Source organism: Megalops cyprinoides, chromosome 12 (genome assembly GCF_013368585.1).
Source record: "Megalops cyprinoides isolate fMegCyp1 chromosome 12, fMegCyp1.pri, whole genome shotgun sequence".
Classification (NCBI taxonomy): Eukaryota; Metazoa; Chordata; class Actinopteri; order Elopiformes; family Megalopidae; genus Megalops; species Megalops cyprinoides.
Genome location: NC_050594.1, coordinates 18,241,384 through 18,313,472, shown reverse-complemented (window position 1 = coordinate 18,313,472; position 72,089 = coordinate 18,241,384). Strand labels below are relative to the sequence as shown.

Sequence of the window (72,089 nt, the reverse complement as noted above, 5' to 3'; positions counted from 1 at the left end):
GGGTTAAAGGTTTGTTTTGTTGGTCTTTGAATTCCACAGCATTACAAACTTCCCCTTATGGGACAACAGAGATTCAGTTTCAAGTGCTAAAGCAAGGAAATCCTTGCCCGGTGACTGGAATGGCACATCGCAAAAGCAGCCTGAGTCGAACAGTGTGTTCAGAAAGCCGACGACAAGAATGGAATTCTGAGAAGTTGGTACATCTCTTAGATATGGAGCATCACTGGCAATGAGGAGAGAAAGCTAATTCCTTCTTTGACTTATATACACATTTTCAGAGAGTCTCAAGGGAAAGGGAGTGACAGAGAAAGGGATAGAGAGAGAGCAATAGAACTGGATGGATTGGAGAGGTTAACTAATGGCATCCTTAAACTTGATGAGTCCCTGTGATTTACCACCTGCTACAAATACAATTATTTCTGTTTTTCAAAGTGTTCGGCATTCCTCTCTTTGTTGTAATCAGAAATTGATAGGTCTTTCTAAGAAAGTCTCTTCTACAGAAAGTCTTAACTCACACTATTTTCACCTTGTTATTCAATGAACCTACACAGGCAGTTATGAAAAGGATCCAGTACTGTAGAGCTATCCACGTATCAGATGGTCTGCTGAATGACATGCCCTTCAAGCATTCACAGCTGTTCATCTGGGAGAAAAAAATAGAAGGATATATTTGTAAGGAATAAACCAGGTCAATCTATAATTTCTCTGTCTCTGACATTGTTTTGTATGTACGGTATACAATACTGTAAATTTATCCTATCAGATTGTAATGATACCTGAGATGACATGGAAACACTTTTTTTCAACAAGCAAGAATTATTTTATCTCATGTAAAATGGCATGTCAAATTCCTCATGTCATGATTCTGGCTTCTTATGGTATTATTCATTATGCAAATCATTTACAATTACATATGACATGTGTGGATAGCATAGCTGATGCATATCCTGATCTCTATAATCTCTCTAAAAATAAGGGCAGTTTTGAAATAAGCCAGGGAGCATTTGGTTAAGTGTGGAATGCATTGGTGTATGTGTTTATGTGTTCACGACAGATTGCTATGAAGCCCAGCAAAGCTGGCTGTACTCTGTCTGGCCTTTTTCATTCAGGCTTCTGTTCCCACCTACACAAGAGATAGAAACCTTTAGGATTAAAAGCTTATGCATTTATATGGTTCAGGTTTGATTCATGTTATCAGTTCTCCTTCCAGTAAAGTACAATGCTCTCTCATTGTTTTGTTAAGGTTGGCCCTAAACAAGAATAACCCTTGAGTACGTGTTTGGACTTAGCATTTCAACAAATGATTCCTGCATGCATCCATCACTATTTGCAGGTCAGCAGTGTGATGTAGTGGCAAGGAGCCAGGCTCAAAATGCAAAGATTATGCGTTACATTCCCAGGTAAGGAACTGCTGTTTTACCTGTAACCAAGCTACCTCATTCAAATTTTAGTAAATATCCAACTGTATAAATGGATAATATCCTAAATATGTTGGTTGCTCTAAATAGCATTATCTCCTAAGCAAATAATGTATTGATTTTTTGAGATAATATTACAGTCCCTGGAGCTTCCTGCAGGGATACCCATGCACTGTTTCTGTTCTTGTCTCATCCTCTGTAATGCAACCCCAGTAGCCTTTGTATTGTGTTTTTAATCAAAGATGCCTTTATATATCATTTACAGCTGTCAGAACTAAAGATGAATTATTATCTTCACTGACCCCTATTAAGATCATCAAAATGCAATTACAGTGCAAGACAAGTGCTCTGTTATTACTCAAGCAATGATTGCAAGAGTTCAGCTGACTTCATAACCTTGCCACAAAGGTTATCCAGTCACACAAGACACTAATGAGTGAATGGGATTTAATTAACTTAAGAAAGGGAGAGCGAGAGAGAGAGAGAGTCAAAAATGTGTTTATTTTGTTTACTACAAGGCTGTCCTTAGTGAAAAGAATGAACATATTCCTGTGAAATCAGAGTGACCCCATCTCCACACTGAGGTTTCATAACTGAGTTATGAGTTAAGGAAGATTTTATAACCTTCACAATATGAAAAATAATCATAGAACTACACCTTTGCTCTGCTTTTTCTAATGGACTTTTTTTAACCCTTTCAAAGCTTTAAGAACTCACATGCAACAGCATACGTATACATGGACAGATATCTAAGTTGGTGAGTAATGAATATTCATTAATTTATTAATAGTAAGATGCTTCACGTGCAGTTTCTCACAACAGCTGTCCACATATCAACAGTCTGGAAAATGCCATGTTCAGTTTGTAAATACTGCACTCAAGTCATATAGAGATTCAGTTATGGTCTCATTCATGGCTCTTTGTTTTAAGGTGTTTATGATTACTCTATTGTGTTCTTACACTAGATTTGCAAGCATACCAGACTTCATTATTACAACATAATTTGGATTCATTTTTATTTGTTTCAAACATTGTCAGACATGAAATGTTATTTCTTCCATGGCTTTGTTTGCTTTTCCTTTGCATGCAACAATCACAGTTCTCATGATTGGCTGATAACATAATATCCGATTTCAGAGCTGCTTTTACTCAGAGAGATGCTTCACTTGGTCTGACAAATGACACAAGCTGAACTGGAAAGCCACTGCACTTGCGCTGAAAGTTTTATTTTAGAGAATGGGAAAATATTAACATCAGGTCCAAATCAATAAAGAAGGCATTTATTAAAATGAGTTAAAAACAAAAATACATATTGCAATACCCCTTGAAATTGTTCTGTGAAAATATCAATTATCATTTACTACTGTAAAAGGAAAACCCCTTTGACAATGTTGAAGGAAAGAAAAACAACTCCACAAGCAGAAAATCTGAATTTCTAAAACCTCAGGGTGCCCGACAACTGAGAATGATATACAAACCCTCCAGCATGTGTGTTGCATTTTGAATGACAATTAATACAGGATGTGACTTTTGACTTCTGTACAATGAGATTATTAGTAATAATGTAATGCAAGGTGCAGCCTCTAAGTACAAGTCTTTGCAGAAGAGTGAGAGTGACTGGAAGGCATGAGAGGGGTGGAGGGGAGTGTTCTAGGTCTATGGTAATGCTGGACCAGGCTCAATGTCAGAAAGGGGTGAATAACACCAGAGCGCCAATAAGAGTAGAAACTGGTATGCATGCAGATCTCAGTCCAGTTTGTCCTTGAGATAAAAAAAAGTAAGGCTTGACTTCTTAAACTTTATCGTGTATGTCAATATCATAGTGTGGTATCCAGCCCCTTTAGACTTAATTATCTCTTAGGTCTCTGAAGTGTGCCTGGGGTTTCAACCAGTGATTGACCCACCTGAGACCACCATGATAAAACAGCTGCTTGCAGCTTCATCACAGGTTAGTCAATTGACCTGTTAACTCCCTTAAGAAGTTCTCTGGCCAGCCTTTTTCTGGTCATGCAGAGGTGTGGGAAATGTGTGATGTGGTGCTATACAGAGACTGCATTCAAACAAAATGAATGTCACCAATTAAATGTTTAAATGTCTGCAAAGCCCTCTGGTTTCCAATCATGAAACAAGGACTCATTATGTATCCATATAAAATATCTAATGAGCTCCCATCTCTCAGTTTGGAAAACAAGAGAAAATAGTTCCCCTTGTTCAGTGTGCAGTCTCTACAGCATGTAGCATGAGATGTGATGCTTTTATCACATTAGCACCGAAGGTGAAGAAGCTTGTGGCGTGTCAAATGTGAGGTGCTCTTCTTTTCCCTCTTCAGGAAGCCAACCTTGAAAAACGATTTTGGAGCAACAGGAATGGCAGCGCATCAGCTACGCTAATCTGCCTGTTAATGCTTAGCATCGGAAAGCTGTCAGTATTAAGCTGTCAGGTTAAATATGTGACTGCATCCCTGGAATACATTACACTTCCTCACACAGGGGCCACAGCAAGAAAAGCAGGAGGTTGTTTGACGTGTTATGTACAGGTGGGCTGTCGTGATTTCTTCCTCTTTACTGTTGCCTTTTATCTCCACCAAGTCATCTTTTTTGTTCTTCGGGCTTTGCATGTCAGGAAATCTTCTCCTACATAGCATTTGTCTCAATGTGCCCCCGGTGAATCTGGCTGCAAATCTTTGTGGAATCTGATTAGTGCTTTGTCAACCTGCTTTGATATTGCATCACATTTGGCCAGACTGGATGGCATGCCTTTCATGCTGCTGTTCTGACTTCAATTCTTGCTGGGCAATTTCTCCAGTATAATTAAACTGTCAAATTTACAAAGAGGAATGGGGGAAAGCCTCTTCCCTCCCTCTTGTTAGGGTCTGCTGCTCCCTTCTGTCCGGTACACCATCACCACAAATGGATAGTATATCCCTCACTGGAGTAAAGAGATGGCACAAACTCCCATTTCTCTGTGTAAACAGATATTTCAGAAATATTTTATTAAGTTGACTTTAACTAATGTAATAATATTGTATTAAATTGGGTGCAAATGTATAACAACACATTGTTAATCAACAGGGTTGTAACAATCACAAACCACACAACTCTGTTCCACATTAGTTATCCTGAAATATATTTTTATTTTTAGTTCCTAAAATAATTACATTATATTTAAACAAATAGAAGGTGAACTGTATAAAATTTAAAACGTTGCTTGGTCGACTGTGTTTACAACCAAGCATTCAAAAATCACTTCGACTATATTTATTGGTAGCACCACTTTTGGATGTACCACTATTGGATACCTAACAATTCAGACATGCTTTATCCTTGAAAATATTAATTGCTGTGAATGCGAAATGAAAAAGTATTGATGGGCAGTACGGAAAAGACATTTTTTTTCCCTTTAAATATTGTACAGAAATGGTGTTGGAGTTACAAAAGGCAAATTCTTTACAAATTCTCTATTTTTGTACCTTGGGGGAAATTAAGAGCTGCCAGTGCAGGAAAATGAAGTTTGATTGATGATTAATTGATGGGGTCTGACTTTATCTCCTGAGGTGCACATCATCATTAGTGAGCTTCACCGGCAATCTGACAGACGGGCATGATGGGAAATCTGACTGCAAGGTGCGGGCTACATGGACGGTTTGTTAACTCTGGAGGGAAAAAATAAAGACAGAAAGAAAATTAATGAATACCTCTCTCAAAATCCATCTACTGTGGGGGGATAAGTCAAACCACTGCTGTTGTGCATACTTAAAGTGCACTGTGGTTTGACTTACAAGTGGCATGACCTGGTTGCTTGCAGGCATGTCATGTCATCAATATAGTCATACATATTTACTGAAATGGATGGACCTCTGTGGGTTGTACTGACAGGGTCAAATGTAAAGTCTCCATCTTGCCTTTTACAACAAATGCATCTCCACATTCCTGTCTCATTGCTGGACTGCAAACTGTGAATCGTAATCGAAATCGCAACATTAGAAACGCCACATGCTTCACTGATGTTGTTTGTGGTGCTGGAGGTGACAAGGGTTGTCACTCCCAGTGGGACTGAAGCCATTCTGGGACCCTTCCCTGTCCCTTTTTTCTGTGTGTGGAATGACCAGGGTGAACCAGGAGGATGGCTACAAGACCGCATCCCATATGAAGGATATTTAAACGCCACAAGACACAACTCAGAGTGACAGAATTTCCCCAGTGACTCTTTATAAAGTCTTCCTGAAAATAAAGTCAATATGAGTCGGAATGCTGAGCTACAGATATTGATTAGCTGTCTCAGGCTATGAGCTGTAGGTTGCAATACGCAACAGAGAAAGGGAGAGAGAGAGAGAGCAAAGACAAAAATGAGCACATTCAAAGAAAAAGAGAGCAAAGGCAAAACAAGCAGACAGAAAGAGAACCTCCTCTCCCAAAATACTGTATATGTAGAGAGATGAGTGACTGAGAGTGTATCCTAACACTGCCAAGGAAAAGATGAGCTTCATGCTTTATTACAGCAAATGCTTTTGGTATTGAGAATTTATCACTGAATGGGTGACAGCAAGTCCTGATTAAATTACTTTTGAGAAATCAAAAGATTTGATATTTTGCTTGTGATTTGGCCAAGATGATTTTTTTTGCATTTGCAGTAAAGTTTGTTTGACGAAAACACTTGAGGTTGTAGGCAACTACAAGGCTTCCAAGCTGAATGGCTGGTAATATTTATGGTAATATCAATGCTGTGGAAAGTTTTGTCAAAGTTTTGTCAGGATGACAAAACAAGAAAAAAGAAATGACCACATGGAATATTATGGTTTATGTAATAGATTATTACACTGTAGTAGTATGTACTTGTCAGTGATTGCAGTGTAACCTAACTTTAGAAAGTTCATTTCAATTTCATGCCTTTAAATACTCCCTTTCACTATCTTTTTTGCTACTCTATTGACTTACTATGCAATTATATTTGCCATTTTACTGACTTACTATGTTCGTTGTTGCATGCATTAGCTTCCTACATTCCTTTTTGACCTTTTAAGCATTAAGTGAGGACAGAATGATTCATTATTTAGACCAGGGACTTCAGAAATTGGACAACTGTCAATCATAGTCACTTGGTAGCTAGCTCAAAAAAACTGTGGTTGACATTTGGTAACTTGTTTTACTTGTTGCTATTTCTCTTGGAATGGTGATGATTTTCATGATGAAATATAGCATGGCTAAGATACTGTTTGGAATTGATTCTGGAGTACATGGAACTGCTTGCTTTGTTGAAGATGCAAAATGCTTTACAGTGTTCAAGAATGAAAAACTGAAGTTGATAACAGTCCTACAGTAGACGGTATTTAAAATATATTCAAATATTTTATAATATCCTAATTAAATCTCTCCTTTTCCTTCCATGGAAAACCATCATGGTTTATTTAAATATCAAAAAGTTTGAGTTATATGTAGTTCAAAGGAATATGATTTGCCAGGGAGCAGTGGTGCCAAAGAAAACTATGTTTTGGGCCTCTGAGAGCAGGGACAGACATGTTGACTTCACACAAGCACAACATTACCGATGTTCAGATTAACCAAAATAAAAATGTGACAGTGATTAGGGAGCTGTACTTGTAACCACAAGGTTGGAGGTATTGGCATTGACTAATGCAGTGTTAAATAATTCCGGCAAATGGAGAGAGTTCAATTCACATAACAACATTCACTAAACCTCCTCCAGCATGTGTGTTTGTGATATTGTACCTCATGTTTGAATGGTATGCTCTTTAGGTGATGTAGCCTACAGCAAGAGTTAAAATACAGATGCAGTACAGTACAGTTAAAAGTGTACAAAATGTACAGCAGTGCTCAAGGCTCTGAACTCCAGATACTTTTGTAAAATATACAGTATCTTTCTGGTTTGATTTCAGACCAGCTATAATCTGCCCTGGGTCTTCATGGCATCAGTTTGTCAAAATGCTCTATTTTTGATGAAGTCCAAATGAAGACTTATATGCGGTTGTCTCTCACTACATCCAACTGGCTTTCTGCCGGTGGAAATGACTTACCAAAAAAAATGGATAAATGTGCTAAGGCAAGAAACTGTGGTGATGTGCAGACTAATGTGAACAAATGGGCAGCGTTGGTTTGGCATCTTAGTATGTAACTGATAGAAGAGAGCTTCTTAAACAGGAAGAGAACAGGAAATGTTGTGTCCCAATATAAATGTATAATACATCCTCAATTGGTGAATCAACTGCATATTTTTTCCTTCTGTTTCAGAATTATCAGTGACCCATTTTCAATGGCTCAGATGCATAACTTCAATTGAAGATCCTCATTTGCATAACCTGCAGGAAGTCGAAACAGAACATTAGAAGTGATACAGTGTTGGCACATCAGGGTAGAGATTGGATGGGATTTAGTATAGAGTGGTGGCTGGTTAAACGCAAATGCAGTAAAAACACATAGATGTGTCTTTCGGCATTAAAATCTACTCATAATAAATGAATTGCAATTCCCCCATCATAATAATCTCTTGAATTGCAGGAATGTGCAAATTAGGCATTTGGTCTTAATCTTGAATTTGGTATGATACATGTAATGTTTTAGTTTATAAAAGGGACCAGATCATTACTGAATAGTGTAGCTGCATGCTAGTCATTTTTATTATGTTTTATTATTTAACCTTTGATTAACCAGATAGGAATGATACCACACAGCAATGATTTCTTACATTTAGGGAAAATCTCTTACTTGTGTGCCTTAAGCAGCAGTTGTGTGTAGCAAAATAGTAAAGGACACAAAACGCATTTCATCACAGTAAGACTGTCATTCAACACTCAATTCACTATGTAAATTTCCATTTATTTTCACAATGGAAGCAGTTTTATGAGCATAAATACAATGCATATATATATCGGTTTGCAATTATTTTAAGCTGTTGTACATTCATGTTAGAAAAATGTCCCATTTTAACACAGAAAAGTGCAATTTCCTCTGAAATCTCCATCTCTGTAAAAAGCTGACCTTAGATGTCTTGCTTTTTTGTTAACCTCAATCTGCTGTACAAGACTGTATGGAAACCTCTCATCAAAGAGAAGATATTAAGGCTAATGAGCATGTGGTTTTGCACAAATACTCCATAGTAATTATTCCCATTCCTATTGTAAAGCTCTGTATCGGAAAGGTTTTGCCAAAGGATGTGCTCAGAATATATTCCAAGGAAGACAGATCAGACAGAGAAGCCTAACAACTTAAAAAATAGCCCTAACAACAAGTACAGTGAAGGTCAGACAGCAAGTACTGCATCATTCATAGAAGTCAAGAAAGGTTCTGGAGGTTGAAAGTGACTTATTGGCAGTGATGATTGAAAAATACATTTGCCCCCATACATTAGGGCAAGAGATTGCTGTCTGAAGAGTGTGAAATGAGTGCCAGGCATGATCAAAGTGAGAATGCTGGCTGTGAATGGGAGAAAGCCAGGGAATCATCACCACTTGCCCTGCAGGATTAATCAGGCCTCTCTCAGTCATGACCTGCATTACTTGAGGTAATGCACAGTTCAGTTAAAGTTAGAGTATGACAGCCTATGAAGTGACCCACAGCCTTGCAGAACCAGAGGCACTCTGTAGCACCGATTCAGCCTTTTTAAAAGGTATACTCTGCATTTTTTGCTGTCACTGTGATTTTACTGCCCATTTGAAATACAGTTGGTGAGAAAACAAATTGTTACAACACTATAAAAATCAAGTCATATTGGTTAGAATCAAATAAACTGATTTGCAATGTTCCTCCAAGATACCAAAATCCCCCCAAAATCCCTTGTGGTGCAGGACCTCACATGGCCTAGAATAGGTCTATCAACAACTGTTGTCATAGACAATTAATCTGTCTTGTGTTTACAATATATGTTGGGGTCAACATGCAGCAGCTTCTATAGCCTTAGGTCCCACACATATGCTTCCACTACCTCATTCATCATGTGCAGCAGAAGTCCACGGTCTTACCTTCAGGTTGTCTGTGCCTTGTGGTGTGTGGGTGAGTGGGCTGTCATCCTTTATGTGGTGTGAAAGGGTCTCTTGATATGGCATTACAGAGGGTTGATTATCCAGGTAATTTATACTGGGTTGCAGTCCTTTTGGCAGGATTCTACAGAATTTATAATTGGGGCACAAGAAGCAGTCCGGTAAGCAGGTGAGCAGCTGAAGAGGAGTCACATGCTGTTGGAGAGGAAAACCCTATTGCCAAGATAACCTCACTTCATTGTTCACTCCTCCACTTACTGGAATAATAATCCAGCCTTGTCTTTTCTTGAAATATATTGAATAACAATATTTGACAGGACAGAAATGTAGATTATCCTGGATGACTGGCTACAAAGCAGATTATTACATTGTTCCTTGTCTGGCATGCTTTTTGATGTACCTTGAAAACCAGCTAGGCATAATCATTCACACCAATTACCTGTGAACAAAGCAATGATAAAAAATACTTTGTGAAAGTCAGTTTGCTTTTTGCCTCATAAATGGTTCACTGACTAGCTAGATGCTATGCCTATAAAACGGTTAAGTAGCTAGCCAGCTAGGTAGCTGGGTGTTACAAATTACAGATTGCAGATATCAAACTCCCAATGTTAGGTCAACATTTACTTTAATACATTATCTAAACCTGGAAATGCTCAAACTATCTCATAAAAATTGGAATCGCTTAAGCTCTCAAAAATAATCACTTAACTCATAAGACGTATGTTTCCAGAGAAAGCACAAATAAGTAATTCTTACTGATACATTTTGTCATGATTATTGTTTTATTGTGTGCTTTCAAAGTGGTCAGTTAATAAATATCCTGCTCCAGCACTTAATGAAACTTTTAAAAGCAAGCCATTTCCATGACATGGCCTCTAAGGAATAGAATAATATCAGCATGATCCCCACTGTAAAACATGCATGAGCTCTTTTCAAAGACACATTTTCTTGTATTATTAACACACACAACGATAAGAGGGTAGACTTAAAAACCACCCCAGCCCTTTGTTTAATAATGAGCTAGCAGAATTAATCCAATTCCAAAAAACTGTATGGCAGAAAGTCAGGAACTTCAGATGATGAACAGATCAGTATGTCTTTAAACATGTCAGGAATAAATGTACTCAGGTGATAAGAAACGTTGACCACTACAAACAAGAACTCTCACCCTTGTGGGTCCAATGCAAAAAAAAAGTGAGCCTGGACAAGCTGAGACAGAGGAATAAACTTAGCTCATCCCAATTACCTTTTTCTATCACCTTCAATGACACTGTCATCACAAACAAGTCATGCATGATTGAAATCTTTTATGTCCAGCGAAGATTTGTTTGAAGATATGATCAGCTCAACCAACCACACTGTCTTGGAACTCACTCTGCTAATCTATCTTTTTTTATACTTTGTAGTTTTTCCTCAGAATTAGTCACTTCAAAAGCTCCAAAGTCAGCTGGTACCAGTGGTCTACATCCTTGCCAGACTGGAAATAAAAAAGTTTGTCAATAAACAATTGACTATTTTTTTAGAAAGCAACTTTACTCTTTCAGGGTTTCGGTTTTCACTTGGATTATGTGTGCATCTGTGCTGAAGGTCCTTAATGATATTAGCAATGCCCTCAATAATAAGCAGATTGGTATAACCCTATTTGTAGGCCTAGCTAAGTCATTTTATACAGTAGACCACTCTGTCAGTGGACCACTCTTACACAGACTAATTAATATGGATTTTACAAGTTAATGCCTGGTCTAGCTTCTTAAATACCTCTCCAAATGAGTGTCCCAAGGTTCTAATCTATGTATATTAACAATGTGGCAACAGGAAGTACTGCTCCTATTCATATATAGGCTAATAATATAATCTTGTATTCACTTTTGCTTAATTCAGTAACTTTCATTCAAGAAGTTTGGTGGAGAGGAGGGCTGTTTTGTGCCATTGAAGTAGGAATTCCCAAAGGTCACAGATCATTTTATTGCAATCCATCCAGTTTGCTGCAGCTACAGACTAGAACAAATTCCAAAAGAGTCTGAAATTGGCTAGCCTTGTCTCAGTAAATGTTTTTAATTAAGCTGTCACAGATATTTTGTCAGAATCTTGTTCTTGATGATGTGCAACGTTTTTCATGTGTGTGGAGTATTGTGTATAGTATAGTATACTGCTGTATTTACTGCAAATTGAGAACAGTTTATCACAATCCATATGATTTTCACAGAATAACAACATGGGAAGGAGGCCATCCTGTTTCTCTTTTTTCGTCATAATTTGTGTTTGCAGATAGAAGACCTGTAAGCAGATCTTACTCCTGGCAGATATTCTTCACTGCAACCAAAGCAACCGTTAAGTTTTCAGGCTGAACAGCATGCAAAAATGCTGTGTGACAATTACCATCCTAATACCTACCTTCTTATTTGTGATACAGTAAAGATCAAAACCTCCGACAGAAATAGACTCTTTGTGCCCTGCATGTCTACTTCCACTATTTTAAGGGAGGGGGATTGAGCCCAGACATTATGCACGGTCATGAAGGTCTGTTTCCTGAGAACCATCAGAATGCTATAGGTGCGCTCCAAGGCGGTTCCACCTCTGCAACCCTCCACAGGCTTCATGTTTTAGTCATGACTGTGGCACCAGACTGCCAGAGACGTGCCCCGCACTACCGCTCGAGTGCATTTTTAATGCAAGCTGGAAAAGCTCTGCGTACAACCTCATAAATAACACTCGCTTTTCTCAGTCATTACAATAATTTGGTATGGGACCACGGGATCACTTCTGGATTTTTTTTTTTTTTGTAACAAGTGCCACAAAGCTCCATGATTTTGATATTCGGCAATGGCTTTTGTCAGCGCCTCTCTCACCCTCTGGCTGTGGTCGCTGTAGGCTCACACACATACACTTCAGGATGAAATCACCTGACACCTTCCTTACATTGAGAAAAGCCTGCTGCAAGCATTCCAGAGGCTCTTTTGCCACTGTAAATAGCCCATAATGTTTCATAGGTACCCTGCTATACGAGCAGCGCAGTGAGATTGGTGACCCATTCAACCCATTGTTGCTCCCTTTTTTCAGCAATTACAGCCTCAAGTCTTTTGTGGTAAGTTTCCATGAGCTTTTCACATTTTGCAGGTTTATTCTTTTCCCACTCTTCCATGCAAAACTGTTCTAGTTGTTGGACACTTTGTGGGGAGCGGTGGTGTACATATTTTCTGTTGGGTTTAACTCTGGACTTGGACTTGTACTCTAGAACACTCATTTTGTTGTTTTTAAGCCAATTTTGGGTTGCTTTGTCTGAGTTTGGAGACATTGTCCTGTTGAAAGATGAATCTCCATCCCAGTTTCAGATCTTTTACAGACTGTTCTAGGGATTTACCTGTATTTTTCTCCACCCATTCTGCCTAAGATTCTGACTATAAGTCCCTGTTGATGAAAAGTAACCCCACAACATACTGCTGCAACTGCCGTACTTCACAGTGGGGATAATGTTGTTAGAGTGATAATCAGTTCCATTTTTTCACTAGACAGCATTTAACATTTAGGCCAAACAACTTAATTTCTGCATACTCTAAATGGGACTTAAATGATGATAGGTATGACTGCATACTCATCACCCTACCATACATCACCCTATCATATATCCCAAATCTGTGGAACAGCAACTGTTGTCTCATTCAGTTTCTCCCATCTCAGTCAGAAAACACTGTATATCTTTCAGCATTATCCTCCTCCTCTTGGTTGATGCTCTGACCAATGTCCTTTTCCCCTGGCTGCTCAGTTTTAGAGGATGACCTGGCTGACAAAGATTCTCTGTAGTTTTGTATTCCTTTCACTTGTTGACAAGCAAATTCACAGTGCTTCAAGGGATAATCAAAGCTTTTGTATCCCTCCCTTGACCTGTGTCTGTCCACAGCTCTTCCCCTGAGTTATTGGGAAAGCTCCTTTGACTTTATATTTCCTTGTATGAAATTCCCAATGGTGGGACTTCACATAGATGGGTGTATTTAACCTTACAAAGACAGGCATGTTCAATCTGAACTGTTAACCACTTTAGTTACACACAGGTGGACACATCCAAAAAATTGTGTGAATTCTAAAGGCAATGGGCTGAGCCAGAGCTTATATCTGGGAGTTATTGCAAAGAGGTGAATGCTTTTCCAATGGTGGTTTTTAGTTTTTAAGTGAAAGTTTGTGCTAAGCGGATCTCATTGGATGGCATTTGAATACGCCTGTGTTCCCAGACTGTTCTGACAAGATGAGGGCTGAAAGTAAGAAATTACTCTGTTGTTGCCCCTTGAGACTCTTTGCTAGCTTTATGTCTGTGTGGTGCTGAGAATTTGAGACAGCAGACTGCAAGTCACATGGGAGCATCCACAATCTTCAGAGTTTTTCTCGATTATTGATTACCAGCATAGGACTCAAACGTGGACCTCCACAGTCACTGCTAGCAATGACAAGACATTGATCACTGGCTTCAAAAATTGTGGCACATGCTGATTTCAGAAGACTGTTAAATTGAAATAGATCCTGCTTGAGTGTCTTTACTGTATTTTTGACCCAAAGAGGCGTTTTAAAAGTTCACCAACACATGCAGTAAGGGTGAATTGATCATCACTGTCACTGTTCTCTCTCACAGAACCCAGTATTGGCATCATGTCACTATGGCTACACAGTGGTCAAGAGGCTGAGGACAGACAACTCAGACCTGTTTTACTTCATCCATAAGCCTTCTGTATTCCTTGTCGGATTGTTATATGATAGAAAGACCTAACATCTGTGTGTCCTTCACTAAAGACTGAATAAAAGGCTCACTTTTATCGCTTTATCTGTGCAACTTATTTACATTATGACAGTTTAGGGCTGATAACAAAGAAAGACCACCGGATAGCTGCATGTGAGAGTTGAGTAAAGATAAGCAGGGGATTTGTGGTGATATTGCAAAAATGCTTGTGTTTACTGTGCCTTAGAGCCCATATGTTACTGATGCAATAACAACAAAATATCCTTAACCAATGTTTGCCCTGGGAAACATTTTCAAGAACAAACTGCACCACACCCTGGTAACCCATCTCGGAGGTGTCATCCCGAGGTCTTACTATATGAAGTAGCCTATATGTCCACAAAAATTGTCTATTCACACACCTGGATTTGGCATATACTTAGGTGAACAGAATTTATGGTTATTTAGACTCTGTGATATCATGCCTTTTGTGCCCCAAAATGTCTCTTTCCATACAGAGGATGGTGATACCCAGTTATGCAGTGCATATATATGTTAAGCCTGGGGAAAGCTATTCAATGAGACTTCCAACCAACTCTCTTCCTCTGAAACAAAAAAAAAACTGATAAATTTTCTTCTTCAACATTTTCTTTTTCAGCTGGATAAAAACAAAACAGGAACACTCCTAGTTGGTTCACAGTGGATGCAGTTACTAAAGTTTTAAATTTGAAGTCTGAGGTTAGAATTCTAAGGGTAACCCTAGACTGAGCTAAGAATAAAATCATGAAGCTCTCTTTTTATCATTTTAGAAATACAGTGAAGAAAGATGATATCACCCAATGACAATCTCTGCAGTGGCTTTTCATTAGATACATAATTCATTTTAATATTTTGTTGCTGGTTTTTAGAGGAAAACATGAGATGACACCTGATTATATACCTGAATATATATTGTACCTGAAATATATTATACCAGTCAAATCCAAGTCCTGGAACATTGTTTTAAAACTAGGGGACAGGCTGTTTTAACTTCTCCTGCTCTAAAACTCTTTAACTCTGATACACCAGAGACTCCCCCTCAGTTCCCCTTTTTAAATGTCAATTAAAACTTTTTTTAGGATGGCTTTTGAGTAATACAGTTTTTGTTGTATATGTATAAAAGATACTCAACAAATAAAGTTATTAGTAGAGGGATTCCATTTGTCAAACTACTGTAAAGAGCCTACCCACTGGTGTGAATTATAAATGTTTACACCTCAAATCTATTTATTACAGGATAGTGCTAACATGTTGTTAAACACAACCACAGACACTCAACCCTTACAGCATTGCCCTTTAGGATAAGCTAATGTAAGGTTTGGGCAATTTGTTGAGGAGGACTAGAGTAACATCTGCCTGTCATAGAGAGTGTTGCCAAAGGAGACTATTTCACGCCTGGTTTGGTTACTTATTTTTGAAAATGTTCAGGGAAAAATGCTGATATATGCTAATATATTTGATTAGTTTCTGGCATGTAGGTAGCAATTAACATACAAGATTTTTCTATACGTATTTCATTATAATAAAAACCGCCTCTCATATCCATAGATCTGCGTGTTTGAAGATAATTTTGATAGCTCATCACTAATTTATGAATATGCTTACATGTGTGTTAATATTCCAAATACTTTGTATGTAATATTACCCCAATTTTTAAGTATTCTGAGTGACATAATATTCTGGTTATGAGAAAACAGAACAAGACATGATACATTTGGATTATGAATAAGTCATGAATAAGCAATGTACTCCACACACTGGCATCATTTATGGTCAATATAGGGATTTAGACCAATCAGAAACACTGATGACAGCTGCCACATACATTGCAGAGAACTACTGTGATTGTGTGGGCCAATGTACCTCTTGTAAAAAACAAAGCAAGAAGAAATTTCACTTTTTACAAGTAAATCACCTTTTACAATATTCACACACACACACACACACACACACACACACACACACACACACACACACACACACACACACACCAATTAAACTGTATCCACAACTGTATCCACCCAAGTCAAAATGAACAAAATGAACAACTAACTTTTCATCTAACAGCAGCAGCAGCAGCACATCTGTCTTTAAAAACTGATAATTGGACTGGTGTAGCTCATTAACTAACATCTGCCTTCTCTCCAGAACATTCTGCATACACACACACACACACACACAGACACACGCACACACGCACACACACACACACACCAATTAAACTGTATGAAATGAAGCTGATGAATACAGATATGCTTTGGTTAAGTTTGTCAATGAAAGCTGAGATCTAACTACAACAACCTTGAGGTTTAAACCTCATATTTTAACAATGAGGCCACTGTACTCCATTATAATTGGACTGTGCTTTTTGAATAAACAAGGAACAGCTGTTTCAGGCCTCATGGTGTTAAGTTGTCTTGTGGACCAAAACAGATTTAAGTCCTTGTTAAGGTCATTGCGATTGGCCCTGAAGATGTCCAATATTAAACACATCCACCCATACATTCCAGTTCACTGAGTTTAAAGATAGAAGGAAAAACATGTTATGGACTACTTTGACATTTTTAAGGTCAACACAACTAATTGTCCTATTAAAAGAAAAATCTTTCACAGATTGCTGTTAATGTAGTGTATGAGGATGTTCTTGAAAATAAATATGGACCTTACACAGACATTCATGCAGATTAACTAACCCTTCCTTTAATAATAGCAATAATAATAATAATAATAATAATAATAATAATAAAAACAACTCCCTCATGAAACTCTTACACATTGGTAAGGCTTTTCAGCACACTGATTTGATGCATGCTATGATACTATGATACTTACACTATACTGGGTTACTTCACACAACATGTACTCACAGCTAGGCAGATTACTGGAGATTCGAACTTTATTTCAAACAGGAAAAATTATAGTCCCTAGAGGATTCTAGGGGAAAACCAGGTAAGTATTTTATTATGATATGTAATTAAATATTTGTTGCTACATAAAGTTTAGCAATGTTGTGTAATGTTAATTTTTATTATGTAAGTGCTTGAGTCACTACATAAAACATACTGGGCCAAAACCAAGATTGAAGCTACTCCTATAACAGATTTCTGATGATTCTACTGAGACAGTGCTTTTACATTAAAATAACAAATCTTGCAGTGCAAGTTGCAATGAAAGTGCGCCTACGATGAGGACAAGCCAATGTAGCATAACTGATGTATAACAATTTAGTATAACTCATTTTATGCAATTTGCAAACCTGTTGGCTTGAACAAATCTCCCTAAAGCAGTGTGAAATAAAACATGATTTTCACAATATTATGTCAGTACTCTGCAAAACAGCTGGAATACAAGACAGTGTTTGGTGGAACTCGCAGTGACACTCTCTCCAGCCAATCCTAAATTCGCAGCCTTCATGTTTTGTTTCTCTGCTTTCTGTTGGATGTGATCACTTCAAACATACAGAATGTGCCACATGATTGTGCAAAAATGCAGAGCAGTGAGCTACACTCCTCCAATATGCCTCTTTAGCATCTTAGATCTACTCTGTTTAAATCTTTAGATTGTAAGATAATTCAGGGGAACATGAGAGTACAAACAAGCTAAGGTCATCTTTTGCTATCATGCTCAGCAATTCTCAGTCAGACCCTCAGCCTGTTTTTGGAGGTGAGATGTGTGAACCCTTTGCTTTGTTGAGTGCAGATGTTTACTTGCCGACAATTTGACATCATCATGAAGTCAATGATAGGTTTTTTTGTGTGAACTGTGAACTGATAGTATTCGTTAGGAAAGACTCCCACTTAGCTAAAAGAGGGTCCTTTGGCAATTTTGGGTCAGTAATTTGCTGACAAGGACTTCCATGCTTGGCTCGCCTGGCAATGCCTGAGATTTTTTGGAAGGACATGCCTTTGTTGTAGCAATGCAGTGCTCCGATTACATGCAGGCTTCTGTGCATACACTTTTAGCACAGTTGGACTTTACTTGTCCCCACAGAGATGCGTGCGAAGGCAGGGAGGTGGACATGTGACAAACAACAGCCTCCCCAGTAATGTCATTTTAAGATTACCAACATAAATAATTCATTGCATTACTTAGTGTCCACCCATAGCATTTCCCATATCAGTTTTGCAATGAAAATGCATGTGGGTCAAAAGTTTACTTACAGTTCATGTTTGACAACAGGTAAAAAATAAAAAAAAAATAAAAAGCACGTGTGACTGAATTCTAAGAGCTCAGATATCATTGCTGCACCCTCAACTTTTTTTTCCACAAAGGTAATGTCATGGGCTACCTACCATGTATATAATGTGTATTTTAAGCAATGATTTTGGAGTGCTGTTGAAAACTTTTTTCCTGGGACAATATTCCAGATGTGAACACATAAGAATCCATGCGAAAACTGTTCAGCCAACCAGAATCCAATGTGTTCATTTCTGTCATATCTACATGTTAATTTTGTCATTGTACATAAAGTAAAATAATAGAATTGCAGTTATAATGTTTAAGCTAATGTGGCTGCATGCTGTTTGGTGAACAAACAGTTCTTCAGATTTGGAGTTGTTGATTGAGTGTACATTTTGCCCAGTTTCCCTTTGAAAACATTCTGGTGTGAGACCCACTTATGTAAGTTGCACTCTGCACTTTCATACGTTACTTCACAGTACAAAGCAATAGTAAGTCCTACTGGAAATTTGAGTGAATAATAAATACATAAGAAACCTTTCAATGGTGTTGTTTTTTTAACACAGACATCTGTTTGGAAATGCCGTAAAAATCGTTTTCCACATTCAACAGCTTTAGGTGATTATAAATAAAAATTTAAATGTTATCTAGTAGTGTGGCACACATTTGGTAATCAATGGTCTTTTGATTCAAAGGGGATATGACATGTGGGTCCTTGTGAGAGAAATCTGGCAAATTAAAAAAAAAATAAATAGATGAATAAATAAAAACTCTTAGTTGTCTATTATATCTGAGCAGTTACCCCCTAGAGATGCCTATGATCTATTCATGTGTTTTTTTAGTTAGCAGAGGTGGGGAGAGGGCCCAAAAAGCAGGTGGGAAAATTTTGAACAGAATTATGAACACAATGCTATACTCCTAATGCAATGATTTAATCTTAATAACATTGCAAAGAGCACATTCATATTGTTCACAAAAAATGAATCTATTCCAGAAAACTTTTTGGATGTTCTATCGAAGTTGTCTGAAGGTTTTCCGCTTCCCTGGGGTATTAAAGGAGGCACCACACAGAATTTCATTAATAGCATGCATCATCATGGTAGAGGTCAGAGAGCTCTCTGCAGATGGCAGACAAATTGCCATGGACCTCTGCAAATTGGGAGATGGTTGTGAAAGATTTAACAAAAATCTGAATCTACTACTTTTTGCACTGTGATGCCCAACGTTATGAAATTTTAGGTGACAGTGGCAGCCTTTCTAGAAGGGGAACATAAGCATATCTTAAATTCTAACATGCACTAAGACATTTTGCTGAGCACTAAGCTCAATGGTCTTAAGATTTATGCATACCTCTTTCTGTTTAAGCAGAAAATGAACCAATTTCCTTCTGTTATATCATGCTTATATCATGTCTTATTCATGGATGTGGCTCAACACAGAGGGCACCGCATGTATGTATTTTACACCTGTGGTTAATTATGCACATGGCTCCTGTCCTCTTCTTTTCCCTTCATTCTCCAATACTGCACCAGCAAGCACTGCCAGTCCAGGAGCACATCAGAGAGTCTGTTTCCTCAGCAACTCTGGATCCAGCAGGAGTATCAGTGACGGTATTTGCCAGCCAAGATGTGCCTCCACGCTGAGCTGGCAAACAGTCCCTCCTCCATTTCATTCTCCTCTTCCCCCTTCCCCATCTCACTGCAGCACGCTTTCATCTGTTCACATCAGCACAGCGCGACTACCTTACCGCACTCAAGCCAGCACAGCTGCCAGGTATGCAGGTGCACTGTAAAAATGCTCTAACGCACTGTCACAGTTATTGTGAAGTGTGGATTAGCAGAGAGAGAAGCACTCTGGGAAATGTCTCACAACTAAAACACGAATATGTCAATGTTGAATGCATTGGATGGAGAAAGATAAAAACAGTAGCTGGCTAGTGACAGACCACGAATTTGAGATGGACGGAGGAGTTTTTCTGCAAGTACTTAATCATCTTATTCTTTTCAGTTTTTTTTTTTCCTTCTGTGTTCTTTTTTCCAGGTTTGGTTTTACACTATCAGCCATATACAGTAAGTAAATATAGTACAAAGAGTGCTATTGTGCAAGGAGCTAATGAATGTATGGGGTGAGAACATTGCCTGTATAGCAATTTAGAATCAAGGAGCCGTCAACTCCCTACATCTGCAGTATTCCACCGACTGTTGTGCTGTCACATATTGAACCATGACTGATCATTGAACACAACACCATGCCTTCTTGCATTTACTGAGTTCCTGTTGTTACATCGTGGTGGTCAAGCATGACCTGTTGCCCTGTACTGATTATACCTCTATTATATATGGTTTGTCATGATAACATCCAGTTGTCTATGCTGCAGTTTGGGATGTTTAAAAATACCTCAATCTCATATTCCAGTTGCAGCTGACATGTGGCTGTAGTGGTTAGTCACATACACATCTGAATGCAGCACCACTGTGCATATTGTCAATTGATGTGCTATAGTTTTGACATTTTAATGCCAGGCACTGGCTTTAGCTAACAGAAAAAAAATCTTAGCTATTATTTTCTAGTGACATTTTTATTATCTTTTATCCCAGCCATACATAATAATTTGCAAAAACAGACAACAAAGCATAGCTTGTTAAACTAAATGAGGTATTGTTGCAGCTCACTATCACAGCTGTCTGGCTGATGCCCAATGCTACCTAAAATGGAGTAGTAACTACAACTGGTTACTAGTAGCAGTAAAGGTTTTATGAATGTTGCTTTGGCATACCAGTGTGTGGAGTGGCACAAAATTGAGTTTTTAAAAGCTTAGACAAATAAATATACAAAATTGTCAACACACTGAAACATAGAGCAGTCAGTTATAGTACTTTGTGAAATTTGCTGTTTGCAGCTCTAAAACCTGTAGGAGGAAACAGTGTTTGTTATTTGTTCAAGAAACACATCATAAGGTTTAAACATCCTGCATCCTTCAATAGTTTTGGTATTTTTCACATGGAGGATAATCAATAGGATGTCTTATCTGAGGTGGGTGTGGAATGTGAGTGGCTGCTTTTATCTGTAACCAGGAAGATCCTCAGTGTGCTGGATGTGTGATCACTGACAAAATGCCCTGCAGGAGCCTCGCCCACAGCAACAAGGAAATATCAGAGGAATATCAGGCTAAATCAGAACAAAAAGTAGCAATTTTGTCGCCCTCTTCTGGTAATAATTTTAAGAATTTGCTTAGAGGGTGCCATATGTGAGGTCCATTCTAGTAAAACTCCTCTTAAAACTGAGAAGATATAAATTATGAAGGCAATTGATTAAATGAAAAACAAGATGTGTAGGAATGACTTCTTCAGATTAATTACTTAAATTATTCAGATAAGCAGAGATTTCACTAAGGAGATCAAGTTTCTATTTCATATTGGAAACCAGTAATTAGTGATTGAGAAACAGTTTATATTTTTATAAGCCTTTCATTTCCTGACACGATATAGCAATAATTGGTAAGTAAAACCTAGTGTTGTGTAATCACATTCTCCTTGTACTTGTATTTGTAATTTTTTAACCATTTAAATAGATCACAATGGCATTTTTCCAACAAACCTTAACTTTAGGAACATTTAACCAGATGTACAACATCACAGAACTCTATCTGGAATGATATGGACAGAAGTCCCTTTACTTAACTGTCATACATTGCTACCTGTAGTAAAACAGAGAAGTAGATCTAAACTATGTTGTTATCATCACTACTATACCTCTAGTAATTGATATCACACTGTAGCTTATTGTAAAATATGTCCATCAGCGACCCAAAGTTTGGTTATAGCACTGAGATGCTGAACAGTGCTTAACAGAAATGTGTTCGTAATGGAAATGGTATTACATCCCACTGGCTTTATACGGACTTTGTTGTGTTATAATGAATGCACCGCTTGAGTGAATGGTATTACTCATACTGTGCATGCTCTTCTCAGCTGTATTAGCAGATAATTTGGGGAGTTCAGAGTAATGATGCGAGGAGAAAAACAATGCCTGCACATGTGGCACTACACTTGCTAATGATCTCAACACTAACCCAGGGAATTTTAGCTTCTTTATTTCCTAATTGTGTTGGCCCAACTGAATATTCCTTAGATGGTTAGTAGATGAGCATAAATTATATTAACACAATTACCTAAATTGTTATTTTGTGTCTGTCGTGGTGGTGGTGGTGGGTGGGGGATTGAGGCTTTGGGTGTTGAATACATCCTTCCCTTTCCCATAATTCCTTATGTATTTACCAGTCTCCCAGAGGAAATGGTAGAGAAAAACTTATGGAATATCTACAGAAATTTGAGAATCCAAGTATGACATTTAATTGAAATTGTCCTTCATCCTAACATCTGCAAACCTTTTAAAACACAAATAAGTCATCTTACAGGCAGGTTTTGCATACTGTACTGAGGACCTCTCATTTGTACAGTCTGAGCTTGAACATCAGCTTGACTCCTTTCAACAGGCAAACACTGGCCGATATGAAACAGAGGAGGCTAAGGATGTCTTGAGTGCATATTGTCCCAAGCAAGCTCCCTGTTAGTGACATAATAACACTCCAGTTCAGTGGTGGTCAGACTACTGTTAGCATTGATTAGCACATAAAACAAGTATCAGTCTAGCAATGAATTTTCAAGCCCTGATGAAAAAAAAAAATCATACACTCACAGTTGTTGATTATTGAGCAAGCTGTGTTGTGCTAGGGAAATATAAGGAAGCAAGGCCTGACTTTGCCAGAGTTTGTCTGGCAAAAAAAAAAATCCTTCCTCTCTCACCTGATTCCTACTCCTGATTCCATAGTTTGACTGAGCTGTGTGAATATGTCAATAATGCTTTTATTTCCTCTGTTTTAACTTACATGTTGTACTAATGCCTAATGTACTATTTCCATGCATTCCTTCTTTCTTTTTTCTGTAGAGATACAGATGTGTATGGATTCAAAAATTCATCCAAAAATGCCTGTCTACCTGGCCTAAGGGAAAAAAAGAAAGTAAAAAACATTTTACCATAATACAATTCCTGGATGCAACCTATTTCCTGGCCCATTTGCAGTTTGAAAATGTACCATAAAATATTCATAATGGCTTCTGAAATAAATATCACTCTCTTCAATTACAGAGGCAATCTTTATGCATGGGATTTGTGACCAAACTTACCATAACCATCATAACATTAGACAGAATGATCCAGTGTAGATTAAGTTATATTCATCTTCCAAACCAACAAGATGTATTGGGAATATATAACCAAACATAATAATACCAGCCAAGAAAACCCGAGAATGGGCTGTAGTTTGTCTCAATGCAGTACGTGAGCGATCAGCCCAGAATTTTTCACTCCAGGACTCACTGGTGTAATATTTATGAGTAGAGAGTGAATTACACAGGTGTCAAAAGAGGCAATATGAAAACCTCGAAAAAGGGAGATACCTAATTTACAATAAACATTTAATGAAGTCAGGGCCTAATTTGAGGGTTTTTTTTAATTAAAAAAGTGTTGAAAGTTTTTATTAAGCTCATAGACTTGCATGCCAATTGTACTCCATTAAATTCTCATTGTACATCACAGGTAGCTCTGTCTCCTTTATTTTCTTTGTTTGTAATATCAAAAATGACTCTTCTGGAATTTTTCAGCATTCATATTTAATTTCAATTTTAAGTTAACAATCTGTGAACTCTGAAACAGTAGATTTCTTGATTTGTGGTGCGGAAATGTCTGTGTGAGGGGGTACACTCTGTGGTTATTGTCAGTATTCAGATTATTTTAATGAAAGCAAGGTCATGGCCTGAAGATATTGCCAGGGTTTACATGCTGACCTTGACCACACACAACAGTCAGAACCAAGCCTATATACCCCATGTATGATGTATGACCTAGAATTAAGTGCTACACATGCCTGCCTTAAAGCACAGCATTTCAGAGTGAGAGTTTAATACCTCAGTCTATCTATCTATCTGTCTATCTATTTTGAATTTGAAATATGTTTAGCCAGATAACATTTATTAAACATAATACAATATCGGCATTCAGAATTTAGCATTTAGAAGATGTTCTTATCCATGGTGACTTTTACAATAGATTACAATTTTTCCATGCCATCCATTTATACAGCTGAATATTCGTTGAGACAATTCTAGGTTAAGTACCTTGCCCAAGGCTACAGCAGCAGTGCCCCAGAGGGCGCTGATCTCTACCACTATGCAACACTGCTGCCCCAATAGCTCAGTATTTGAGAAATTAATACCAATGAACAATCTGTTATTACTTTCTCGTGTTTCCATCCATCTCACTCCATCAATCTGTCTATCCATTGTACCTCACTCTTTGTATATGTCCATCTCTACTTCTTTCAATCCTTCCATCTCTCATGTTTGTGCTTGTTTTGGATGATATTCAAATTTTTGAATGATATTTGCTGCCTAATAAATAGAATTAATGCATATTGCTATGCGCCTCTAAAAATAACCAATGAATATGTAAAGAGCAATGAGGGTAATCCATTACTTCAGTTAAACATAATGTTTAGCCTTTAATTTTGAAATTGTCCCAAATCATATACTTGTTCCCTTTAAACAAGAAATTCCATCCCTTTGGAGGATGGGGTATGGTGGCAAGTCAGAAATACACTAATACATACATGCACTCAAAAATGTATACATACATACCCTTATCTGGCAACCCTTACTTCTCAGTCATCTGAACTACAGTCTGGAAGGAACGTTTCAGCACCTTTTGGTTCTGGCTGAGGTGAGAAGACATGTCCTTAAGATGCCATCCCGTTTTAATCTCCATGACCTCACAGAGATGTGGTAACCTGCTGTGCCACAGTGTTTGTGTACAAATAGGGATGTCTGGCAAATCTTGAGACAAATAGAATCATTAACAATAAAACAGGCACAAAACAAAAAAGTATGGGTTCAATGTGGTGTCAGCATGAACAATGTAAAGCACACAATTATGCTGTCATCTTTGTTGGTCTCCTAATAACATTTATAGCTGATATAGCTGATATATTTGCAAATATCCCCTAAATGGTTTTATAGTTAGTATTGTTCCATCCCATAATGCAAGAAGAATTATCCACAAGTGCAGTATATGCATACCAGCGGTCATACTTGACTTAGATGCTAAGTACATACTATATGTGACAGCGTTTATTGAAAGTAGGACATGCTGCAAAAATTTGGGTTTAGATGTTTTTAAAATGGATCTCTAGCGTATACAACAAACCAACAAAAGTAGTTCTAACTAATGAGGAAACATCCTCTTCTGATCTACAGAATGATGAGGGACCAGTAAAGGTTGTCTTCTTTGCCAGCTATTATTGGTATTGGCTATGGAAAACATAAGGTATTAGTCTCTGTGAAGTCAAATACTGTTTAAGTATGTTATCAGCTAATATCCCTCTGAACATTTTTCAGGCAGAAAAAAAGGTATTCACAGCCTTCATTTGGGACTACCAAAAATCTCTACAGTCATAAATAAACTCATGCAACCAAAAATGAAAGGTGGTCTGGTACTTTTTATATACAGATTTGTCATGGTAAATATTTGACCCATTCTGTGAATTATGTGTGTGCACATGCATGGTTCTCATATATTCTAAAAATAAAGACAACATTTGTCAGATTATAGAAAAATAGGCAGAACCTATGAAGGCCTCTCCTACTCTATAATACTGTAGAATACTCGAAGAAACAAAAATCAAAGCCCCTTCATTGGGAACAGCTGAGTCACAAAGCTTACAAAACTTTTTTTTTCTATTTTTTTCCCCCCAAAGCAAGTCAATAAGCTTTCAGAAAGAATTTGATAAAGTTTGGAGCTGATTGAACAAAACATTCAATTTCAGCCTGGGCTTCCAAAAACTTGTAAAAAAAACCCTGACTCATAATAACTCTAACTCTAAGCTTCTCAAAGATGCTATTTTCTTATGATTTGCCATGATATGAATTGAGCTTATTTCTAAACTATGAGTAACTGGTGCAAGGGAATCACAGACAGGCAAGACTGTCAGTGACAAATCTATTTTTTTAACTGAGTTCTTAAAAACACATGGATTTTGGTAAGAGGAAGCGGACCAACCTAAATGTAGCACTGACACATGGTAGTGATGTATCTGACATCTGATGTGTTTACAATGATCAAGCTGATATAATCAGTGTACAATTGGTGCAAAGTTACTGTATCTGTTTTGTAAAACATTTGGAATAAATACTATAACTGCCTTTTCTTTGTTTAATAGTGTTTTCCTTGGCTAAGCAGCAAAAAACTATTTTAGCTGCTTGATTTGCTTAAAGATTTGTCAATATTTTCATCAAAAGAAAAAGGTTGTAAACAAGCTGGGGTCGTGGGCTTTCCTTTACTACTGTGCAGAACTACAGATCCATTGCAAATTTTGAGCTTGGATTTGTGTCACTCTAAACACTAAAACCTGTTCATGCTTTCAAATCTACAGTAAATTATAAATGTGATTCTTGCCTTTGAAGTGGAGTTATTCCTAGTGTTACAGTCATTTGCTTTTCATTGACATGTGCATCAACAGTGCGGTACTAAGCAATAAGCAACACTATGTATTATTATTATTATTGTTAATAATAATAATAATAATAATAATAATAATAATGTTGTCAGCATTTTTAAAAAGTTTGTGAGAATCATAATTATGGATTGGATTTTTTTCTTAAGATTTCTTGTATTTGTTGACAAAGACAGAAACAGTTCATCATTGCAATGCTGCTCTGTGTTCTACTCCACATTCCTCATACTGATTTGCAGAAACTATTCCAGTTGGGAAAGATGCTGTGTCTTTTGGGGAACTGGGGAATTTCTTGACAAGAACAAGTATAATTTTGTTTCTGAATGTAATTGCTACTGCCACCAGGCTTTATTCCTATCTGATCTCAGATCTGTTTATTTCACAGTCCTCTCCAGTAGCGGTTCTACATCAGATGCATTATTAATTCATCAACACTTGCAACTTGCATTCATCAATTTGCTTTCAAGTCCATTACTTTTTCTATTTTTCACTAGTAGGTCTGTCTTGGGATGATATGGAAGTCTTGGGAATTTGCAGATGCTGACCAGTGGTACCACACACCCTTGTGCTTTTCTGCGTTGTGGCGTGGAGATTATTTTTGTGCAGTGCTGTAGTAAGCACCTTTTCTGAAAGATTATATGAATTAAAGTCTATTCTCAGCCAGGGCCAGCAGCCTGTCTCCTTGATTTCTAATAAGGACACTGCTGAGGTGGGTTTGCAAAGACACAGTCGATTATAGCAGCTGGATATGGAGCAATCCCTCTGCTACTCAGGGATGGGGAACTCACCACTGAACACACCATTTCCTCTCACAGACAGGGGCCTCACTCCACAACCAGCCCACCCAACTTTTTTCAGTTCTTTCTTTCTTGGCTTTTACTATGGACTAAGACACAACCAGCAAAGAGGAATCTTAAACATTGACAGCCTCAGCGCTGAAAGCTTTAACATCATGTTTTCACTGCTGGAGACCACTCTAGATGCCTGTAGTTGATTTCCATGCAGTATACGCTATGGATGCACCCAAAGGACTATGGTGGGGGAAAGGAAATAGGCTCCCAAAGTGGGCCTACAAAACACGTCCTTACAACTTGGACAGACAGGCATAAACTCTATAGCAGTGTTTCTCAATCCTACCCCTGGAGCCCCCCTGTCCTGCATATCTTCTATCTATCCTTGCTCCAAACACATCTGATTGAAATTGGCGATTAAATCAGGTGTGCTCAGCTAATCAAAAGTGCCACTGCTGTATTCACTCAGGTAGCTAGAGCACGGAAAGATGGAAAACGTGCAAAGCACGGGGCCCCAGAAGCAGGATTGCAATGCTAAAGAGTGGTGTAGGCCTCAGCATGCAAGGAAAGGTGGTCATATATAAACCCTTACATAATGACACCATTCTATAGTTTGTATGTCTCTAAGATTAGAATGATTTAAGAGGCACAGTGGCAGCTCACTATTAATTTCAGAATTAACTGGGCATTAGTTATAGTTATCATATCCCATGGAACTTAATGGATCTGTGTTGCTATACGCTGAGAACAGGTGCAGAGTGAATGCAGTGATAAGACTTTCGCTCTCTCCCTACATCATTTTTAAAGGGAAGCTATGTTTTGTTTTTCGTACAAATAAATTGGTGAATAAGCCCTAGAAAGGAGTTTGGACATAGCAAGCATTTGTCAAGCTGTCTAAGAAGGCAAAGGATTTGGTGAGGACTTTGTTAATCCAAACATTTTCCCTGGGTTTAGCTGACAAACACTCATTTCCGGGGTATATTAATATTTCATTTCTATCATTAGAAAAGAATGACATACAGCGCTTTACCTTGTCAAGCCTTAATAACACTGTTATAATTCATGCCTTAATAGCACTGTAATAACTCTTGGCTACTACCTATTAGTTGTCACATAATTGTCAAATAATTGATTGTGCCAATTTGTCAAGTTCTATGATAGTAACAAGTATTTATGAGGGAATGTAATTAGCATCACATGTTGAATACTAACTAATATAGTAGTCACTAACAAACACAATGTAATTGCCAAAAATGTGTACTTACACAATAAATTATTGAAGTAGCTCAATTCTAGGTTACTGTATTACATGACTTAATACTTATTATTTCAATGTTCCTACTTAGGATATATGTTCTGTTAGAACCAGTACATTCCATTTCATTACCCCCAGTACTGTTTGTGCATATCATACTCAGTATGCATAGGTGATAACTGTGAATAGTAATTATCCTAAAGTTTTCTATGATAACCCTTTATGGCATAGTTAATTACCTGTTACAAAAATAAAAAAACATTAAAAAAAACATTACCTAACAGGTAATTGTTACTGTAGTTACCTAAAAATGGCCTAGTCATTATTACTTTTATATGGTCTACATACATTGCATCATTGAAATATTCTTTCCATAAATGTACTGGATTGCTGCTTTGTACTTATGGCATTTTGAATGATGTAGATAAGGATACCTAACGAATTTAACATAACTATTAAATTACTGAGAACTGAGAAAGCTAACTGATGTTTTCACATGGTTTTAAGGAGCAGCAAAATTAAGAGTGACTAAATAACACTAAATAATCACAAACCCTCATGTACACAACAAATCAAAGACACACACAAAACATTCTTACGAACTCTTCATATTTATCTTTTTTGTAGCAAAAAAGGTTTGACCACAGAACAGTTTTCTCTACAACTTCAGGTGATAAACGTGACTATGCAAGATCAAGTACACGCTTATGTTGTAACAATACAGTAAAGCACCTTCTCACTTTTGCTGAACATGAAAATAAATGAACTACTATACAGCTCCCCATGGGACATTCTCACTCAAGTATTGTACAAAAATGTCAATATACATAACAGTACATCAAAAAATAACATAGAAATCAATGAAAACAAAATATTGTAATGTAATGGATTGACCAATAGTGGTGACACTGACTGCATTAATAAAGCTGCTGAAGATGGTTCATAATCCATCACTTCCTTATGAGTACATAACAGTCAGACATGTAAATAGAAAAAAAAATATATAAAAGTCTTTTTGTTAAGTCTCCAGGTGCTGACTGTAATCAAAAGAGAATTGGGTATGACACCACAATTTGATCACCATTAATGATGCAATTTATTTGTAAAAGAAATAGAAAAATAAATCAAGACCAAATAAATAAAAATAGATACATACATTTCATTTAAAAATCCTTGTAGTTCTTGATTACTTTCATTATTATTATGATTGTTATTGTTATCATTGTTGTTAGGGCTGTTGTTTTTCATTCTGGAGAAATTTCAAGAGATAGGGCTGTTGTTTTTCATTCTGGAGAAATTTCAAGAGATTATTTCTTCCCTTGATCCTTGGTAATTTATTAGTCTCCAAGACACTGATGTCCATTGAAATGAAGCTTCCGGAAGTGACCTTAACTGAAAGACAAGTCTCAACAGTGTTGTGTTCCCACCAGCTTTAACGTAAGTTTTTTTTTTTTTTCCCCTCAAGGAGGAAGAGTTGATGAGTATGGATGTTATTATGTTTCATTAAAGACAAAAATCAACCCACTCACAAAGAGAATCCTCGTACATCAGCAGCCTACCACTTTGACTTGGAGGAAGAAATTCAGCGTACTGTTTGTTCATATTTTCTCAGCAGCAATCACTGATTGATGGTTTAATTTTCTGCAAACAATTTGACTTTATGGGCTCACAGTTTGCCTTTCCTTGATTTTATGTATGTATTCAAATTCTTTTGATATATCTGCAATGATTTTGCTAGTGACTTTGTTTCCCCATTATGCATTAGAGAGCTGTGCAGTGTGAACAGAAAACTGCAAAATCAATGGCTCGAAAAATAATCACTGTTTCCTTTACTCTAACGCGGGTGTGATGAATTATTTCACTCTGTTGTTCAAAATGTTTCTAGGTGTCAAATTGGATGTTGCAATTAAAAATAATTTGGGGACGGTAAGGAGAAAAAAAATAAATGAGGTTGTTATGGCATGCAGTCACTCAGGGGATGGGGCTGGGGTGGGGCATGGGATATTGGAGATGAAAGAGAGAACTGGGACAGAAAGAACAATACATATAATTCCTGCTTTTGTTACACAATAAGCTGAATCCCTTTTCAAGAGGATATGACCTCAAAATTAATGTGTGTTCAGTCACTTAAATAAAAAAAAAATTGTAATTCATTACCCTTTTTGCTTTTTAATGATTCCTCTGGCGAGTCCCCTCTAGTGTGAGGCGACCAAAGCATTGTGATCCATATCCTCTCTGGCAGGGTAATCCTCTCAGCAACGTGCTATATTGATGGAGACGGAGCAATCCTCTCTGAGCTCTCCTGTTTCTCAGAGATACGCCCACATTGTATTTTCACCTTATCGGAAATACCCGCTCAACTCTGGGCCGACATATTCAAGGTCTTATTCCAGAGTGCCCAACAAGTTCATTTACTTATTTATTTTTTGCGAAAATATTCAGGTAGATCCCATCTTCCCCTGCCACATACACACACACCCACAGTTAGTACTTCGACCGATTAGTTGACCACTTCCGAACTGCCAACAAGAGTATTTTTCACATGACGGAAGGACGACAGTATTCACATGGATGAACTTCATGCAGCACAGGAGTAAGGACTCGCTGGTCCGTGTCCTTCTCACAAATGGATTATTATTATTATTATTATTTGTTTTTAACATAACTCTGGTCCCTTTCCCTCCCTCGTTGGAGACATCAATCATGTGATCCCTCTTAGACAGTGCTCTCCATGACCCACTCAGAGCTCTCGAAGGTTGTCTTGCTTCCCTCTTGGTCCCCCTCATCATACTGCAGCAGCATCCCGTTCACAGAGAGGCTCCTCTTAGTCCAGATGTTGCTAATCCTCCGGGGGTAGGTGCAACACTGCGTGGTGGCGAAGTCTCCCATGTCAAAGGAGTGGCTCCGTTTGGGCTTGCTTTCCAGGGGCAGTGTGAGCAGCCGGCTCAGCCTGGAGTCCGTGCGGCCCAGCAGAGGCTCCTTGTCAGATGGTGGAGCCAAGGCTGTGGTCACAGCACTGGAGGGCCCCGGGTCCCTGCTCTGGCCCCGCAGCTCCAGAGAGGCAAAGGCCCCTAGCAAGTGGTCCAGGTTGGGCCGGGCCTTGGAGGGACCCGGCCTCCACTTGTGGGAGAGCGCACTGTTCTCGCTGTGCAGACTGTAGTTGTCGCCATCCCGGCTGCCCAACGAGCTGGAGGAGGAGGACAGGCTGCTCTGGAGGGACCCACACTTGAACTCCATGAGTTCGTCCCTCACTACTACTTTTGGCTTGACCTGTGGCGGCATGCCATTGTGCACCGTATGGCCCCCGTTAGTCTGCGAATAGGTGTTACTGACTGTGGGCAACTTGCTTGACTGGGAGCTGCTGCACACCTTGTACCTCACCATAAGGATGACGATGAACACCAGCAACGTGGCCACAATGATGCCGCCAATCACCAGGATCATGGTGCCACCCAGGAACTGGCTGTGCAGAGACTGGCACTGCGGGTAGTCGTCACGGGTTATGAACTGCACACATCCCACTACATTTGTTGCAGTCAGGGTGGTGGCTGTGTCATCCCAGATGGCCAGTACGCACAGGTCATACTGAATACCTGACACCAGGTTTGTCACCAGGAAGGCTTTGCTTGAAGCTGGGATCATCCTGTAGACAATGGAGAGACAGAGTGCAGTGTTTATAATTACTTTCCCTACTTTCAATAGGATATGTAGTTTTATGGGACTAATGGTGATGACTCATTCCCTACAACTAGGAAACATCAAAGTAGGAAACAAATGTGAGGCACACAGCACACCAACACTCTGAGGGGTTATTAAAATGTACTGAATAATTAAAAAATGATCTTCATTCAACACAATATGTTCCATTAAACTTTTATGTGTCACTAGTCTGAAAAGCAGTATTTCTCAATCCTCCTGCCTTTTTTTGGCAATTCATCTAGTGTCACAGACAAGAGCCAGACCAATAGTGTCCATAACATATATAACACACCAAAAACAGATACTAAACTATAAACTCCTCATCCCAAAGGACCATTGGAACACCTCTATGGGGAACTTTAAAAGTTGCTCCAACGACTTTTCATCCTTACTTACTGACCTGTTGAACTTGTTGGAGTTTTAATGTTATCAAGTAAAATTTTCATTGCATGAAGCAATGTTTTCAATATAATCTGTTGCTCAGTTAAAACTTAGGTCAGAATGTAGTGAAGGACAAAAAAATCAATATACTTGCTGCATATTTTTTTGTATACTACTAATATAGTGAACCTCACTAAGGCTGGTTGGAAGTTTCTTACATAAATTAAAGAGAGACTAGCCAGGTGCCACTGATGCATCAAATTGCTAGTCACATACAAATCCAGGTAAATAATTGTTTCTTTTACAATAGATGTGGGTATGATTATCTCCAAATTTCAAATATATCCAAATATATACAGGTCTATATCTTTTTTCCATGTTGCGTCAACATTTTTTTCTGCCATGCTGTCATTACTGCAAAAACAATCATTTGACTGACAAAAAAAAAAAACAAGATTATCACTGCATGATTATAAAGCAACACAAGACACCCACGGGCCTTTTTCTCGCCTTTCGTTGATGCACTCAGCCTAACATATAACATAACTTCAGTCCTCATAATGATGAGGTTTTTTTTTCCGTAGTCATCTTCGCCTGACAGCCAACAATAATTGGCTTTAGCACTGCAAGCCATCTGCCCTGGCATATGGATCACACAGGCATTCCATTATAGTTCTGAGATATGAGGAAAAAAAAATAAAACAAGCTAAAAGCATTTCAAGTAATGGGAAACTTTAGAAACCCCTGACATTCAATCAACTGCTGACTATTAATGTAATTTCCCACTCATTCATCAAGTTTCCCAAAGGCTAGGAGTACCTTGGAGGGACAATAATGGATAAGCCTTCCGCACCTGGATTGACCTTGTTGTTCGGCTAGAGGACATTACTAACTGGGCCTGTCTGGTGTGTAATTTAACAATGCTCTTCACAGAGGTGGAAATAAGACAATGCTGTTGATGTTAGATAATTCATGCTCTCACCCACTCTTACATGAAGTACTTTGGTAGCAGCCATGCAGAATTATCGTTATTTCAAAGACTAAATACCTCATTGTCAAATTGCTCATCCAAAAATATAGAGAATCTTCTTAATACTTTATACTCTTCCCTGCTGTAGGAACTGATATCTTGCTTTGGCCGCATCAATACTGTTACCGGGTGTTGGGCCATGCCTGGCAAAGCAAGGCAACTTGAAGCCAATCACAGACAATTGCTGTGTGGATGTTCATGGGAGGCTTAATTCTATCATTGCCAATCCCAGAAATTGCAGAGTAAAGGTCTCGCTCATCTGAGAGAGAACAAAACAATTTTTCATTGTACTGGTCCCCAACAAATAAACCAATAAAAAATTAAAAGAAGATGATACATTGGTCATATATTTCACTCGTTTTCTCTGTCTAAAGAATAACTTATAAACTCTATTCCATGTTTTTGCTGCAGAGGTACATTTTTTTTTCCCTGTTGTCAGTGTACACTCATGTAAAAGAAACTAGAATTGAAGCGGGACTTATCAAGGGCCATCACATGCCCATGCACCATTATTCATTTGTCAGTCTGAAACATGTCTATCCATTACAATAGAGTCATCTGTATGAAAGCCTCTGATCTCTTCTGATCCATTTCTCATCTATGGGTGGCTTAAAGGAACAAAAGCATTTCCACTCTTTAGAATCAGGTTGTATTTGATGGGTGACTAAGTAAAGACCATAGTCTATTTTGTTCCAAAGAAGGTGATGTGAAAGTGACCACGGTGCCAAACCTGATTTTGTTTCACAGTTACGTAATCATTTTACATGGCCTCGATCCATTCCAAATTATTTTACTTTTAATCATAACATCATACAGTATAATATTTCATAGAAAACTAACATATCAAGGGAAAGGAAAGTCACAGCACATAAGGGCTTGTATTCTCAATGTTTCTCTTATTCAGTCAAAATCAAAAGGGAGATTCATTGCTCAGAAAGACTCACTGCTTCGTACTGTCAGCATGTCAAATTCAAATCTACAAACAGTTTTGGTTCTTTGATAGGCTTCCTCATCTAATTGAACACTCTTTGGTGAGAGATGGTACCTCACCAGAGATAAGTGGTCACTCTAATTCATTGAGAGTGGAAGTCAGACAGGTACATTTGTGCCTTGTCTGACCTGAGGGAAAGATTCCTCCTTCAATAGGGAATGAAAAAGATGTGTATTGCTCTTTTGATAAGGCATGCAAATTTGCACAGATGTACAGAGTACTAGAAGCAGGTTATGGGATAATTAATCTTCAACAAGGCAAATGTTATTTATAAATACAGCTAAAGGGCATTACATACAGCTGCAGTGCATAAGCTTTGTATAAGCTTACTGGTGACACAGATAACTGGCTGGCTATTGAGTTGATATACCTTTGGCAACTTGAATTAAGTTCAGCACAAAGCTAATTTAATGCTTAATTGCTCCATTAATACTCCTGATGGAGAATTCTGAGATAGATGAAGTACTATGTATCCTGAAGTTATTTTCAGGGCAAATTTTAACTCACAAGACAAAAAAACTTTCTTCATATTAAAATAAATGTGAAGATGCCAAATATAAACTATCTACAAAATGGCAGAATCCAATATAGCTCACACACAATATGTGAGATAATTCATTAAATAGACAGAATATAAAAATTGCAATAGTGAATTTAACCTCTTAGATAATATGCTATTCATGTAATTTTGTAAATAATCTGAAAGGTTCAAACAACATCTTTTCTTAATGAGCTATTATTACACCATATTACATTATTAGGCAACAAACAGCAGTTTGTCAAAGAACATATAACATTTAATTTAAAAAAAAATCATCAGCCAATTGGAAATCCAATTATGACAACAAAATACATTGTGCAAAAATAAAGGTGCATTATCTCACAATCTGAGGCAGGTTTCTCCAATCATTACATTTTACAGTCCAAGTCAGTTTTTCATCTCTCAACAAGGACTGTAAATGTCTCCTTCTCCATATAACTGTTTTTTTTTTCCCATGGTATTCTTCGCTCTCTACTTTAGGTGTCACCACCTTCACAAATACATTGTTGTTGTTTTTTTTACATGCTACAATATTTGCAAGTGCTTCACAATTATGTTAGACAGTGATTTTTACACTCAGCCTTGCTCATTAAATCCATTACAATACTGGATCCTAAAACACACTCAAGTTAGGATTAGTTCACAGATCTGGGTTGATCCAGAGAACAAAACAAGACCTTTAAGGAACCAAATCCATGGAACTATGTCCAATACCAAAAGTAAACTGCTTTAATTTTAAACCATTCAAGCCATTCATTATGTCACCAGTAACATACTAGGGCACATAAATCTCAAACGCTTATTTGATTTTTTTTCTTTCGAAATGTGAGCCCTGCCTTTATAAGAATTATTGGTGCTGTTCAATGTCATACATTACATTAAATTATTTAGCAGACGCTCTTACCCAGAGCGACTTACATAGGTTACAGTTCTTTATAATGTTATCCATTTATACAGCTAGATATTTACTGAGGCAATTGTGGGTTAAGTACCTTGCCCAAGGGTACAGTAGCAGTGTCCCAGCGGGGAGCAAACTAGCAACTTTTCCATTATGAGTCCTGCTCCTTAACCACTATGCTACACTGCCGCCCTCATGTGATTGTCACTGTTTAGTTTGGCTTAGTCATTTTTTACACAGTCTCCATGATAATTGCTGTTGGTTTGGCTTACTTATCCACATTCATTTTCATGATATGATGCCTCCTTAGCTCTTCATGGAATCACTCTAGGACAGTTATGCATTTTGTTTGTCAGTCATAAGACCACCATAAGCCTAAAGAAGGCAGCATTTTTCATCTGCATAAAGTGTCTTTCTTAGTCTTTCCTTGTCGACTGGCTTCCAGGCGCTTGGCTAAACCGCACACCTTTTTTTCTCTGATAACATTTTACATGCTGGGTGCCTTGATAATTAACATGAGCTGAGAGATATGCTGTGTTCAAATTCGAACAGCTTATTTCATTAATTACTCACCACTGCACACCATTGAGTACCATATTGCATGCTATACGAGAGGTGAAGTTACATTCTTATAACTGGATTTTTCTGACAGAATTTTTAAAGAGCATTAGTATAGGAATGATTCTGTCCCCAATATTTTGATCACTGTATTAATTTTATATCAGTATTTCTTATAGCTGAGTGCATTGTATTTGTTTTGGTTATACTAATAATGAATGAGTTAACCTTCATCTGTATTTTCCTTAAAACTGTTGCTATCCAATACCCTAATATACATCATTCACCTTACCTCTTGTGCAGAATTATCTGTAAATAGTGTATGTGTGTGTGTCTGTAACAACAAAGTTATTTGTGTTGTATGAACTCATAACAATTTTTTATAAATGAGTTATGTTATATATTCATTGGCATCCTTTGAACGAGACGAAATCAAAAGGTGTTGCTACATTTTTGTCTCATCACAAAGGTACAAAACTACGAAATAACTGTAGATATATGTTATTAATTAATTAAGTCCTCACTCCATTAGAAAACTTGGTGTGTTGACACACAGTGCACAGGGGTGAATCTGACAGTTGGCAAACCAGCAGACAGAGTTGTGTCAGAGTAAAGCTGAGCGTATGTGGGGCACGAGCCAACACTGTGCAAGGAAGCATGCAGGAAAAAGGCTGTGATTTTTTTGACTGGTGGATCATGCCATGATTTGCTGTTCTCATGATGCCAGAGCAGGAAGCCTGTGTTAACTGGCCTCCCTCATTGTTCAAGGGCTGGACTCTTTAAGGGATGCCAAATGGCTTTTCCATTTTGGGAGGGGACAACCAATTCCACTCTACTGTGGAACCATGGTAAGTGCACTTACAGGACTCTTGATAGCACAAAGGCAAAGAGGATCAGCAGTAAAGATAAACCAGCCCCTAATACAGTTTGTATTTTCAAACTCCTATCTTCCTTTCTGCTTACTGACAGAATCCTGCCCTGCTCGTTCCCCAGTGGGGGAAATGAGCCTAGCTGCATCTCAGCTGAGAAAAGAGAGTCATCTACCCAATCCTGTAAAGGAAATGACTCCCCTCTCCCACACAGTTCTGGAAGTGTTTGTGCTCAGCCCTGCTCAAGATTTCTGCCTGCAAATGCATGGCAGCTCGTACTTCTCAGACAGCTTGTACATAACCTCTGCTGGGTTTTTAATTGCTCTCATTTTGAATTTCCCCTACTGTGACTAAACACCCTGAGTCTTCATCCCACAGCACAACATAGTATACTATAGTGGGCCTGTACTTTATAGACTTTATAGGTGAGTATATTCACTCAGCTCCTCTAGCAATGTAGTCTATTACTCCTTCATAATTGCCTTCCTTGTATAGAGATGCTCTATCACTAGTGAGAATTTTACTAAAGGTTTTGCTTGCCTGTGCCATTTTCATTTATTGTAGGTGCTTTGCGTTGCTAGGTTAATGTAGTAGTTCAGATACATCGAAGCAAAGTGGACCTCCTTAAAATGGCCTACATTGCTTATCAGGAGATAACATAGGGGAAAGAAGGAGCTTACAGCTTAGGCAGCAACTGCAATTTGTGCAAGTTCTGTGCTTAATCTCTATTGACGGCATGTGGTTACGGCACTAATCAGAGAAGAAGCTCTATGTTTTGCCCATCATTTTTTCTGAAGATATACACTGCCCCGAGGATGAATGGTGGGACAATGGCCAGAGTTTCCACTTTGAAGGTTTTGTTAGTACTGGTTTAAAACGTATGTCCTCAAGTGAAGCCTGGTAAACTTGCCTTATACTTGGAGCACTGTTAGTGCAGGCTGTTTTGTCAGTAGTGACTGATTTCTGGCTTAGTACCTCCAGCATGATCTTAGAATATACTGATCTGTCTAGTCTCTTTTTTCCTGATGAAACATCCAACCAACAAAATCAATACAATCACCAACCAGTCCTTCCTGGATCACTGATATCACTCAGGGGCTATTTTGTGCATAAAACAATTGGGTTATAACCTTGTGAGAAAACCCCCAATGTTATTTTATTGTTCACTGAAAGAGAGATTTAGTGATGTGGCTTTATTGTGATTGGAGGAATTGAGCTGCTCATTTAGCTTGTCTCTGTCATTCCATCAGTAGGCAGGTCTGCATTTAACTTACCCCCACCCCCCAACTCCCCTCTAACCATTTAATGAAGGAGAATTTAGATGATTTTTCTATTCTACTCATACTTCGTTTTTTCCCATATCCTTATCTCATTTTAATCTCAATGGATTCATGTCTGAAAAAGGACTAAGATGTTATGATTCATAATTCTGCTTGGAACACTGAAAAGACATAGGCAATATTTGAAAAGGTAGACTAATTTATTATTTTTTTTCTTGTAAAAATAATACGTAGCCCATTTCTGTTTGAGCACTGTAGTCTCTTGAGACAACTCAACAGACAAAGGAATTGAGGAGGGGGGGGGGGTCTATTTTGTTTAAATGTGTGTTTTTCCTCTTTTGGGGATATCTGCAGCAAGGAAGTGGGCTGAATGTGAAAAATGGAAGAAAAACAAGAAAGAGAAAAAAAAATAGGATAACGTGGGAAGCCACTGCCACATAAAAGTAGTGCAACCATTGCAATTATCATAACTATCATCTGTTGAGCTTCACATTTTAATTGTGAAATGTTATATGCAAGCAGTAATGGGCACAGAAAGAGCTTTACTGTATTTCTCTTTTCTGTAATCATGATCCACATATGAGATTTATTGTGGTCTTTTTATCTTATGATTTGGTGATTTGTTTGTGGGTCACAGGCTACTGGTTTGAACATTACATATTTAAACAACTGGTAATGCACTTTACAGATGAATGATCATTTTTAATAGTAATCATTCACAACATACTCCTGATAACATGTGAATCAGCATTCATTCATTGAGCCTGTGAGATATTTGGGTGCCACATGATCTAATACACAAACAAGACAAATTTAAGCAGAATACTGTCAGAGATATATAGATCAGGCAGAAGCATTTGCCAATAATATTGGACCACACAAGCCTCTGCATTTATTTAAGTATGTGGTGCTGTACTGCAGTTTTGACAGTGTTAATACAGTCTGCTGCATATTGAATGTACCAAAATGAACTGAGATACAATGTGTGCAAATATGGTCGAGTCACTTCCTACATTTCTTGCTAGTTCCATTAGGGAGAGAACACTACATTGAATAGAAAATATTGCCTCTGGATATGATGTGATATGAATACAGAACAAAAACAGAGCTGAATATGGCTGTACAAAAAAATAGAAATCTAGCTTACAAATTTGTTCATAAAGATGAAAATCCAAGAGCCTTCTTGTTATCTAGCTTATAACAATAGAATACTTCTCACATTCGATTCTAAAAACACACACTGGCTGTAAGCTCATAGCCAACAACGGGGTTCCATGGTAACAGCTATCATTTTTTAAACAAACCACAATCTGGGACACGTACAGCCATTAAATCACGCGGGGTGTGACACTTTAGCTATTATATAGTAAAGTATGGCTAAGGGGGGTTCATTGATATTCAATTCCAAGTATTACTGGAGGTTTACGGCTGACACATAACTTACCATAACTACATCACGTAACGTTGTTATTGCTGCTTTACCAATCCCTACACGATTCAGATGCAGCAGGTACTGTCATTTACATATTCTGGACAGTAAATCTCCTAGGAGGTCTTTTGTCTAGCTTAACCACATCAACATACACAGTAAAGACCTATGGATTTGACTGTCTGGAGCCTATTTGTCATGTATTATCTTTAACCCTCTTCCAATGGAATTCTGCCAAGTGAGGGGCTACTGTTGTAAAAATTTTATGAGCACATATGATTTGGGCTGTGGGAATAGGGAAAGAAAATATTTTGTGATCTGAGGTATGAGTGATAAGTACGCCACTTGACAATGCACATGTGTCAGGACTTGTAAAACAGACACTGAATCATGAGAGTGTGGGAAAGGGTATATTGCTGCGTGTACAATCCTTTCTTGTAAGTCTTGTATAGCACAGAAATTGCATTGCTACAAGTTACTACCCTTTCCCTTCAAAATAAATGGAACTCTTAAGAGTTATCCACAGATTTTGGAGCAGCGTAAACTTGACACAATGTTTTTTGTTATTTGAAAAGTATTTGTAATTGTGATTAGAACAAAATCAAATTATATCCCACTTGCTATCCATCATGAACATAATACAACATTTGACAGTGTGAAAAGCAAGGTATTTGGAAATGTATTACAGGGGCCTCCTTTTTTGTTGTTATATCCTATGAACAAATTATATGATTGCCACCTTGCATATTTTGAGGTATTGGTGGTCAAAGGATGAAATCTCTAGAGGAAACGACAAAGATTCTTTGCCATTTTCACCGTTTCAGATGAATAAATGAAGTGAAAGTCATTTGGTAATTGGATTCCCTTGCTAGCTGGCTTCACATTAATTTTAAAATGTTGCTGTACAAAGTTAGAATATCTGCTTCATGGATTGTTAATGCCTACGACAGAATATGAAATACTCCGATTCTGAGAATGGTGCTCTCACTGGATACTAGCAGAGTACTAGAGAGATACAGTCAATTAGCCAGGCACAGAAAGAAAGGTAATAATGAAAAAACAACATTGTACTTTTTTTTTTTTTTACTTTTCAACAGTGAGCTGAACACGCTGTCTGTAGAACAATAAATACACTCCACACACGGTTGCAGTCTTTACCTGTATATGAGGACTTCATCGTCGGAACAGTTGTACTGCAGTTGGTACATTTTCACCTTGGGCGTTGCTTTGCTAACTGACCACTTGACCAGAGCAGACACTGCTGTCACCTCTGACACCGACACCACCCTCTCAGGTGGAGCCTTGGGTTCCACCTTGTTAGTCTTGGTGGAGCTGGTGATGTCAGACAGCCGGGATTTGGGCTGTGAAGTACGGCCTGTACCATTGCTGAGATGGGGGAGTTGTATGATGGACAGCTCTATGGAGGCCGTGGACTCCCCTGCAGCGTTGGCGGCGATGCAGGTGAAGGTGCCGTAATCCTTGGAGGTGGTGATCAAGATGTCCAGGGTGCCATTCTCATACACCGTTGCCCGGGAGGAATTGCCAATCAGCCGGTCATCAGGAGCAACCCAGTGGATGACTGGCATTGGGTCACCAACGGCTTTGCACCGCAGGCTAGCAGTTTGGCCCTCCAGCACCAATAGCTTATGGGTGTGCTGAGTGATGAGGGGTGGCTCACAGACAAACTCATCTTCCCTCACATACCAGAAGTAGCGCCCCTTCAGGCTGGACGGGGAAGCGCAGGTCTCCATATCATCCTCCCGGTCCAGCCTCCGCAGCCACAGCACCTCGCAGTTGCAGTGCAGAGGGTTGCCACCAAAGCTGAGAGACAGCTGTGGGGCATAGGGGGTAGTTAACACCACACTGTTTTGGGAGCGGGCAAAGATAGGGTCCGGGGGAAGCTTCTGAAGCCGATTGGAGGTAAGGTCTAACCGTGCAAGCTTATCAAGGTCCGTGAAGGTACCCTCAGCAATGTAGTCTATAAGGTTGTGATCCAGACTGAGCTGGTGTAGGTTGACCATCTTGCGTATGGACTCCCAGGGAACACCTCGCAGATTGTTGTAGGAGAGGTCCAGGTCCTCAAGGGTGAGCATCAGGTCATCAAAGGCCTCCTTGGATATCTGATTCAGCTGGTTGTTGTTGAGGATGAGGTGCTGTAGGTTGATTAGGCCACGCAGGTCATCTGCGCCAATCTCTGTCAGCCGGTTGCTGTCCAGGTGCAGGGAGCGCAGGGTCTCCAGGTCAATGAAGGAGAAGGGCTGGATGGAGCTGATGGTGTTGCGGGACAACGTCAGGTCCACCAGGCCTGTCATGTTGGCAAAGTCCTGCTGGGTGATCTTGATAATGTAGTTGCCACCCAGCCGCAGCTCCACAGTCCGCCGGTCAATGTCCAGAGGCACGAACAGCAGGCCTTTGGAGGGACAGAGGGTGCCCAGAGACTCTGAGAGGTTCTGGCAGACACAGTATTTGGGGCAGGCATGGGCCATCATCACTGTGGTTCCCAGGAGCAGGAGGCTGCAGAGCACTTTGTCCATGGTAAATCAGGCACAGGTACCTGCCAGAGAGGAGACAAAAAGCTGTCAGTACACCATGGCTTGCAGTGTGTTCACATTCAATTCCCAGCTGGGGCACTGTTATTGTATCCTTGAACCAAGTATTTAACTTTCTTTAAGCATCCAGCTGTGTGAATAGATAGCATTTAAAAGGAAGACATGTAAGTTGCTTTGGGTAAGGACATTAGCTAAGAAAATATGTAATATATAGGCTGTTGATTGTAGGTCCACTGTACTGGGCATGGCAGAAATGCACAGGTGAAAAGACAGTTGAGAGGGAAGGTCTGCTTTTTACAGTCACATGAAGGTTTTGGTCCTTAGCAAGAAAGATGTCTACACAGATATCTACTATTTATTGTGCTGTTTTCATCTGCCTGTGAATTAACCCAGCAGAACACAGATGTATCACAACAAATGAAGGTTGATTTTTATTTGATGTACATTTTGTGAACTGTGGGACATTCTTTGTGTCTAACAAATATGTTTGATTCCTTGACATTCAAGAATGTGACACAATTCAGTGGGGACAGTGGGGAGCTTTGGGTAACTGAGAGAAAAGGAGAGGTAAATGGATTTTTTCAGTTTACATATATATATGATTTTATAATATATAATATAATATAATTTTATAATATATATTCTATATATATATTCTATAATATATAATATACTGAGGTGAAGAAGCCTATGAGGATCCATCACAAGTTCCTGAAGGGTAGATTTTCCTACGGTTGCAATACATTTACATTTACATTTACATTACATTTAGCAGACACTCTTATCCAGAGCAATGTACAAATGTGCATGTAAACAACCAGATTAGCACCAAAAAAGTATTTCCTCCTCCTTCATTTCCTCTGCAATGCCTTGTTTTTTTGCTGCAGCTCAGATATGAAACATGTTCAGAGCTTTAGGTGTCGGTATATGGTGACTCAGCAGCCAATAGCAGCTTGCTCGTGTGCATATCTGAGTAGGCGCGACTGTCTGACATGTTATTGAAATGGATGACTGGGCTGTGCGTAATCTGACAGCCCTTAATTCCTATGGGCATTTGTATCATTAATTTCAAATGCGTTCAAACTTAAATCAATTTTTAATCAGCTTTTTAACAGTGCAATTTCTTAATGCCAGACAAGGCTCATAAACCATGGGTCTTGCCATGGCCGGGGAGTCTGACGGTACACCGTGTCTCTTCCTCCGTGTGATCTGAGGCGAAGGTTATTAGCACCATCCGTTACTCATCCCTTAAAAATGGAATCATGGAACAACACCTCTCCAGCTGCTTCCCTAGCTTTGATCCCCAATGCACGTCCTGTCACTGTAATCCCCATATTTTCACCTTATAATTACATGAAGAGACCTTGTTCATCCTTTGTAACAAGTTCACAATTCTTGCATACAATATGTATTACTGTGACATCTTTTTCTGTGTGTCATTTGAAAATAATTCCAATTAAAGAACATACAGAAATTAACATTAAATGAAATATGTAGAAATGCATGCATGTATGAAAAACGCTCTACCTGTGTCTGGCAAAAAAATGATCCAGTGATTATGAACAGAATATAATTTGCTATACAAACTACTATACAATAATTTACTATATAAACAGTCTTGTGTGATATAGCACCACAGGTGATGTATGGCTTGCAAACAAAATGATCAAAGCTGGTGGTTTCAAAGCAAACAAATGACAGGATTCAATGTCAATTGTACAATATTTTTGTTTTCTCCATTTTCTTTCATTTCAATACAAAATGGCAGTTTCCTTGTTCAGCATTCTGGCTGTGTTCCTTTGCAGTTTTGAAAGTCTCCAATGAAAGGATATTTCACACCTTAACCATTTCAACAAGGGCAGATGTCTGGTAGCCTTTCTTACTCCCAGCATGCCCAGTTCCCTCAGGGGAATAAAGAAGCAGACTCTCTCACTCGCCTTGCCTCAATCTACAAGATCTGCTTGACAATGGCCAGGCAGCCCACTTCACTATTTTGTTACATTTTCTGGGGAAAACCACATAATACAAGAGACATTTTGAAACTAGTTCAAAATAGTGGCAACCTTTTCAATCATTTATTTATCAAGAACCCCAAAGACAGAACTTTTGTGAGTCTGAACATGGACAGTGTTCCTCTGAAAACATTAAACTACCTTTCAGTGCTTATATGACTACCTTATATGATACTTTTAATTATAATAGTATAACTTCCCCAAAGCCCTTGACAGCTAAAGCACATCAAATAGGCTGATATTAAATAAATATCTATGAGGTGTGAATGCATGCTGCACACTAATGGTGACAACAGAAAAAAACATTTTCCTCTATTTAGAATTGTCCTGGCCACACACTGTCCTCAACACTGTCTATCATATTGCATTGCAGGTTCCTCTCACATACACATATTTCTTATGGCAGTCCATTAATCTTGAGAAATATTACTTTGTTAATTGCCACTCTCCTCTGTGACCCACTCAGTACACTGTAGTTCACTCCCCGTCGGGATGCCTGGACAGACATGTCAGTTTCAATGAGAGATGCAGGTTTCCAGATTAAAAAAAAAAAAATAGCCTCACAATTCAGAAACTGGATGCCACAAAAAAGGAAAACACTCAACACACTTTGATCTTTTACATTGACATGACACAATCACATCACACATAACTGTGTGGTGGGGCACACACAGATAAAGGACTTCTGGGGCTGAATTAGAAAAAAAAAAAAAACCTGACCACTGACATAACTAGTTTAACAGCCCAATAGAAGGTAGAAGTCCCATGTTCCCATGTGCTCTGTAATATGTATCACTAAGTTGATTTGGCAACAAGCAGCTTCTTAAATCTCCTTGACATTGTCAGCCTTGACCTCACCACAGCACAGGTCACCAGAGGGTACCATGCTTTCATGCAGATTTGCCACTGGCACACCTGTCGCGCAGTGTGGGATGGGTTAGAGTCAATTGGAATGGACTGAATAGAGGTGTCTCGGATGTTGACTTGGCATGTGTGGCTCCTTGGACAGCATTCTACCTGCCACAGCCAGGGCTTAAGGAAAGAAGAGAGGCGGAGATGAGTCACGGCTCTCCCACAGTATGACGAGCTGATTGGACAATCCTCATCTGGCTGCAGTGCAGCTGGAACCCAAGCTCAGATGAGCTTGACTGCGTAATAACTTCAGAAGTCATGGACCAAACCAGGGGAGTGTGGGTGTGGAAGGGTGGGGGGGGTGGGGGTGGGGGTGGGGTAGAAGGATAACAGAAAAAAAGAAGTGAGCAGTGAGTACATAAAAGCCTTTTTATTCAGCGAGATGAAGGCTAAAGTGCAGTCGCCTTGATGAATGGGTGAGTGCAAAAGCAGATCACAGTAAAAATGTCTTTCATCTGAAAGGAAGGGAGTGCTGCAGGGATGGCAGCTTAGAGTGGAGGACTGGAGAAGTGACCTTACTGAGCGGACGAAAAAGCATCCAACCACAATCACCAAGTATTGAAATCCTGGACAAAGTAGCCCCAGTATCAGAGTCTATTTATTTGAGACCAAAATAGAGTGTAGACTTCCATTATGAACTCTAAAAGGGAAGAGTAAGTGGGGAGTGATATCAGCCAGGGAGAGAAATAGGGGTTTAATTGGAACACATCCAAAGGTGAAGCTCAAGGCAGACTAATGGGACTGCTACCATAGGAGGGTAGGTGAAGAGGGTTGCTATTCTCTAAGTCACACGCAATAACTAATTCCCTGAGGAATATGGCAGCTTTTGAGATATTTGACTGCTGAAAATGCCATTATGAGAGGTGAAATCTACCTTAATTACTAGGGACTTTAAGCATGATGCTGTTACAGGTGTCAAACCCAATGATGGAATTCAAATGTGATTTCAGCAGTATTCTATGTAGAAAAAAAAAATCATTTAAATACTGTTGAAAATTAAAATAAGGGAGTCGAGAAGAAAATCTGCACTGAAAGAGAGAAAGTGTGACTTTATAAATGCAGAATAACCTTAAGACTATAGTACTATGTATGGGCACAGAAACATTCTCTTTTTATACCACAACAATCTGCTAAGTGAGACGGTGCAAAGACAGGCTGATATTCAGGTAGTCCTTGAGGAGCTTGAGCATTTTGACAGTTTTACTTCCAATGGCACATGACAGTCAGAAAGGTCCATCAATCACGGGTACGCATTGATATGCACACACAGCAAAGCTCTGACAAACCCTGGCAGATTGTTGCAAAGGATCTTCAGCAGCCTTTCACCTGAGTGCATTTATTTAAAAGCCATTAAAATGTACTTATAGATGCAGCACAACAAAATGACACAATATTGTGCCTGAGCAGCTCTGAGGCAAACTGAGATGAGAACAGTTTGCTATGAGGACCGCTGTGAGTGTGAATGCAAGCAATATTTCCACATGGCTCTTTCCAAGCCTTTTTGGCTCCTCTCAAGAAGGAATAGTCCCTTTACTGATGTAGACAGAATTCCTTTCCTTTCTCACCACATGATTGTATTTGATTTGCAAGCAATGTTGGTAATGTCTTGAAATAGGGCAGGCATTCATCCTGTTACTAACCATGCTGACAACTCAGCTGCCTCCTGTCTTGAAGAACATATTGTAAGTATGTTTAACAATGAGAAGAATCTCTTCAACCCATCTAAAATTGGAAATATTTAGTTTAAAATATATTTGGCAAAACTGTGTCAAAGCTGGTCTTGAACAAACAATCTTGGTCTCCACCCCCCCTCTCCCTCTTCCTCTTTCCTTCTCTCTCTCTCTCTCTCTCTCTCTCTCTCTGTCTCTGTATATATGTACAGTGGATCTAGAAAGTCTACAAAAAACCCATAAAATCAGATTTTCTTCCACTTTCATTTAGAAATTGTAAACCACAACATCAAAGTAAAAAAGATAAGGTGTTTACGAACACACAACCATTCACCATCCAATTTATGCCCAAATCCAATTGACTTCACCTGTGACTAAATGAAGCGATTATGATTCGTTCAGGATAAAGTCAACTGCTCCTGTAGGTTTTCACAGCAGGTTTCTTAGTGCATGCCGGTATAAGTATGTGAAACTATGCGCAAAGAGGAGCTACCAAAACATCTCCAGGATGGAATCCATGAAAGGTACAGATCAGGAGAGGGTAATAAAAAGATATAAAGACGTTAAATACATCATGGAACACAGTAAAAACCACAATCGATAAATGGATTAAATATGGCACTACCAGGACCTTGCCTAGATAAGGCTGTCCCCCCAAGATGGATGATCGTGCAAGGAGGAAACTCATCAGGGAGGCCACCAAAAGGCCAACAGCAACATTAAAAGAGCTGTGGGACTTCATAGCAAGGACTGAACACCATATGCACGCAGTGAAAATTTTATATGCTCTCCACAGTTCTGAGTTGTGTGGTAGGGTGGCAAGATGGAAGCTACTTCTCACAAAAAAGAACAAACAGTCTCATCTGAATTATGCAAAAAGACATTCTGGATCTCCTGTTGCCCTGTGGAAAAAAGTCTTGTGGTCTGACAAGACTAGAGTAGAACATTTTGGCCTTAATTCCAAACAATTTATTTGATGCAAAGCCAGCACAGTCCATCAGCTTAAGAACACAGTCCCTACTGTCAAGCATGGTGGTCGTAGCTTCATGCTATGGGGACTGTCACTCTTCATCAGGTACAGAAGCTTTGGTGAGGGCAGGGGGGAAAATACCAAACCATTTTAGAGAAAACTTGCCACACTGTGCAAAAAAGCTGAAGATGGGGAAGAATTTCACTTTTCAGCTTGTCAGTGACCAAAAGAGCTGTTCATAAGCAGTCCCCTCGCAATTGATGTAAACTGCAACTCTACTGCTATGAAGAATGGAAGAAAATTCCAAAATCTAGATGTGAGAAGTTGGTAGAGACTTATCCAAACAGACTCACTATTGTTAGTGTCCACTAAGTGTATTTAAGGGTATGCATTTCATGAAAGTCCGTATTTCATTTCACTGACCAACTAGGTATTGTTGGTAAGAATGTGGAAATAAAGATGAAAAAGTCTGACATCAATATACACACACACACATATAGGGAGAAAGACAGGGAGAGAGAAAGAGCAAGACCTGAATATCTCCTTCCTTTGTATATCTACATACCAAAAAAGGCATTAAACTCTTCTTCGTCTCAGCTGATTTTGGGAAAAAGTTTGCTTTTTCAATTCAGTGGGCAAAATAGCTGAGCCTGGAAGATGTAGATAGCGGATTTCAAGCTTGCAGGAATAGAATGATCAGTGTGTCGGAGCATTTCAGACAAGCGATTAATGTAACGTTTCCATCATTCTGTCATGCTTCTGTCAGGCAAGGAGGAGGATCAGGCCATTATTACCTGAGTACTGTAACCTCTGAGGCAACAGAGATTGTTACTCTTCTTTTGCAAGTTTATTGAGTAGCTGTAAGCAGCTTTCTGAGTGAAGTCACCAAGCCTGATCCTGCAGGCGGCTGAGACCTGAAGCCCAGAATGCTAACATCTGATTCAAGCTCTCCCATAATATCCTTATGCTAATGTGACTTCTGACTGTGACAAATTTGAATGATTTGATCAAAACTGGATGACATGCAGGACTCTAGCCCTTTTAGCACCTAAATGTTTGGGGGAATGTGTTGGGGGGACCACATTGGAGAAGGGGGCTGTGACGTGCTTAAGGTGAGTTTATTGCATGGAGGGTCCTTGCATAAACCAAAATCACTTCCCTTTTGATGTGAAGGTTTTGATGTAACGCTGTTTTAATTTTGTCTGCTGTGTGGATGTTTTCCAGCACCAGCGATCTCATTTATCAGCAGTGACAGAGTTTTCATAACAGCCACCCCACTGTAAAGGTCAGCTTATTAAAACCCATTCTCCCCGACGTTAGCAAGGCTCTGTCTCCAGTGTTAATCACCCACATGCTCATTCACAAACAGCCACTCTTCTCTCCGACTTTGATTAATGCGTTTCTGCCGCCTCACTGCCTTATCTGTCTTTGAAGAAGTTCATCCTTATAACAATAGGGGCGGGTGGAGAAGAGAACTCTTGCTGTGAGCCCAAATTAATTTTCACCATTGGATGTAGAAGCAACAAAATCAGATTTCTTTCACATTGTCAGGCTAATTAGGCGTACTGGTTTATGGTCTCTACTTGTCTTTTTATTTTGTATGGAATGTGCCTTTTGTATTATTTTTGCTGTATTATAAATAGGTAGGGACATCTACAACCCTTTGTTCCCTGGCAAGTTGGGGTTAAGGGAACCATAAACCATGAACAATGTAGAACATTTAAGGATGCGTTGATGGATGGAGTTCATGCCACATAAACGGCAGATTTCAGATGCATATTTTAGAGTTCCCACAAAAATATAAATAGCAAATGCAATTCACTGTGTGGAAGTGAAAGAAGGGGCTCAATAAAAAAATGACTAAATCAAACATGAATACAATTAGACAGGTTAATGGTTTGCATACATAACAGATACAGTAACAGATGTTTGGTTGCCAATAGCTGAGCTGTGAAACCCATAAGCATGTGAATGATTTTGTTTTTAATCACACATATCTTTTGTATACTTCCTGGGAAAAAAGAAGTGAAAAATAAACTCTGAAACTCTGTAATAATAGTCTATTGGTGAGCATTATTGTTGTATGTGGCTGTTAGAAAGCAATGCTGAGTGATCCCATTGTTCATGTCCCTTATAGCCTTTTGAGCATTTTTAATAATATACGAATTAATCAAGCATTGTAACATAAATAGTAAATTTATGTGCCACCAATGGAAAAATGGCATCATTACCATGGCAATAAATTCCTGAAACAATATTCTGATCTTGAAAGATCTGTGCACATATAGCTTCACAGCCATACCTGTTTTACAAACACACAAAAGACCATTTTGGTTCTATTTTACCTTTCATGGCAAGATAAGGCAAAATTATAGCCTTATAGGAAAATTGGAGAGGCTTGTGTATGGGATGGTAAATTGATAACTCAATGTCCATGCCAGCATTTAAGACCTTTTTATCCAATTCAAAAAGTCACTGGCGTGTCTCTTTTTCATTTAATATTTGTTTCTGTCTTCCCTGCACCCGACATATCATGTATCCTCAGATCACTGGGTTTCATGCCCAAGCTCAGAGAGGAAAGTCTCTGAGGCGTAAGAAATTGCCAGCAGAGACTCTCAGAACCTAAGTGCACTGAAGCATGGTATAAATATATATTTCTCTGTATATCTCACAGGTCAAAGGAATTAAATTGTTTGGAGAAGACGTTATGGGGTTAGGGAAACATACAAGCTTCTCTTCATTGGTTTCCCTTATGATACATTTATGGCTCATAGTGCAATATTGAGGCTGGTTGTTGCCAGTTTAATGATGAAATTCACACATCTGCAGACACACATGGGGGATGTGCAAAATCATGTGCAACAGTGCACAAACACACTCATGCATTCAGTCAGATGTTCTATTTCAACTGTTGGTTGCTGGATCGCACCAGCGGTTATGCAACAACTTCTGAATGTATCATTAATCAACACATGTCCTGAGGCATTGTCATCCATCAGTTGCACTTCCTGAGGTGCAAAGACAAGGCAGAGGTTGTATAGGTTGTATCACTTGTAACCAGTTCAGACACAGGACTTTTTGAAGCTAAAAGCTTCAAAGATGTATATGCATGCACACAGTCACCTGCCTCGGTTGGCCTGCCTGAACTGCAAAAGCGACTGAAAAGGACAGAGCATAATTACTTTACCACGCACTATTGAGCTTGGCTGGAGCTGGCTTGGGAGCCACTATATCTTCATACGCCAGCTGCTGGGGCTCACCCACAGACAGGGATTTCCAGCATGAATACTGTATGTGCAACGAGGGAGAAGTCCTACAGTCTGTGTAGTCTGTGTAGAAAATGAGTGCATTTAGTTAACACTCGAGGGAGGAAAAAAATGTTACCATAAAAGCTGCCCCACAGGTAGGGAACCTCAAGGATTCACTATGACAGAGACCCCCACCCCCCATCCCCCCCCCCCCCCCCCCACACACACACACACACACACACAAGTCACAGAGACAACTGGTGCAATGTGACCCACAGTGCCACACTGCAGTTCTGCTCTCTCCTGGCAGTGTGATTACCAGTAATTAGCCCGTCTGGCAGCCCTGTGTGTCAGTGCCTTCCCCAGGGTCACTTTGAGAGTTAATTGATGAATAAGTAATAACCAGCGAATCACAAACTCGACTATAAAATAATGGTAATAAAAAAAACAGCTGAAAGTTTCCTGGAAAAGTGCTCCCACCGGTTATAATTTACAACAGAAGCTGCCCTCCAGCTCAGGAGATAAGCGTTACCATTTAAAAACGAGCCACCGTGAGAGATTCCCCACACAAGACGGGATAATCGCGTTAGGCCAAATACAGGAGAGATTCCTTTCAATGATAAGTCAGTCTAAGACAGCACTCTTTCAGGAGCCATCTAATCAACCTCTAATAAGAGCCTGCTTCTGCTCTTCTTGTGTCACCGTGGCTGTACCACGATCATGCTGTTTACAATCGATCCCGATCTGTCACTGTGCTTCTCCTCACTCTCCACAGAAAGCGCTGGCCAACAGGCTTCAAACGACAGCATCCCATAGTGCCGTGGCTATTGTAATATGGGTGTTAGGCCGACCAAGGCCCAGTCACTCACGCCCGCGTTCCGATGAGTCTTATCTAGAGGATGAACTGCCCAGCGGTGCTCTCCCTCCTCCCAGTGCTCTAGATGTGGGGAACCAGCTCGGCTCTTATCAGTGCCTGCCAGACTGCATCCCACGGCCTCCTCCACAAAGCCCCGAGGCACACCTTGACATGAAGGAATCTTGCATTAAGAGGCAGTGAGACAGAGCCCTGCTCGAGAACATGCAAAGCGGCATGCTGATTGGAGGAGGCTCAGCGCTTGTTAAAGCACAGATTTCAATGGGGTGGCAGTGGAAGTCCAGGCGAGGTCTGGGATTCTCCCAGGGGTTTATTAGAGTACTAACCCTATGTCCTTACCTGCTATACAATGCCACAGGTCACGTGAAAATGTTCTGCACAGAATTTACTGCTATGCACCTATTAGTCTACAGACAGGATGAAGAGTATCTGCAGGAAACTCTACTTGTAAAACTAAGAACACTGAGCCCAACCCATGACAGTGATGCATTTATAATGCTGTCTGGACCAGCTGGTCTGTCCATCACACAACGTTCGGAGCCTGACAATCTCTCTGTGGCTGTGTTCTCTTTTTTTGTCCATTTCAGTACAATTTCAAACCGAACCAACAACAAATCTGTTTTTGACTGGGTGAGATGTATCACTCGATTGTACCATTCGATTTTTCATCCTGACAGGCTATTGAACCTGAGAAAGTTGACACCCTCGCAATTCGATTTCACCTTTCCACCGATCCACTAAGCTCCCCTGGCTAGTAGCCCCACTCTCTTCTGCTCCAGCTCCTGTCGTAAGGCATCCAGCGAAAGCTGATTACTGCTCCCCTAAGACTGACACAGCTCACCCAAACTACGGGGGGACCGAGAACATTAGCTTCTCCAAGGACAATTTGGTCTTTGGCTGGAAATGCGGAGAATTTCAGAAGCATCTCTTATTGAAAGGTGCCACAACAAATGTCCATATCATCTCGCTTTAGTTGAGATGGCAGAGAACAAAGGGTTCACTTTTTGTACGGCTTTTCCAGAATGTGTTGACTTGTGTAGAGAGGTTTGTTTGTTTATGCAGATGGATTTGCCTGCTTATGCAAAAGGATGTTACATAATTGATACTGCAGGTGTTAAGTAATGGTGATGAGGGAAAAATAAAAGGGGGATTGAAGGGAAAAGCCGAAGTAAATATTTCACCACAAAAATAAGACAATATCAGCATCTAGACAAGCATGATTGTCTAAACAGAAGGCCATATAATGATTTTTTATGAAAGAAATGAAAAAAAAAAACCTTTTTTCACACAATGTGGTTGGCTATGCCAAAAAATGTAGAAATGGATAAACAACAGATACCAGTTCTTTGGCTTCCTTTCCCTTTGTCTTACCAGTTTAGTAATTCTAACATTGTTCCCCTGTTCATTTCAACACACAAGCTGTCCTGTTCTGTTAATCTTCCAGTTTTCAGGGTGTGTAGTGATACAGATGTTAATGAAAATATCAAGTTCACTGCAAATTTAAGGACAGATTTCTACACTAAAGCACCAATGCTGTAAGATATACACATCACAATTGCCTTTCCACACTTAATTATATAATACATCAAAGCACCAATGAAAAAATGCAAAAATGTTAGAAGCCATTCGACAGCCCTGCATATAATCTTCATCTATATTTTTATCTCTCTTTATTTCATCTGACTTTAAAACCGGAAAGATTGCTTCTTCAGCTCTAGAAAAATGGCTATATAAAGCAGCTTCTGGTCTTGTTTAAACATGTCTCACTGGATTACAACCACTGAGATTTTCAAACCTTTCTGTGAAATGTGCTGTTAATGAACTGGATTTTGTCAGGGTTCAATAGGTTACCTGATCTGAGAGCACATCATTACAGCAGGGTCAAAAGTATTTTTCATGTTCACAACACCTGCTGATTTGAGGCAATAAACAAAGGCTATGTGATGAAATGATTCTTAGATTACGACCTTAACAAACAGAAATGTATAATATGACATAAACAAAACAAAACATATAATCAATATATGAAATGCATATCAATTACTCCAAGTCTAAACCACTGGTCAATGCATGTGATAACCTACTTACACAGTTGGGAGATTGGTGCAGCATTACTTCCAAATAATTTCAAAGCTGCTAGTTTTTTACATGGCTGTGGATGATACAAATTTAAGCTGCTTTCAGAAATCAACATGCTCATTCAAGGGGAATTAGCATTGTGAGCAGCACAGCAAACATCAGAAGGTGGCCTACTTTCCAATGTTTTCAGCGAGCTCATTTTGTTGTTGGAATATTCAAGAGTAATTAGAATTTGGTGAATTGTTCTATATGAAAGTGATTTATTATCCCATGAAATAATTATCAACAGAGCACAGAGCAATCTCCAGGTAATGAGCAATTAAACCAAACTGAAATATTAAGAACCCTTTTATTACCTAACAGAATTCTGCCAAGGCAACACATGTCCTGTAGCACAGTAAATCAAAGCTCTCATTTGTCCAGAAAAGCCAAGTTTTAAGCATGGGACAGGAAAAAGCAGCATCCAGTCAATTGTAGCCTACACAAATCCAGTAAAAGTGACTGGGAATATGTAAAAGGTTAGCATGTAATAGTCATTACTAATGATGGTGATTATTATTATTACAAGACTGATACTACTACTATGACTACTACTACTGCTAATACTAGTACTACTAATAATACTACTACTAACAATAATAATAATAATAATAATCAGAAGATGAAGAAGGAGTTCAGCCACATCTATACAGAAGCATATAACTGGTAGCTATCATAATAGTAACAGCAAAAATACAATAAAAATTAGGACAGAACGCATATTTTACAGTAAGCCTGTTAAGCCTTACTCAATCATGTTAATAAGGAAGTAATGTTGCCTTCTGACATGGAAACTGGCAAAGAATGGTTTATGGCTCTGTTGGTTTTGACCATTACACAGCAGGAGGGCTTTTGAAGAAAGAATAGGAGTAAGCCAAAAACACTGAGAGCTGATGTGATGACCTCGGCCTAGAATGAATGGCAGCAAGCACAGTACTGAGTGACAGATGTCTAGCCCCGGCAACACTGCCCCTTCCACCCAGAACAAAACCAAGCACAGTAAAGGCTGACACTAGGGGTGTGATTGACAGGCTGCTACTTTCACCCACGCTAGCCTACCTTGAAGAAATCATTGACACTTCAGAGCAGGTCAAAATTTCATTTACAATGGGTCAAAGGAGTTATGTCCTTTCTTTGAGGGTCTTGTTTTAACCTATAACCAAGATAACTGATTCTCCCAATCTGTCCCACTCTCTGCTTAACTATGCTCTTTGTTGATTGAGCCACGTATCATCCATTTGAGAGTTATTCGTAGCTATGTTTACTTTTTATTTCGGAAAGTTTAAACCTGCAATGTATCCCTAGTCACACATTTGATTTTTATTGTTTGAAAGTTTTAGGCTGCAAGATATCCCTAGTTACCCATTGTTATTTTATATTTCAAAGTGTTAGGATAAGAATAGATATATAAAGCCCAGAAGTCAAATTCTAATCAGCTGCAAGGGAGCAGAGATTATGGAAAATGATATTGGACCAATACAAATATGAAAGGACAGGTTGGGAATTTGAAAGTTTGACAGGTTACATTGCAAGGGGATATCTTTCAAATCAAACATTCACTAAAACACATTAAGATAGGCAAGAGGAAGACAAAATACAGCCACACCAGCAACAGCAATAGACATCAAATAACTGGGAAAACAAAGACATGGTATGTTAGAGGTGTAAAATGAAAATATCAGAGAATTGTTAATTTGCAGACTATATGGGAAGTAACGCTCTGTGTTAACATTTTCAATGAGATACACAGTGTAGTGCCTTATGAAAAAGTCTAGTCATTTGAGCCAGCCTCAGAGTGATCTGGCCAAATTGATGTTGTGAAAAATAAATTTGATAAACCTCTACCCTCTAAAACTGGGGTGATGGAAAGAGGCTGTGCCAGATCATTTTAACCACAGTTTTAGAACTGTACACCCTCAGACTTCTCGATCCTGTTCATTTAAGACAGCATTCCTAAATATTTGTGTATTCTTAGTGGGTGAGAAAGCAAACAGACACACAACGGTGCGCAAGAAAGAAAGAATATATAAATAAATTCAAATAAAACTCCAGAATGAAAGGCCGAACCTCCTTCAAATGTGAGTCTCTTTATCTCACAGTTTCATGCACTTGATTAGGAATCCATCCAATAACAGTCAAGAGAGTGCACAGTCTTTTCTGCTAAAGTCAATCCTTAAATCTGTGCTTGGGATTTCTGGGATGCAGGGAAAAAAATAATAAAGTCCCTACCAACTGCAAGGTTATGCCTGGATAAGAATGATCTTGCCCATAATTGCACATGGGCACTTGTGCATTCATATTGCTCTATGGCTTGGATGGGAAGAACTCCTTGAGCTTGTCAGCACATGCCCAGCAATATCAGCTGTTGAGAAACATTATGGTGTCACAGTTTTGTAATGTCCGGAGTGTTTCTGAGAGCATGGCCATTACACAACCCCTTTAGAAATGTCTATTTGTGATACTGAGAGAGTATTATTTTATGCATTTTATCCTACAGAGATCATCTGTAGAATATCAGAGGTGCATATCAGAGGGAACAGACTCTCTCTCCACCTTTAAGTCTAGGCTCAAAACATATCTATATAGTAAATCCTTCAGCTGAGGGACATGGCCTTGTGCTGGCGTGGATCATAGAGTCTCTGGTGGACTAAGTGGTCATTGCTTTCATGGACCCTGTGCCGTGATCTGGTGTTGACTGTCTTAGGGTCGCCCTCATGACTATGCCGGTTCTTTGCCTCCCGTCCCCTAGGTTATGCTGCCATAATGTTAGCCTGCCGGGGCCTTTTCCTTGTTGCACACCTTTTTCTCTGCCCCTCCTCTCCTGCCTCTCTGTTCTACATCCCTGCCATTCTTATCATCCACTAACCACTGTTTTCTGTTTGCTTCCTATTCCCTGCTCCGGGCGCCTGTCCGGAGCTGTAGCCCAAGCGTCTCATCTCGTTTTCCAGTCCTGCTACCTCGCTGCCCTGCCCATCAAAGCCAACTGCATTCCAAGACCCGGACATCCTAGAAGATATTCTTATAATCACTCTACTGTTAACTGCTATTGTTTGTCAATAACAAATGTACATTGCATAATTTTGTGTCTAACTCTATCTGCCCAGTGCCGGCCAGAAGCAGATGGGCCCCCCCATGAGCCCGGTTCTGCTCAAGGTTTCTTCCTGATAGGGAGTTTTTCCTTGCCACTGTTGCCTTGTTGGCTTGCTCTCAGGGGGTCTCAGGCCTGGGAACAATGTAAAGCTGCTTTGTGACAACTTGTGTTGTAAAAAGCGCTATACAAATAAAAATGAATTGAATTGAATTGAATTGAATATTCAGTGTATGGTGTAAAATGAAGTGAGTTTGTGTGCGCATGCTCTTTGTTGTGGCTACAAGAGCCGCTGTGTCCGATGGCTGCTATCCAAAACAGCTGTTGTTTATCACGTTGCTCAACTATGATATTCCCTTTTGATGGATGAGTACGGAGCCACAGCTGGCATTATATGGAAGGATTTGAAAGAATTGGCTCACATTTCAGAACTTACTGCACTAGAGCTCTCAGAAGATCGCCAAAACACACCTCGCTCATCTTTAAGTGCATCAGTAATGCAACTGCCATGTGTGTGTGTATGTGTGTATTTGATGTAAATATTTAGGGATGATTATCCATTTATGAATATACATTTATTCCATTTAATATGAAATTCACCTGAACAGGGGAAAAGAAATGTTCACTTAGCTGCTAAATTTTCACTCAGTCCCATACATTTCTGTGTGAAGGAGTCAGGTTTATACTGTGTCTACCATGCTAAAGCAAGACCACAATGCAGTAATCATGTTTTAATATTCAGCGGAACATAACCATCATTATAAGAGGATATTTTCATGCCATGATGAGAAATGAGAAATCTGCAGTGCACATTTGTTATTTGATTAGGTAGCCCCCCCCCCCCCTCCCCCCTTGACTGAGATTACTTCTGTGGTTTAGTAACATTCATATTTTTTTTCCCCAGATGTGATAACAATGATTAGTGTTTTTGAAGCAGGAAATTACTCTTTTTTCAACAAAGTAATCCAACCACTATTTCAGATGCACAAAAATATTGATATTTTGGTTAGATTCTCAGTTCATGCACAAAAAATCTGATTAGTGACTCTCTGTCCCGTAAAGGATCTAGGCACAAAGGGACCACATATCTTTGATTGGGTTCACAAGAGTGTGAAGAGCACAATGTATGACACCAGCCCAGTGTAATGGTTGACACAGGCATAGATGTTTGTCCTGATTGTTTCTATCATAGATGTTTCAGAAAAGTCCTGCAATATCAGTGATAGCAGATGACTAGATGACTCACTCAATACTGTCCTTATTGTTCCCTTTGCAAGCAAATCTGACTACTGCTCTGCCAGCCGATTTCTCTGTGTATCTTTGATCATTTTTCTTTCATCTTTTGTGATTCTGGGACTAGCACAAAATTGCTATATGGTATGGCTATCTGGGAAAGTGCATAAGAAATAAATTAGATTTCCCTATATGAATTTCCCCTTTTTATCCTTAAAATATTAGGACAGTATGCCCCACTTTGCTTAGCTGTGTAGCTTAGTGAAGAATTAAGTATCTAATGCCTACCAGTGGTTAAATGTTGATAATATATTACACTGAATTATGATTTACCTATCCCTGTATTTCTGCACTTTGTTGCATTGAGTCTATCAAAATTTATTTCCAGGTATCTGAGCTACCTTTGCTTTTGAATGTTTTTATTATTTATTGCAACAAGTAAGACTAAACAAATACAAAGTGACCCTGACTTATTTTCTTATCGTAAAACAGAATAAAAAATTAAGTCCATCAAAATCTTTGGCAAAAAATACATGTTTGCCTAATAAGTGCAATGCATTTACAGGCAATTATTCTGCCTCAGGTAACATGTTAAAGATGGTGCATATCATAGTGTACAACATGCTGTACCACACGATCATGAGTATAAAGCACAATGTCGCTAAATAAAATGCAATCCCGATGTTTTGTATTTGATGCTTATATTTACAAAGGCTTATGGTAATCAACATAATGACAATACGAATAATATATTGCATCTGTATAACAGCTGTAGCTGCATTCAAACACAGTTTGCATGGTCAGGTAGGTCCTTTTCCATTGTATTGTCTCTAGTTGAGCATGGAATGCAACAAAATTGTATTCTTGTGAAGAAGAAAGAGCTTTGCAAGTTTACAATATAAATCTCATTATCAAATACCTACACATGCAGTGATGCATTGTCAGTGTAATGCATGTTTCAATGTTGTTGATGATATTTATATTAATTTCTTCAGGTTATACTGCACAGTGTCTTCTCCTACACTAACAGACAAAAACATTTTTATACAGCAAGGTCACCAGCATTTCTCAGTTAAAATCTAATTAGGTCATCAGAATGACTTTGATCTGAAATCAACTCTTTATGACCTTCTGCATGACTGAACTTCAGCATTATGAAATCATACCCACCACATCATAATCAATGCATTTTACACACAGTCCCAAAGCTGAGAAAGCATGGTGCCAAATCTAACAACATTGCATTCCATAAAATCATATGCATTAATGTATGCATAATGCATTAATTCCCCAGATCCATTGTAAAAGTGCAAAATTAGAAATAAAGCAAAAACACACCTCCATAGTGATGTACAGGTCCCCAGGTAAGTTATTTTAGTCTCACTTATCATAACATTACTTAATTTGGGAGCTACATGTCAGTGTTTGGTTATGTTTCTTTTAAAATCTAGCAACATCCCAATGCTCACCTGACTTGTTTTGGGGGGCAGTTGTATATTTTTGCTTTCTCTCTCAAAATGTAAATGGGTTGGATGTAACAAATTATGTGCTACAGACTTTCTTAATGCCAATCAATTGTTCCCTTCTCCCAGAGGAGTGGCATGAGCAGGTTTAGAACTGTGATATGTGTATCAGATATGCAGCCCAGTAATACCTTGTTCTTTGATTTTACAAAGGAGGGGGGTAAGCAACTAGAGCAGAGCTTATCAATCTGAAAAATGTCAATGGAAATATCCATCAGGGGTTCACTACCCAATTCCAGCAAGTACTTCTCATGCATTTCCACAATGCTGATGGGCTTGCCCGTGTACACGGTTCATCTCCCCTGCACGACTGATAGAATATTCCAGAACATGATGTAACAATCCTAAATATTTTGTGCCTGTACAACATCTACCCAGGGGGCCTTTAATGATCCCATTTGTGAAATGCACCCTCTTCCATTCCCTTTGTGTTTTTTGTGCTCTTTCAGGACCAAAATTGCTGCTGATGGCGCTGTCACAAACGTGCCCTCCCGTTTCTGCTGGATGTCAGTGTTTATCCAGAACTGCCCTTCCTGGCTGCCCAGTCCAGCACACCTAAGGTTCGCCTTTCATCTTCTCCGCCTGCCAGAGGCAGTGCGAGGCTCCATCAAAAGAACACACCTGTAGCCATCAGGTCAGAGGTAAATATCATCCCCCCTCTCCTTCAAACCACCAGCCAGGCACCTCCAACTGTGAGACAGTCAGCACAGTTGAAGCTGAGAGGCAAGGGAATGTCAAGTATAGGTTAAAGAAGATTTCTGTTGAAACCATGTAGAGGACAATGTTCCGATATCAATATTAAAATAATCCACGCCTAGCATGCATCTCTGCAGGGGAACCTCTTGTTGGATAAATCAGATATTCCACATTGACTTTGGTTAACTCATTATAAACACTGGTAAAGGTTTTCCCACACCAAGTACAGTAAAAGCTAATGCTAATTTACAAAGCTAATTTATAATCCATATAAAGGCACAAACCATTTTGTTAAATAGCTGTTTCTACATGATAAAATTCCAAAATGCAAGATTATTCTCCACATTCGTTATTTCTACACCCCCAGACCTTGTTTTTTTCTCAACCACTCAACCTGTCCTCACTCAGATTAACCCCCAACTAACCAACCGTGCTGCTGTGACGACCTATGCACTACCACCTTCCCTTTTTCCTATTCACTGTTAATATCAAGTAATTAGTAATGAAAAAACAAGTAAACAAATGAATGATTAAGCAGCATCTTTAGGAGCTCAGGCCTCCCTTTGCAACATTATTATCATGTAACATTAAAAAAATATACACTACTGTTTAGTGGTGAGAGAGTACCTTTTCTTTGTATAAAAAGGGACTCTGCAGTTAATGCTGACTGGCATTTGGCATGATCTTTCTATGGGGATTACAAACATTAGTGAGGCAAATATCTCCTGGTAATACATATGAACCATAATTGGTCATGGCTTTGCATGTTGTGCTAATGAGGAGGCAGGTCGATGTCTTAAAATTGTCAAGGAAAATGATGAATTGCAATACTTCTCATCCAATTTTCTGTGGGGAAAATAAAGGGAATGTCTTGGATATATTGCGCATGAGTGTTGCATTATGACAATAAATATACATATTTAAGTCATTCTTTACATTTTCTCATACATGTCATTACTAGAGCCAGAGTTCTTTCTCTAGGCTAATACCAGCTCTTCATAAACTATGGACCTCTACTCAATGATATCTTGAAGATTTTCATACAATGTGCTTTGCTGTTGTTATCAAGCAGACTCCCATATAGTACAAGAAAGCAATTTGCCATTAATAGGTCTGTCAAAAGACTTGATGGCATTCCTTGTACCAATCATTTCCTTGTAGAACACATTAAAATATGCTGCACTCCATAGAAAAACATTATAATTGGTTCAGATTAGTGAACCATTACAAACACAATAAAGCACTACCCATTTTTGGGTTCATGAAGACTCATAAATCTCCCATCACTATCTGGTTTTATGCACATGATTAAGGAGGGTACTCACATACCTATATCGTGTGATTTTCTGCCATAGGGTCTCTCATATGCTGAGGCCAATTTCTCACTGCCTGCAGGATCACACCCCTCCTGAGCACGTCACACAACCAACCTAGAGCCAAAAAAAAAGCAAAAAAAAAAACATTCAAAGAGTCTGACATGCTCGTTGTGAATCCTCATAAACTATCCTTATATTGAGGAAAGAACAGGGAGGCAAGGGTTATGGAATCATATTTGTTTGTGCACATTTGCGTGAGTAAGCTTTCCTGACATACTGGTAAGATTATAATTTATTAGCCAGAAATCTGATTTACACCTCAAACAAACACATCCAAATCCTCTAAATTACAATGTAGGAGGAGAATAGATTAGGTTGGTTTATGCAAAATTACTAAAATACCCCACACAGCTGGCATTTTAGTGATATAGTGTCCCCAATGACATAATGTTCTGTTCAGGATTACTAAAAATCCTCATATTCTGTTTCAATGCTTTTGAAAACCTGTTTCTCAGAGGCCGCACAATATCCGTGCATGGTGAATGCTCTGAAACGTGTTTTGTCTCCCTTAACATGCATTTATACAAGGGAATAGCTGTATTATGCAGAGTTTGATTTTTGGTGACCATAAGAAATGAAATTACATGGAAATGTCTTGTGGAAAAGTATAGTTTAATACATAATAAGAAGGAAACATTTATGAAAACCAAACCTATGGGAAATGGTAAGTGGAAAATCTAAATGGTACAATGTCAAATTTGGTCACCATCATGTCTAATTCAAAAGTAACCTCTGTTGGGTAGCAGCAAGACGGTGCTATGATACATCTCTGCAGACTTTCCAAATCATAATTTTTTTTTCATTCTAGAATGCATCTTATTCTGTATGAGATACTAACTATAAGACTTGCAGATAGACATTTACTTGTCTATTTATACTCACCCCACCGCTTTAAAGCATGAATAGAACATCTTACCACAATAACGAGTAAAGACAACCCATTCCTAAGGGTCACTGTTGTTGATCCATCAAATACTGTAATCAATTCTTGAAAGGTGTCAAGAGTGGTTCTATGAAGAACCACTCACTTTAGCATTTTAGGGGGAAGCTCCTCTAGTTATTGCATGTGAAAATTTAAATGGAGATTATGCTTTGTGGGAAAAGAAAGGTAGACCTAGCGTGCAAAACTAAATGTGTCAAAGAATAACAACCTGACCAAGTATTTCATATGCACTTTCTTGACAGATATCATCATGCATTTAAGGTTGCCAGTTTGATTCTCACTGAGGCACTGCTGCTGTACCCTTGGGCAAAGTACTTAAATCAGAATTGCCTCAGTAAATATCCAGCTGCAAATGGGTAACATTAAAAAAAAAAATGTAACCTATGAAAGTTGTTCTGGATAAGAGTGCCTGCTAAATGCTAATAATGTGATGTAAAAAACATTTAGGTTGCAGAGTATTTAAGGTATTTGACTCATAACATTACATTCAAATGTAAATCCAATAGATATAGAAAGATATAGAAACGTGTTCCATTATTGACACTGAAGTGGTTTGTAAATACAAAGACGGTGGTATAAAGCATTTGTTTACATTGAGCTTTTGCAAGGTTTTCATATGAATACTCAAGAGTCAACATTAATTCCTTTACAAAAACATAAGCATTGTTTACCATCAGTTCATTATCTGAAAGTAATTTCTTATTATAATAATGTGTTTCATTTATGGTCATTTGTGTGCTTTTTTGAAATGTAGATTTGTTATCAGGAGGATACTCCTCCCATTGTCAGTTCCTTCTTCGTAATTGTGTGCTGTTGTATGAAGCTAATGTTATGGATTTTCTTTTTTCGCATTTCTGAAAAAAAATAAAGAGTTTTCACTGCAAACAGATTGTCAGGTACCTCTGGAAACAAAGAAAAACCTTCCCAGAGACTCGCTGTTGTTTTGAACAACAGCCGACTGAAAGCCTGTTTCCCCCATGGTCTTCAGCAGGATGGCAGCCTTTGTCAAATCAGAGCTGTGAACAGCTGTGCTTCAGTGCAAATGAATTCAAATGATTCAACAAATGGAGCAACAATTACAGAGCAAGTTGAATGCTAATCAAACATGCACTGTTTTAATTATGGTTAAATATGTATTGTTAAAAACAAAAACAAAACACGAAATGAAATGCATCACAAAAGAAATTCATCAAAAGGCCCTGACCTTGTTTGAGTGATGCTATTAATCAAGGATGCACAACATTTGCTTCAATAAGTCATGATGATTCAAAGGGAAGAACTTGTGGACACTCAACATTTATTAACAAAGGACACGAAATGACTGCCTTGGGGTATGAACTTAGAGAAATCTGAATCCAATCCAAAACGGGAGCATGTCCAGTCAATCAGCCTAACTGTTTAAAATGTGAATTGTGATCAATTGCTTTCTTTTCAGTTATTATTTTATTATTGGATTTATTTTTTCATTGAACACATATTATTCTGCCAAGCTTTGCTTTACATTTCAATTCCAGACAGTATTTTTTCTACTTAACCGTTGCTTTCACATAACCATTGTTGTCAATAAAATATCCCTCTACTACAACCTACCAGATCCATGAACTCAGCCTTGGTGGGAGTGCCATGGGATTGAGGGGATTGTCTCCAAGTGTTCTGAAACTATTCTTTCAATTAAGAAGAAATCCCCTGCATTCAGGTGTCCTTTTCCCCCGACCCTTTCTACCCTCTCCTCCTATGGTGGGCGAGATGAGCTGGGGGCCTCTCTCAGGTCTGTGGAGCAGTAAATAATTGCCCGTGTTCTCAGCCCACTCGCTTGCTCCTACCCCTCCGTCGCCTCCGCTTTTATCCCTCCAGGTTCCAGACTCCTGCACGGGCCCTAGGACTTCTCATATCCGAAAGCCAATGCATCATGAATCAATTCTTTGTTTTTCCATTGTGAATATATATATATATATAACAAAAAAATACAAAAACAATAGACAGACAGAATGAAACAGAACAAGAGGATGCTGTTCATTGGACAAAGGCTTACCTAGTAAAGTAATTTGATTGCGCATACAGGAGAGGTACATATTTAAAATATCATGTGTTAATAAGAGCTGTGAAATGATTATGGGGTATTTTGATATTCCCTTAAATGATTACTGACTCATGCAGTACATGCATGCATAATGTATACCTTATTTATTCCTGACACTAAACAAGGGCACTCTAATTATAGTTCAATTTACCAACCCCCCCCCCCAATACACACACACACACACACACACACACACATACAATAGCATCTTACTTTTACTTTGTAAGTAAGAATGTCTCGTTCATTACAGAGTAGTGTTGGCTCATAAACTGTATGTTGGGCATGTTGTTTTTAACACCCATCTCACACACACGCACACACACACACACACTATTCCTAGTGATAAAACCTCCTCCTTGCTCCCAAGAATTCATATTGTCAGCTGGATCAGTCAGATGAGCAAGATGAAAAAAAGTTTATTGATGAAAATTCCAATAAATGTTCAGGGGAGGTTAGGGTCTAGGCTTAGGCTATTAGTTGGCAGTCATTTTCATGGCCATTCTAGACAGAGCAATTTTTCTGCCTCTCCCTTGTCTGGAATTGTTTTATTTTATGATATTACTCAGGCATAAAACTTTCTTAAAGGCCCTTATCATCCAATCCTTGCCAGTTTACACTGGCACTGTGTTTTAAGGGCTTGCATTTTGCTGGTCTGCCTCCATATTAATAAATCAAGCTCATCAATATCCACTTCAGGAAGGCAATGCCACTTACAGTATGTCACTACTGTATGACTGCATAACACACTTACATTTACATTTCTTTATTTAGCAGACGTTTTTATCCAAAATGATGTACAAAAGTGCATACAGTAAGTACAACGACAGTACGGGGACAGGATGTGTACAGTTCCACAATGAGACAGTAGTTCTCAGCTGAGAGCAAAATCTAACAAGATCCAAATCAAAATAGTGCGATGAGTGCCAGAGTGAAGGCGATAACAACAAAAAACAAAAAACACACGCACTTGGCCACCATTTGTGAATATGGCATAATACACATATAAGGACGAAAAACATCATGTTCACCTGTGATCTATTGTATATTTTTGTGTATATATGTATAAATATACACACATAAACGCACGCACACACACAACACACAAAAACATGTTTTTAAACACTGACCTAATGAGCATTTATACGGCAGATGCATCCATCTGGTCTGCTCATAAGAACATCCTCTTCGGTCCTTATTAAGCATGGAAATGTCAATTGGTAATATATTCATTTCTATGTAATTTTACAAGGGATAGAAAGGAAGGCAGGGAATCGTGATCTTTGCTCTAGACATTGTCCTTAGCATCAGCAGCAAGCTTCTTTTATTGCATTTTGACTGAGGAGTGACAGCAGGATTATTAGGTTTAAAATTATTGTATACAATTATAAACCAAGAGGTATTAAACATTTGTAATAGAAGACACTACTGGCTTTCTCCTGTCTCGTCAGGCACAGTAGCTATAATTACACTATTCCATTATGTTCACTCAATAATTAATTTCTCAATATGCTTCTGTATAGAATTACAGCTAATGTACCAGCTAAAACAACCAGTCTGAAATGCAAAGCAAAACTAGTATAAAATCATTGTAAATAATATTTTTATTGCAGTAAAGAAGCAACTTTTTGTAAGACCATAATCTCATATTACCTCAGGCTAAAGAAGAAAAAAGACAGATCAGTTATTTTGAAAGAAAACCAAACGTCAGCATATAGATATGCTCCTACAACCATAAGCAATACACATCTCTATCTTCACTGCCTATGTTGGACTGTTATCAAAGAGAAAGACCTCCTCAAAGTTAAATCTTATTCAAACTCATGAAAAAGCAATATCATGGCAGAGTTATGGGGTCTGAATCCTGTGCCATTATTACTAAGCTATTGTCGTTTTTAATTAAATTTTCAGCGGATAAAAGTTTGTTCAACTCACTGTGTAGCTTGATGTGTGTGGAGTGGGCAGCTGATGTTTGAACGTCCTTGGTCAACATTGCTTTCCTCATCTTCCTCTTCAATTTTGTATAACTATTTTTGGATTTGTTTAATCTACAGCTAACACACAAAACCTGGAAATCACCTCTTGTACTTCCTTTGGGTTCACCCCCATGGTTTCTCTGAGTGTTACAAGTTGCAGGGGCTCAAACACTCACATCAGCTACCTCTAGGACAATGTAAAAACACTGTACAAAGTAGTAGCATGGTAATGCAACAGGAAAACACAAAATTGTATATGATAATCAATCTTTGCTGGCTCCAAAAAAACACATAATCTGAACATTTTGTGGGCAATGTACTGTAGACATGCACAATGTACAATAAATGTACGGGTACTTATTTAAAAAAACATCAATAAGCAAAAAAATGTATTTATTACAGCTTCTATGAGACTAGGTCACACACGTCATTATTTCTTTTTTTTAAGTCACAGGGTTATTATAATGGTTACAGTGTACTAGGTGCTCTGAGATAGAGAAAGAGTCTCTAAACGCATTGGGGAAATTTGGAAGAATTTGAAAATAGAAAACAAATCTGAACCGGCCATTCAAAATGGGGATATATGGAGATACCACTTCAAACCATTCTTTAAAACTATACCAAAGAACAAATTCAAAGCAAAAGAATATCACTAAATTTAACTTTCCAGTACTTAATGTGATCAACTTGGTACAGAGTATCAGTTACTTCTACATCCAGAATCATGGACTTATGAAGGCAATTTGTAAAGATGGAGATAAATTTCACCCCAAAAATTATAGATGTATTTGTCTGGGCAGTATTCTATGGAATAGACTTTGTATCATTATCAATGCAAGAAAAAGAAAAAAGTCTAGATTTCCCAAACACAACATCTTGAGTAAGAGTTGCACTGGCTTTTCACCAAATCACTGCAAAAGTGATCATATTTATTTATTTATTTATTTATTTATTTAACAAATTGATTGAATGTGCAGTGGATACAATGCAATATAAATGCAATGTAGAAATGCGTACAGGGAATATGGAAAAATATAAATAATATCAAAATCAAATTCCTACTCTATGAGGATGACCTGTTCTGCTGTCACCTACAGAACTCAGATCACAGCAGATTGTGGGCCTGGACAGAGTAGTACTGCCAGAACTGGGCCCTGGAAGTAATAGGGAAGCCAGGTAAATGTATCTGGGAAATAGACATAGTTTTACATTCGGCATGAAAAGCAACTAAACTGCACACAATATACAGTAATTATTAAAGTCAGAAAGTAGGTTTATCAAGAACATTTCAAACTGGCAGGGAAAGAACTGAAACGAAAAGCCCGCAGGGTATTTTAATACGATAAGAAGAGAAATGTTCATCTAAATCCCAATCAAGCTTTGTCTGAGAATACTGGAATATGTAATTGAACCAAGTGCACTATACAGAAGTGAAGTGTAGGGTTTGTTTACAAAATGAGACTTTTCTCAATTGAATAGATATCCACTTGAAACCCTGTATGCAGAATTTGTTAAAAAAAAAAAAAAGTCCAATACATTCAGAGGAAAACTCCAGGCAAGTGTCCATTATTAATGAAATTCCAAAAATATGAAGCATTTAACAAATAGGGAAACTCATGTTATTACAAAGATCTGCAATACCAGGACCTGAGCCCAGAAATGATCCCTGTCACTCAATTCAGGCTCAGTTCACTAATCCCTCATAGCACCACAAAGCCACAGGACCACATCTTGTCAATCGTAATTAGAGTCAACAAAATCTAAAACAAAAAAATGGCATCATCTATTAGGATACACAAAAGCACAAAGTAAAATGGAGTGCTGCCTGGTGCTGGTCTGCTGTCTAAATGAAAGACTTCAAACAATATTAACAATGTATGGACATTGTGAACGCAGCCTGGCTATAGAAACTAACCAGCGCATGAAGATGTGGCTTTCAACAGAAGATAGGTTGTGCTCACACTGCCAAATGCATCACGGTTTCCATTATCTGGTAATTACTAGGTAAAATAAAAAAAAAAAACACTAAATTAAAAACTTGCCGGTCAAAATGTCCAGTAATAATGCTCATACAAAGCATAGCTATAACGAAGGCTATCCTTAAATGGGACATTTTACTTATGAGTTCAGCAAGCTGTACTCCCCTACACTGGCTAAAACTGCTTGTGTTCTAACCGTGTCAAGCGTGCCAGCAGAGAGGGGCTTCTCTCTGCAGAATCGAATTAAGACAGCGCTGCAAAGTCATCTGGAGGAGGAGAGAGTGACGCTGCTTATACGCATTGCAAGCTGCAAAGACACATTGGACATGTTTGACTTAAAGTTGGCAGCAGAGGATTTTGCTGCAATGAAAAAAAGGAGAACATAAAATGTTACCTGATAGCCTATAGGCTACATTTGATGCCATGCAAGCCTAGCCTTTTTTTTAAACGGGCTACAGATGTTACAGGTAACAGATGTTTCGTAATAGCCTACATTTTAGAGAGAGAGAGAGAGAGAGAGAGAGAGAGAGAGAGAGAGAGAGACAGACAGACAGAGAAAGAGACAGAGAGAAAAAGAAAGAGAGAGAGAGACTACAAGACAGCAGGGATGTCTGCCACCTGGCTACTTTTCATGCATCACAGATTCTGAGCTACTGGGGTGTGTTTGAGGGTTGGTCTCAGTCACAGAGAGTCCTCCTTAAGACCACCATGCACTCTGCTTCCCGTGGTGACATCTAATCACATTTTCCACAAGGGCAATACAAGTGCTTCTGGATAAGAGCTTATCAAATTCACACATGTTTTATTATTCTTTCCTTGCAGTTTGCCAAAGGCATGTCCATTTATCTGGCCTTGTGATTCGAGTGGAAAATTGTAAATACTTGGACGTGTCTTTTTTATTTCCTTGGTCTTTTTTCAAGGTTCACCATTCTAATCCCTGTCTTTAGTCACTTAAAATGTAAAATTTGCCACTGTCTGTCTGTTAGGCTCAGAAATGAATTGGTCACAATTTTCCATTGCTTTCCACTGCTATGTATCCATCCCATCTTTAGGAAACTGGGCACAATTTGGTACATGACTTTATTTAACCTTGTATCTGCTTCACTTAGCTTAAGCATTTCAGCCTGTTCATATTGACCAGCCCTGTTGAAAACACATGAAAATGCATTAAGCTTTAGGAAGTGAAGTCGAAAGTGAAGTGACATGAACTGACCTGCATGAGAACCTGCATGATGTGAATTGCATTTCTGTAGGGCGTCTGACGTATATCTCCCATGCTGTGTTCAGTGCAGTTGTGATGCCATATACATGGGAAAAAATAGCAATGCTGCCTATGTTTCTGCTTCTTTGGAAATGGCAGAATGTGGCATTTACAAAGGGATGGGGGACTGAGGAGTGATTAAGGAAGAACACTGAAAATTCAACTGCATGCCTATTTCCTTGTCAAGGCCTCTTGCAACAGTATATGTATTGTTGATAACATGTTTTGATATGCATGCATGAAACTGGGTGTACATAAGAATATACACAAGCAAGGTTACTGGTTGTATGTTGGGATTTGTGATCAGGTATATACTGAGATGCAGGCTCGGCGCCAGGAGAAAATACAGAAGGGTACAGCCGCAATCCATGTGGGTGCATAAAAAGTCATAAATACTATGTAGACATTGTGATATAAGGAGAAAACTGGGGGTGCACTGAGGTCCGTCTAGGGCTGCAATGCACCCCCTAAGCACCCCCATAGTGCTGGGCCTGCTGAGATGTATGCACAAAGACTTGCCAGGTGTATATTGTGGTGCAAACCTGACAGAAATGCTAGCAGCATTGTTTACCAGAGTATAGAAGTGCATGCCAGGAGGTGCCACTTTGGTATTTGCCATCAAAGTCAAGCCCAGACAAACACTGACAAAACTGCCTGTGTTCCTACTTTGCAGGTCATTAAACTGATGCATAAAAGAACATTGCCACACTAGAACTGCCAAAGTTGAACACCTGGTCATGTCTAGATGTAGAGTAGCCTACATGCAGAATGAAGAACAATTGGCTATCTGGAAAATATTAATGTGATTAGTAAGTGACTGATTGTAGATTTTCAAGACAGCTGGTAATTTAAGTAACAGAGCAAAAAATAAAAAATAAATAAATAAAAAATTATATATATATAATATATATATATATATATATATATATATATATATATATATATAATATATATATATATATATA

The 72,089-nt window shown here is 38.7% G+C and overlaps 1 protein-coding gene across 1 annotated transcript; it reads right to left on the bottom strand.

Annotated features, from left to right (window-relative positions):
• Positions 1-31,621: 31,621 nt before the first annotated feature.
• LOC118786939 (leucine-rich repeat and fibronectin type-III domain-containing protein 2) lies at positions 31,622-62,913 on the bottom strand. The gene is made up of 3 exons (XM_036542297.1): positions 62,842-62,913; positions 41,778-43,173; positions 31,622-32,586 (listed from the first exon to the last, which is right to left on the bottom strand). Exons 2-3 carry the CDS (start codon positions 43,151-43,153, stop codon positions 31,659-31,661), a joined length of 2,304 nt encoding a protein of 767 aa, XP_036398190.1. The 5' UTR covers positions 43,154-43,173; positions 62,842-62,913; the 3' UTR covers positions 31,622-31,658.
• Between the last annotated feature and the right edge of the window lie 9,176 nt (positions 62,914-72,089).

What these genes read in the sequence shown, in the direction of transcription:
- LOC118786939 (XM_036542297.1), bottom strand. Translation starts at nt 43,153, where the DNA reads ATGGACAAAGTGCTCTGCAGCCTCCTGCTCCTGGGAACCACAGTGATG. An exon ending in GATGAAGTCCTCATATACAG is followed by an intron (nt 32,587 to 41,777) that starts GTAAAGACTGCA and finishes CATTGTCTACAG; the next exon opens with GATGATCCCAGCTTCAAGCA.